A 62068-nucleotide genomic window follows, 5' to 3' on the forward strand; every position below is an offset into this window, starting at 1 on the left:
CCATTTGCCATGCCCGCTTTTCCTGGGGACTAGAATTCTGCAGTGCCGCCGGAAGCTCAGAGGGCCCTACGGCAGAGAGAGGCGTCGGTTGCGATTCGCAAAGGCCTTGTAAAATAGGCTGTTGAGTTAAAACAAATTTCTTTGCGGTTTGGTCCTCTCGGGAATTTCACATCAAAGTCCATCACATCAAAAGATGTGTATTTCTCACTGTTCCGGACATTTACAGAGACAAGTGTGTATAAAGCGTCCGAAAGACCATTCGAGACCCGGGTCACCCCAATCACAAACTGTTCCAGCTTCTGCCATCCCGGAAACGGTACTGCAGCATAAAAGCCAGGACCAACGGGCTCCAGGACAGCTCCTTCCACCAGAATATCTGACTGGATAATTCATGCTGGCACAACTGTATGTCTATGTTATATTAAGTATAGAGTTCTACATATATTTATTATAAATTACTATAAATTTGCGCATTGTACATTTAGACTGAGATATAACGTAAGGATTTTTGCTCCTTGTGTATGTGAAGAGTGTAACTAATAAAGTTGTCAATCTAATAAAGAATATTTAAATATCCTTTTTTATACCTCCATTTAAAAATGCTTGATTCATTGAAAATTTGGCATATTTTACAAAGTAGATGTGTTTGAATATAAACCAGTTAAAATGGACTCCAGGCATTTGCACACCTGGCCACTGCTCATTGCACAACTGAAAATACTCACAAGTTCTCGGGTTTAAACTTCACGAGATTGATACTTTCAACGCCGCACGATCAGAGCGTCTGAGGTGCCTATAAATATAATTCCATTCTCCTGTGGTTGGGGCACATCGCTTGGAGCCTTCCTTATCCATGCCCAGGAATTCTGGTAACCATGGCAGCCAAGGAAAATAGAACTGGAAACGTGTGAAACTTAAGCAGGGATCGTAAAGCTCACAACAATAAAACTCAAACGTTGAAGAGCTGACGCGATGGCCGCGTGGTTAAGGCGATGAATGGCTAATCCATTGTGTTTGCACGTGTGGGTTGGAATAACATTCTCGTCGCGACGGGTTTTTCTCGGGGATGAAATATTGAATCCAGAGCCTTCACCTTTTGTCACACAGAGTGCTTGGCTGGGAATCATGAATATCAACGCTTTTCTATTAAAGTTTGTTAATAAATTTGGCCATAATACCAGAAGATATAGATGCAGAATTCAGCCATTCCGTCCATTCCATCATGGCTGATATATTTTCTCTCAATGCCATTCTCCTGACTTCTCGCCGTCACCTTTGACACGCTTCGTAATCAAGAACCTGACAATCTCCGCTGAAAAATGGGATTGTGTTTAAAAGCCGAGAGGTAATGTTACCGCATTTTTGGACCCTGGTCTGACCCCACTTGGAGTACTGTACACAGTTCTGGTCACCACACTAAACGAAGGATGCTGAAACTATTGAAAGGGTGCAAAGGAGATTTACACGGATGTTGCCTGGATGGGAGAGCATGCCGTATGACAATAGGTTGAGTGAACTCGGCAATTTCTCCTTGGAGCGATGGAGCATGACAGGTGACCTGATAGAGGTGTATAAGAGGATGAGAGTCATTGATCATGTGGACAGTCAGAGGCTCTTTTCCAGAGCTGAAATGGCTAGCACGAGAGGGCACAGTTTTCAGGTGCTTGGGAGTAGGTACAGAGATGTCAGGTTTAGGGGTTTTTTTTCGCAGAGAGTGGTGATTACGTGGAATGGGTTGCCGGCGATGATGGTGGGGGCGGATATAAAAGGGTCTTTTAACAGCCTCCTGGACAGGTACATGAAGCTTAGAAAAATAGAGTGCTATATATAGCCACAGGTAATTTCTAAATTATACTCATGTTCGGCTCAGGTGTGTGGGCCGATGGGCCTGTATTATGCTGTAGGATTTCTAAGTTTCTGAAATATTACCAACTGAGTTGACTCCACAGATGTCCCCGCAATGAAATCCACATATCGATAGCCTTCTGGTGACACAACCTTTTCCTCATCCCTGTCCTAAAGGGCGTCCTAATATTCTGAGGTTGTGCTCTCTTGACTCTAAACTCACCCACAATTGGAATCATCCTTTCCATGTCCAGTCTACCTAGGCCTTTCAGTACTTGATAGTTTCCAAAGAAAACCCTAACTCCTTCCTCTAATCTCCAGCGAGTACAGAGGCAGAGCCATAAAACCATCCTAGTACATTAAAGCTTTCGTTCCAGGATCATTCTTGTCACCGTCCTCTGGACTCTTTCCAATGCCAGGACATCAGTTCTTAGATAAGGGACACAGGCTGTTCATCTTGTTCCAGGCGCGGTCTGACCAATGCATTATACAGACTCAACATTACAGCCTCACTCTTGTACTCTGGTTCTCTCCAAATGAATGGTGACATTGCATTTGTCGTCCTTACTACCAACTCAGCCTGCATTTACCCTTTCGACAATCCTGCACAGGATCTCCCAATTGTCTTTGCATCTTCTATATTTGAATTTATATCCCATTTAGAATCTTGTCTATGCTTTCAACAAAGTGTACAGTCTGAACTCCTTATCCGCGGATTCCGCATGCGCGTATTCAACCAACCGTGAATCGAGAAAACCCGGAGGATCTTTCTCCAGCACTCCTTGTTTGAGCATGTACAGACTATTTTTTCTTGTCATTATTCCCTAAGCATTGCAGTATACCAACTATTTACATTGTATTAGGTATGAAAAGTAATCTAGAGATGATTTAAAAGTACAGGCTGTTTCTGGGTTATGAGGTCCGTTCTTGAGTCCGTTTTTAAAACGGATTTGAAGTCGGAACAGGCATATCGGTTTATGTAGCGTCAGTTAGTCAAACGTTTGTCTTAGTATATAGTATATATTTTACCTTTCTATGCATATAGAACAAATAAGAAATGTTCTATTTTAAATTCATCAGTCCGTAGGACTTGATTCCAAAATGCATCAGGCTTGTGTAGATGTTCCTTTTGAAACGTCTGACGCTGAATTTTGTGGTGAGGACGCGGGAAAGGTTTTCTTCTGATATCTCTTCCATGACGGTTATATTTGTGCAGGTGTCGCTGCAGAGTAGAACAGTGCGCCACTACTCCAGAGGCTGCTACATCTTCCTGAAGGTCTCTTGTAGTCAGCCGGAGGTTTTGTTTTGCCTTTCCAGCAATCCTACGAGCAGTTCCCTCCGAAAGTTTTCTTGGTCTTCCAGACCGTTCCTGTTAACTGACATTTACTAATTACATTACGAACTGAGTAAACGGCTACCTGAAAACGCTTTGCTATCTTCTTCTAGCCTTCTCTTGTTTTGGGGCATCATTTATTTATTTTCTAAGCAGCTGTCAGGAGGAGCCCATGGTTGTTGATTGTTGAGGAGTCAGGGTATTTATGAAGCTTTGAAATGTGCATCCCCTGGCCTTTCCTAACCACGACTGTAAACACGCCATAGCCCTCACAAGCTCATAAAGGTCTGAGACATTGGTAAAGGTTATCTGAGATCTCAAATCTCTTGGGGTGCCCAAGCTTTTGCTTGGTGATCCTTTTATTTTCTTTCACTCTAAAATCGTACAAAACGAAAATAATACACTAATCTTGCTTAAAATGCAGAAAAAAAAGAATGTTTCATCTTTAACTTTATGACTTTTGGAGTTCAGTTCATCTTCTACTCACTGAACTATTCACAGTAGCAGAAACTTTGACCAGGGCTGCCCGAACATTTGCATGTCACTGTACAGGAGGCCGTGGGAAAGAGGCACAGGATCCGGACCGAAGAAGCACAAAACCTCAAATGTTGCCATGGAATTTTACATGCAAACTCGTGACTGCTGAGCAGGACAAATTACCACTGTCAATACACCATCCATCTGTTCATTAACGTCCAATGGCGAGGTTTTATTTTCGAACTGTACTCCATTGATATCCCAGTATACATTTTCAGTGATCACTTTTCAGTGGCATACATTTCAAACATTTTACATCACTGTGGGGATCCTGGAGTAAAGCATCATTACGTTGCCGAAATGTTAAATAATATAATTGTGGTCGGTTTGATTATAATGACCGTCCATAAGGTTTTAATAAGGTGATAGAGTTAAGAGTGTAACCTGGGAATATTGGGAGTTATTTCAGAGGAACTCTACACGGGCTGCGCGTTGAGTCAGGGGCAGAGCGTATTCCGAGATAAGTATTTATTCCTGATGTTCACGTTGCGGGAGAACCTCTACGGCCAGTTACTGACCCTTATGCAGGGGCGGAATATTTCGCCCATGTTTGAATTTTACATGGAATCACAACAACTTCGACATATTGAAAAGGACTGTGATCCCAACTATGTACCGATATGTGATCTCCCACCGTCACCTCGTCTCAAAACTAAACAGTACCCGGTTTTCCTGTTTTACATCACCGTCATTGTACAGGAAGGTTTTAACCATACTTTTCCACATTCCCGCAGAACCACGATGTCAGCGTTGTGATCAGTCCTTCCTCCTTCCTCCTTGGTCCTTTAACTGGACTGGAATGTGCGATACCAGTGGTAAGATATTTGGCTTCTGTCTGCGCTGCAATATCATCGGAAGATCGCAGATTCGAGACCTGAAAACTTTAGGTGCTGATGTTACCAACTGTTTCCACCGCGGCTTAAACTGTACGAAGCACCAATATTTGAGCGGTTGACGTGGGGTGGCTGTGGTGCTGCTCGCGACAGAGAAAACAAGGAGAAGCAGAGTGACTAAATGTGTGTGTGTGTGTGTGTGTGTGTGTGTGTGTGTGTGTGTGTGTGTGTGTGTGTGTATTTGAGTGTGCGTGTGTGTGAGAGAGGGAGAGATAGAGAGAGAGATGGGGTGAGGCAGACTGAAAAGGTGGAACCTAGAATACTGTGGTGGAGAATTTGAACAGCGAGTATGTATGGTGAGACTAGGAAAGCGTGGAAAACAGGGGGGAGGAAAAAGAAAGCGATTTCATATTTTAAAGTAGGTTTGAAATTTTGCAGCACACGGTTATTCTTCCCGATGTTTGTCTGGATGGGAACATTTGAGATGTGAGCTCCGTTGAAACCACAATGCATCCTCATGCGACAATACATGATAATAGGGTTGAAGGCTGATTCTCCCGTTACGCAGTGTTCGTTATCCACGAACTTCCTTAGGTTTAAATCCATTTATGTTCTCCTGTAGATTATATATAAGTTCTATTAATTCTTCTTTATTTAATTTATCTTTGCCAGGTTTGAAAAACAATGCGCTTTGCTAGAAAAGCGAATGTTCATTATATTTACACCTGGATGCTCATGACAATACACTTGAGCACAAAATGAAAAGTTGAGTCTCAAGTTCATTTGAAGCACTGAAGCCCAAACAATGTTTCTGCGCGGGATTGAACTGGGGACCTTTCGCGTGTGAAGCGAATGTGATAACCACTACACCACAGAAACCGTGCAAAGCGCTCAATGCTTTGCGCTCTTGAGCAATGACCCGAAGCACCCCCTCCCCGCCCTGCTCTGAAATGCAGCAATAAGAACAAAACATTGCCCTTTTTTCCTTCCCGTTTTCAGTAACACGTATTAAGTAGGTTAGGACTTTATTTGATTGAGCGTAGAAGAATGAAGGGAGACTTGATAGAGGTATCTAAAATTATGATGGGTATAGATAGAGTGAATGCAAGCAGGCTTTTTACACTGAGGCCAGTGGAGAAAAAAATCAGAGGACATCGGTTAAGGGCGACAGTTTAAAGGGAACATTGGGGGGGGGGGTTTCACACAAAGAGTGGTGGGAGTGTGGAATGAGCTGCCAGATGAAGTAGTAAATACAGGCTCACTTTTAACATTTAATTAAAACTTGGATAGGTACATGGATGCGAGGTCTATGGAGTGATATGGGCCAGGTGTAGGTCAGTGGGACAAGGCAGGAAAATGGTTCAGCACCGCCAAGAAGGGTCAAAAGACCTGTTTTTGTGCTGTGATGTTCGATGGTTCTCTGGTTATGCGCCATATACAGAGATATGCATTAACAACTTCCTGTGGGGTGTTGGTTAAGGCGCGACATGTGACAGTTAACTGAAATGTGTTGTATTAATAGGCAAGGAATTAAAACATCTTCTGTACTCTAGCTTCCAGTAGTCTCCACAGGGTGGCGCTCGGGCTCACGTGCTAAATTTAACAATGCTTTCAGCTTTCTTACCCTGTCTGCCTCGTCCGTTCTCTTCACCTCAGATTACAAATTAAATGAAGGAAGTGAGTGAACCACGTGCCGATACGTTTATATACAACAGGACGCGTTACAAGCCAGGGTTACTTGTGAGATGATGCCAGCTGTATAGTAACGAATCACGGCTAATCATCCCACCGAGTCCGCACGGACACCAGACACACCGTCACACTGATATTTCATTAATGGTCACGGTCCAATCTGTTCCGTGGGATCGCAACCAGACCAAAACATCATCGGCCAATTAAACAACCTATTGTGAAGGAAAATTATTTTGGTAACAACAGCCTTCAGGAACGGAGCGGCATGTCGATCAGCTCTGAGGTCGCAGTACAGTGATCTTTCTCCAGCCGGAAGGACGTCAGCAGAAACGACGGAGCTGTCGTCTCTTTAACAGAGGCTTGCTGAACTCCGGATACGTGAGAATTGTTTTATAAATCGGTATAGGCGAATTCAGATTCATGCTGATAAAGGGGGAGAGAGATATCAGCATCTCCATACCATTTGTACCTATTGAGGCTACGATTAATATCTCTTTTTTTTCGCAGATGCCTGAAACAATTCGCCGATGCAAGTAAATATTGAGTTTAATTGACAACACAACGAACCAAGATGAGGTGTAATTAGAGGGTTTCTGACGCATAGTTTTAGGAAAGGTAGAGATCTTTGCTTCAGCATTTGGTTAATTGAACTAAGAAGACAGGAATGTGGGGGACATTTCTGCCTTAATTCAGCAAAGGAACCATCTGCTCGGACACTTTCAACAACGGGAAGTGAGGCTGCGCGTGTTGAACTAAAGAACCAAACAGGCAGATTGTTTGTAGCCCTGCGAGCACATGCCTTTTAGTGAATGAGGGAGGATCTCTTGCAACGTTTGTAAACTTACACTCTCTTGCTCAGATCACACTCAAAGGTGCATCGATTCGCAGTTAAATACAAATAACAATCTCAGAAGCACATAAACAAATGTAACATTTTAGTGGAATGCTCAGCTTCAGAGACGCTTAGTCACTCGGGCACTGCAAGCATTAAAAATCACGAGTGCTCTAGGTGAGAGTCGAACTCACAGCCTCGGCATTTCTCCGCCGTGTACTGCCATATAAGTACCGCGCGCTAACCGATTGCGCCACCAGAGCCCAGTGCTGCAAAGGCGTGTTTTTACATAAGGAAAGAAAATTTAGGAAAAAATTACAGATATAGAGCCTAAAAACATACAGCACGTGAAAAGGCCGTTCGGCCACAATGTATTGCCATACTAGCTAAAAAGCAAATCAAAGGCACTCAAACTCTAATCCCTCCTTCCACACTGTCCATATCCCTCAACCTTCCTTACATCCATGTGCATATCGAGTCAGCAAATGTGCACATCAAATACCACCTATAAATTTGCTGATAATGCAAACATTGTTGGTCGAATCTCAGATGGAGTCGAGACAGCGAACGGGGGCGAGATATGTCAACTAGTTGAGTGGTGTCGCAGCGACAACCTTGCAATGAATGTCAGTAAGACGAAAGATCTCATTGTGTACTTCAGGAAGGAGAGAGATACCAATCCTCATAGAGGGATCAGAAGTGGAGAGAGGGAGCAGTTTTTCAGGTTCCTTGGTGTTAAGATCTCTGAGGACTTAACCTGGTCCCGTCATATCGATGCAGTTATAAAGAAGGCAAGACAGCGGCTATCCAGTACTTCATTAGGAGATTAATGAATGAACTCAAAAAACTGCTGGAGAACATTCTGACAGGCTGCATCATTGTCTGGTATGGTGGGGGGGGGGGGGGAGGTGTTACTACGATACCGGAAGGGAAGATGGGGAGATGGGGAGCCTTATGATCATGCGGATGTAAGCAGAGAGCTATGGATGGTGGAGAACAAGTGAGCACTCGGTACTCAGTAGGCGAACTTTTCATGAGCAATGGTGGCAGGCGACAATTACAGTCTGAGTATTAAAGGAACAGCGGCATCTCACCATTCTCCGGCGGAAAGCAGAGACGAGACTTGGATGGCAGTGTCGCAAGGATTGGGCGGTGGAACGAACCCAGGTGCTGAAAACGGGCGCGGAGGCCGAGTCGGGAGGCGATACCGTCGTAGCGAGCGTGGAATGGGTGCCAAGGAACTTTACCCGGAGTCTTGGTTTCAGTACAGAATTCAGAAACGATGCTAGACTTAGAACTGATCGTCCTAAGAGCCATGGGGTGAGGTTACTCGTGCACGGGTCGACCAACGAACTGGCAGCTCCGAGTTGTGATCACAGGGTTTTTAAACTGCATTTGCTGATGGAAAGCAGGTGTTTGTAGTTAGTCGAACCTGGAAATGATTGGTAACTAAACGAGGTGATTAAGGCACAATTCCTGAACCAAGTGCTGGAAGGGACTATGACAGGCAGCCTTTGTTATGTTGGAAAATGACACTGGAGCTCTTCCTAGTTGGGAACTGATCGGTACTTGAAGTTAATCTTCATCCGCTCTTGAATCTTTCTTTGTACGCTGTTACTCTGTATGTCCAGACGCTGAAAACTTGAATTCTCATTATAGTTGATTTTCTGCTCGCAGTGGTTCAATTTCTCAGCCAGATCATGTGAACCTTGACTTACCCTTTGTACTGTAGGTCCCTCCAATAATATATCATCAATGCCGTTACATCTGGGGCACCAAGTGAGAGATTGCTAGTTACCGACCCGCTGGCTAATGGATCATGACATTCAGTCTGCCTTGTTAAATCGGTTCAGTAAGACTGAGAAAATAATCATTTCCAAACTCCACAAGTGTTTCTCATTGATAATCTGCTTCTGAATTCCACTCCATCAAATTCGCAATATTGACACAGCAGCATATAGTTAGAGGGACAAACAGACAAAAACAGACAGCAGAGGACAGGGAGCCAGACAGACGAATAGATAGATAGATAGATAGATAGATAGATAGATAGATAGATAGATAGATAGATAGATAGATAGATAGATAGATAGATAGATAGATAGATAGATAGATAGATAGATAGATAGATAGATAGATAGATAGATAGATAGATAGATAGATAGATAGATAGATAGATGGATGGATGGATAGATAGATAGAAAGAAAGATAGATAGATAGATAGAGATAGATAGATAGATAGATAGATAGATAGATAGATAGATAGATAGATAGATAGATAGATAGATAGATAGATAGATAGATAGATAGATAGATAGACAGATAGATAGATAGAAAGAAACACAGAGACAGTTATCAGTTTTTGCTCACAGTGTGGATAAAGGGGTGACCGGTGGAACGCTATCGATGTGTTCAACCCTGGCCTGGGTTGAGAGCGTTACCGTGGAAGATTGGCATTCTGCTTCCTGTGGTCACGAGTAGGTGATTTTTAAATAAGTTTCGGGAACAGGAGGACGACGTGGAGGATCGGCATCGCCATTGGAAGACAAACCAACACTCCAACTCTCTCTCTCCAACTCTACTCAAACCAGATTCCAGAACTAAACTGATTACTTACCATCCCACCGTGAGACTGTATCACCCGATAACCTGAGCTGGGGAAGATTGGGAACCTTATTCACACACACACACACAAATATATATATAGCCCACTCATCCCAGAGTCGGAAATGGCCGAGGGATCAGAGGGCTGTCATGTTACAAAGTGTGTTGAAGGGAAAGGCTCAGCAGGCGTATTCTGCCCTAACACTTGAACAGTCAAAGAATTATGATACAGTGAAACACGGAGTGCTTAATGTCCATGAGTTGGTTCCGGAGGCATATAAACAAATTTCAGAGATTTAACGAAGTCCGGGAGCCAAACTTATATGGAGTTTGCCCATGAGAAACAGGTGTACCTCAAGGGCTGGTATAGCTCGAGGGGGTAACTGAGGGTTTGGGCAGCTTGAAAGAGCTGGTTGTGACTGAAGACTTTAAGAGGTGTGTTCCCGATGATGTAAGGGCATACCGAGATGGAAAGGATGCCACTACCTTGATTTACTCCGGATGGGAGTTTCCCAGAGAGTAACTGGGAGGGTCGGGGGAACCTGGAATTTGAAACTGCGACTGGTATTGAAAGCTTAGAAGAGGCAGCTGTCCCGATTGCTGTATTCAGTTTGTTGATGCACCTGTGAATTTCCAGGGTGTTGAACCTTGTGTTAAAACTCAGTTAAGGTCTGAGGTGTCTGACTCGGTTAAAAAGGAATGCAGTATTTTTGAGCCAGATGGACTTGGTTCGGTAAATAAAGGGTTAAACTTGGTGCCAGTGGAAATTGAGGATTTTCAGTTATTTGTGTTAGACGGTGTTCTAAAAGTTGGTGATGAGTTGAAAGTTGGTGATGTGAATCTTAATAGAAATATGTAGAAAGAAGCTGTTTCTGAATTTTTGAATAAAGAATTTGGGAAGTTTGAACTGGCTTCGCGACCTTTAATCCTGCTTGCAGGTCAAAGGACTGTAAAAGTCTGTGAAATTCTGTTGAATTTTGTTTTCGCAGTAGGAAGTAAACACCTTCAAGGTTGTGGAGTTGTTTTCACGATTGCATTGAGAAGAGAAAGGATTGTTTTGGTTTTGAGAGACCACCTGACTGGGTTACTGTAGACACGAGTCAAGCTAAAAGTCGAAAGTACAGAATGTATGGGCTGTTTTGAATTTTTATAATGTAAACGTGGTCTTCGCAAGCTTAGTGATGGTAGTGAATTTGGTAAATATTAGGCTGGCACCGATCCAGGGTGAAGTTTATTCAGCAGTACAGATAACAAGCAAGCTTGTGTCTGACGACACACGCACAGATACTGATGTGAACCGCACATGCGCAGTGACCCGAAGCATGTCTGCAGAAGCTGCTGACGCAGTTAGCAAAGGCAGTGGTTTAATTTATGAGAATTTGTCAGAGACTTTTCTGCCTTCCATGTTGCATCAGGATCTGGGAAGTAAGGAGGGTGAGAAAGGTTTGTCCTTGTCCTGGGATGAATTTATAGCGGAACAAAGTCGAGATTCTGAAATTGCTGCGCTGAAGGAGACAGCTCTCACAGAAGAGGAGGTTCAGAGAGAGTCAGTAGGATATTATCTTAAGGATGGGGTGTTACTGAGGAAGTGGAGATCACCTACTGTTATGACAACGGAGGAGATTCTGGTGTCTGGTACTGGGATACCACAGCTCCATGTAGTTTCCACAAGACTCAGAAATTTTGATGTTTTGAAAAATCTTGATGGAAAGACTCAGCATTTGCAGTCAAAGAAACGAAAACAACTGAAGAGTTTAATTACCAAGTATAAAGATTTATTCCCTAACATTCCAAGACCGTGTACGGCTGCGGTGCGTGACATAATTGTAGATGAAGTTGATCCCATTAAGCAGCACCCTTACAGAATGAACCAAAACAAAAATAAATGAAATATATGTTAACAGCCGGCATAATTAGGGCATCCACTTCAGACTGGGCGTCACCGTGCGTGATTGTCCCAACGTCGGATGGGAGTATGAGATTCTGTACTGATTACAGAAAAGTTAATGCAGTAACTAAGGCAGATGCTTATCCCATCCCAAGAGTGGATGACTGTATTGACAGAGTGGGGAAGGCTAAATACCTTACAAAGATTGACCTGTGGAAAGGTTACTGGAGTGTTCCTTTAACAGAAAGGGCTAAAGAAATTTCTTCATATGTGACACCATCTGGATTGTATGAGGACAATGTTTTATCATTTGAGATAAAAAATGCTCCAAGGATGTTCCAAAGGATGATGAAATCAGTGATTCAAGGTTTAGTGAATACTAGGGTTTATATTGATGATTCAGTTGTATGGAATAACACCTGGAAGGAGCATATCTCAGCAGCAGAGAAACTGTTTGAAAGGCTGTCCAAGGGAAATCTCACTGTAAACCTTATTGAAAGTGAATTTGGTCACGCCACTGTCACGTATGTCGGCTATGTAGTAGGCCAGGGCCAACTGGCACCTGTATAGGCCAAGCTTCAGGTTATTGCTGAGGTTTCCGTTCCGACGGGCAAGTAAGTGTTACAGAGCGCGTTTTATTAAAGGAATGGTTGGGTGTTACCGTAAGTTTTGTAACAACTTCGCAGACATCTCTCTCCCCCTAATGAAACTCCTAGGGAAGAGTGAAAGATTTATGTGGACTGAACTTTGCCAAGAGGCATTTGACCGGCTGAAAGCGATTCTGTGTTATCACCCTGTGCTCAAAGCACCTGATTTCAATAAACCGTTTTCAATCGCGGTGGACGGTATGTGCATGTGTTTATGAGAGTGTGCGAGTGAATGTGAGTATGTGAGCGTAGGTGTGTGTGAGTGTGTGTGTGTATGAGAGTGTGTGTGTGAGTGTGCAGAGGGGCCTCGCTTGCGAGTCGTTTCGGGTCGATAGGTCCTGAGGCCGAAGAGCCGGTGGCAAAGTGAGGGAAAGTTGGAGATTTACCTCACCTCCGTGATCCATTGAGGAGAACCGGCCCGGCAGGTGGGTGATCAGAAATCCCGGCACTCGTGTGTTTGGCGGTGCTCCTGGGCTTGGGGATTCCGTAGCCTGGAGGTCAAAGGAAGGATAGAGTGAGAGAATGGGAATGCGGGGCTGCGCCGTTAGGGGGAGCTACTGGATGGAGGGAGGGCGTCTTGTGAAAAATACAGTAAAATTCATATTTTAGTGTGCATCCCTCTGTACTAGCTCTCACCTTCCGTAAACGGGACGCAAACTAATCCCAGAAACCCGTACCGGTCAAGAATAATGCCACCATCCCGCTGTGTCTGCACATCCTCGCGTCACCGCAAACTAACCTCGCTTCCGCGTTGTCGCAGCTTATTCCCCATATCCCGATGCCAGTCCCTGAACTAATCTCGCTGGCCGGCTTTCTTCCCACAGCGCTGCATCAGTCACCAAATTAATCCCGCTGCCCCGCTATCTCCCCAAACCGCCATGTCATTCCCCGAACGAATCCCCTTACCCCGATCTCTCCCCTCGGACCTATATCAGTCCCCGAGCTAAGCAGATTGTCCTGCTCTCTTCCCACTGGTCCGTATCCGTTCCCAAAGTAATTAATTGGCTAAATGAACTATGATGCTATTAGGCCGGAATCTCCGAGCTAAAATAGGGAATGTGGGCGCTCTGGAAAATGTAAAACGGAAATGAGAAGGTATTTTAGGCAGCACTTGCATAGGGTTCTGGACTGGTGGAGGAGCCATGTTTGACACGGATGTGGATCATCTGGTCATGAGGAAGAAAGAAGCTGACCAGGTTTAGAAAGCGGGGATCGGACACGGCTGTAGAGGTACAAGACAACCAGGGACGAACTGAAGAATGGAATGAGGAGAACTTGAAACCTCTACAGAAGGCCTACAGCAGGATTAAGGAAAACCCCGCGACATTCTAGTTGTGTGTGAAGAAGAGACTGACTAGAGAGAGAGTAGAACCGGTCTGGGATAGAAATGAAACGCACCGCTGTAGTTGGTGGAGGTGGGACAGGTCCTTAATGAGGACTTCACTTCAATTTTCACCAGTAAGAGAGATACTGACGTTTGGGAGGACAGTATTAAACGGGCTTATGTGCAACGACAGAACGAGGATAAAAAAGTGGATGTACAGGAACTTTTGAAAAAACATTCGGATAGATAAGTCCTCTTGTGAAGTTGCGAGAAACACCAGGTTACCGTGTGAAGCGGAGGAAGAGATTGCTGCGCCCTTGGCGATTATCTTTGCGTTATCACAGACGCACTTGTAGTATCAGAGGATTGGAAATGGAAATATTATCTCTTTGCTCAGGAAAGGGAGTAAGGATACTATTGTAATTAATAACCCAATGAATCCTACTTCAGTGATGGGCAAATTATTGGAGAACATTCTGAGAAACCGAATTTTCAAGGTTTGGGAGATCCTGATTTGGGGGAGTCATAATGGTTTTGGGAGAGGCAGGTGATGCCTCACGTGCCTGATTCAATTCTGTGAGTAAGTGACAAAGTACATTGGTTAAGGTAGAGAAGTTGATGTGGTATAAATAGATTTTAATAAGGCATTTGATACGGTTAACTATGGTAGGACCGTTCATAGAGTCAGAAGGTTTGGTATCCAGGGGGAGTTGTCTGGTGGATTCAGGACTGGCGCCCACAGAAGGCAGACTGTTGTTGTGATGAAGCGTTTTCTGCCCGGATGTCGGTGTACAGTGGTGACCTGCACGGATCAGTTTCAGACCCCCGGCTTTTGTGTTTGTATGAACGATTTGGATGAGGAGGTGGAAGGGTGGATTATTGTATTTGCAATGATGTGGCCGTTGGTGGAAGTTTGGACCCAGTATAGATGGTTTTCACAGATTACAACAGGACAGTGACAGGACGTAGAGCAGCGCTCATAAGTTACAGATGGAGTTCAACCCAGAAAGGTACGAAGTGATTCACTTTGGGAGAATGGAATTGAAGGCAGAGGTTTTGCTTACTCGAGTCAACCGAGGGCTGCACATTAGTACAAGTTCCACAATGGAAACAGAGTGGTGAGACTTCCTCCAATAAGCTGAGGGCCGCTCATCGGTACGAGAACCACAATCGGCACGGAGCGGTGCACTGCAGGAGCAGAAGGAAGTGTGATTGACAGGTGAGCTTGAACACTTCCGCTGTTCTGCACAGACTCGTAGTGACGATTGTCTTATGAAAGAAGCTGAGTGAACTCGGCCTTTTCTCCTCGGAGCGACGGAGGATGAGAGGTGACCTGAGAGATGTGTGTAAGATGAGGAGAGGCACTGATCGTGTGGATAGTCAGAAGCTTTTTCTCAGGGCAGAAATGGTTGTCGCAAGAGGGCACAGGATTAAGGTGCTGGGAAGTAGGTACAGATGAGATGTCAGGGGTGTTTTTTTTACGCAGAGAATGGTGAGTGCGTGGAATGGGCTGCCAGCAAAGGTGGTGCAACAGGAAACGAAAGGGTCTTTTAAGAGGCATTTGGATAGGTACATGGAGCTCAGAAAAATAGAAGGCTATGTGTAATCCGATAAATTTCTAAAGTAGGGACATGATCAGCACAGTTTTGTGGGCCGAAGGGCCTGTCTTGTGCTGTAGGTTTTCTATGTTTCTATGTTTGTATGAAAGACAATATACCGGAAAGCAAATCAGGAGAGAAACCGACAACTTCGTGGCAAATTATCGAACAGCCTGAAAACCTGCGGAATGTTCACTGATTTTACTTGTTACTTTTGTTCAAACTGAGAATGGATGGCGAAATACTGGGAGAATTGTGGCTGGTTTGAAAATATCTTTAAAATGAAATCGACTGCATCGCAGGGCCCGGGTGCGGGGTGTTCAAATCATTCACTGGCAGACGTCAGGCTCCTTCCAAACCGCCCATGTGTGCGCTGGAAAACATTGTTCCTCAGACAGTCCACAACCCTCACTGATTTCCCGAAGACACGTTCCCTTTTTGATCACAAGTCTCTGAAATATCGCTGTGGATCTTTTACAGTGTTTGGAGGTAATGTGCACGGTCAAATATTACAAAATAAATTGAGTTCAAGATGAATGTCTGTTTTAAAGCAACAATGGTATAAATTATGCTATTTATATGCTGAAGCCAGGTATCATGCAAAAATAACATTGGAGAAGGCACATCGTATTTTGTTTTAAAGTAAATAAATTGCAAAATCCCTTGAGGAGTAAAATTAATGACACAGGAGCAGTGAGTAAAAATAGCTTAACTTAAGTGTTTGTGCAGTTGGTTGTCACTGATGTCCCTGACGTGATCGCCACGCTAATTGCCTCAGTGGAATTGCTCTCACCTCAATAAAAGTCTGCTAAACCGATCCCCAGTCCGTCTGAGCAGCTGAAACGCTCCGTACAACTGAACGCTGCTTCTGACGGAATATGGGATATGCGGCGATTTATTACATCGCGGCCATTTTCTATCCCACACTTGTGGCGGTTGGTGTCCCCGGTAAGATGCCGGAGCTGGTTACTTTCTGTATGGTGCCGCCGTTACTCTGCTGCGGTATCCGCACTGTTACTAAGCACAGATGCTACCATCGGCTGAAACGTGTTTCCGGAATGGAGGATTCAGTCAACTGATTGTATTTTTTTTTTCATTTTTGTACTTTGGTCGAAGTGATTCAGGCATATAATGGTTTTATTTTCATTTTTCATATTTCGATCGCAGTATTTTCTTCTTTTGTCAATTAAGTTGGTGCCGATATTGTCGATGTTTCATAATTTCACCTCACTGGGCTTTCTGAAGTGATGCTGGTCTCTGCTTTTCTATGTCCGAGTCTCTATCAGTGCAGACACTTCGACCTTAAAACAACGTGACAGCTTATTTAAATGACAGTCCAGTCTATTTTCGACACGTAGGTCTGTTCTTCTGTAAGTCAGTAAATGAGAACTCGTGCTTTATATCTCCATGATGCCACTTTGTCACAGCTACAAATAATCACTTCAGCTCTTTCCCCACTAATAATGGAAATGGTGTTGCTTACAGGAGCGATCAACTGCTCACCGGTCCGTGAGTCGTGGAACTCGGCTGCCTCGCTCTAAACTGTGGGAAGGTCGCCAGTCCACTGTCACTCACATCCGTCATTGTCCTCCAGCCGGAGTCCAGCGACCGAGACCGCACACACTGGATTCCCGCTTTCCATTTCCAAACATACCACACCCTGCACAGCATCGGCAGAATGGGGGCATTCAGGGAGCTGACCATATTTCTATTTTGTTTCCAAATTTCTTACAGTTAACTTAACGGCGATTGTGATCCTATCTCGGGGAAAATGCGGACTCTCCAAATGCATCACCCGTTACCTGGTTGGAATGGCAACAGCGGATCTTATGGTGGTTATCGTTGTTGCTTTAGTGGAACAGACCAACAATATCTACATTTATTCCAGATCCCTGCTCATCACTCCTGTATGCGCTCTGACACTTATTTTTCGGTTTGTAACGCGGGACTGTTCTGTTTGGTTCACGGTCAGTTTTACCTTCGATCGCTTCATCGCAATATGTTGCCGAAAGCTGCGGGAGCGATACTGCACCGAGAGAACAGCAACGGTGGTTATGGTGACCGTGCTTATAGTGAGCTGCGGGGAATGTGCCCCGTTTTACTTTGCCATTGAACCTTACGTCATCATTGACAATATTCCCTGGCGGTGCACCGTCACACATGAATACGCTACTTCACCCGTGTGGAGAGGATACGCATTACTGGATCGTATTTTAACACCATTGCTACCAATCGGCTTAATCCTGGTGTTCAACGGGTTAACCATAAGGCATATCGTTGTGGCAAATAGAGTCCGCAGAAAGCTTCGGCACAGCAGCGACAATCAGAAAGATGCCGAGGTGGAAAAGCGCAGAAAATCGATGATTTTGCTGTTTTCTATATCAGCTAATTTCATATTATTTTGGATGCCCTCTGTAGCCCATTCCCTAAAATGGCAAGCGCAAAACTATTTTTACGAAGACAGATATTTCAGTTCCCCGGTATACATCCTACAGCAATTTGGGTTCATGTTGCAAATGCTCAGCATGTGCACCAATACTTGTATCTATACACTGACACAGAGGAAATTCAGAGAAGAGCTGAGGAATGGAATGAAGTATGTGTTTACATTAAATGGCCATCTGTGTAGATAACGCCCGGGTCTAATGACAATTCAGCGGAGTTTTCAAATAAAGCCGTTTTACAATAAACAGGTTTGGCAAATATGTCATAAAATTCAAACAATCGTATGTCTGGTCATCCGGAAATTGCAGAATTGGCTGAATGCTGTTGACTTCATACAGTTCAGGTAGGTAGCAATACAAATGTTCAATGCTGCTGGCGTGATTGTTACACTATTTGAAGTATGTTCCAAACTATCACAGACACTCGACTGTCAAAGGGCAAGGATGGCTTCAGAACTTTCCGGGTTTTAGATGTTTCAAAATGGACAGGGTCGCGTAACAGAGTGTAAAGGGTGTGCGATGGGAAACCAGGGACAGTATCGCAGCTGCAGAAAGTATGGACCACGTGGAGCGTTCGTTTGTTAATAGACTGTGAGACGAACACAGAGACATGAAGGGCGTGATCACCACATTTGGTTTATTCGGTACAACCGCCCACCATATTATCAAAAAAAAAAATTAGACGCAACGGTAACAGTGAGGAACCGATCAGGACGGAACCTGGACATGTCCCAAGTTATTGGAATGTAAAACTAAAACTTCCCTAATATTCCTTGGCACCTCCCAAGGGTAAAAAAAGGTTTAGGTTATGGCATAATTTCTCAGTTCTGTCCAGGAAGGATTCATGTCACTATAAGAAGACAGGCGGACGAACGAACAATCCAGATCAGAGCAAAGGGAACGGGTCAGGTGACAGATTTCTCCATTGGTCAGCATTTCAGATCGACAGAGCAGAACTCCACGACATTCACCTTGCACAGGGATTGGACCAGGGGGCGTGGAATGTGTTTAATTGGGGGTCTGCGATGTATGGTGCTACCTGGCAGGAACTTGGGAACGTACATTGGGAAATAATGTACTCAGGGAAATGCGCAACAGATACGTGGGGATTGTTCAGGGAGCACTGACACAGGGTTCAGTATGTGCTTGTCTCATTGAGGCAGGGAAAGGATGATGCCGTAAAGTAACCCTGGGTGACAAGAAATTTCGAACAACTCGTCAAGAAGAACAAAGATACTTATGGTTTAGGAAGAAAGGATCAGATAGGGTTATGTCAAGTCACAATGCAAACAATTTAACAATGGACTGAGAAGAGGTAAAAGGGGACATGAGAAGGTCTTGTCCAGTTGTATTGTTGCATTGTGAAGAACAGGAGGATGACAGGAAACAGTGTGGACAAATTAGAGGCAAAGGAGGAAAACTTGTGTCGCGAGTGCAAGGAGGCAGTGAAGCCCTTCACTGAATATATTGATGAATGTGAACACAGCGTAAAAAGGCAGAGGTTAAGAAAGAGGATGCCCTGAAAACTATGAAAAACATTATGATAGAGGATTCTCCGGTGCCAGAAGTGATACAGTCCAGGTAATTTTGAAAGGCGAGGGAATATATTGCCAAGCTTTTGGACAGGATACTTGTGGCTTCGATGGCCACGGAATTAGAACGAGAAGATTGGGGTTGGCAAATGTTATGCCTTTGTTAACGAAAGATAATAGAGAGACTTATTTGAATTATAGACCAGTGAATCGTACGACAGTAGTGGGTAACCCATTGGAGAGGATCATTGAAGAGAGAATTACTGAGTATTTAGATAAACGTAGTCTGGCTACGGAGAGTCAACGTGGCATGTTCTCTTATCAGCCAGATTTAACTATTTGAAAAAGAAAAAGTAAAACAAACAGATGAAACAGGGCAGTCGAAGTGGGTCCTTTAATTTTGGTCAGCCGTTTGATAACTTCCCGATAGTGGACTCATTCAGAAATTCAGGAGGCATGGGATCCAGAGAAACCTGGCTGCGTCGATTCAGAATTGCCTTCCTATCAGAAGGCAGATGATATAGTAGACAGAGTGAATTCTGGATGTAAGAGAGCGGGCAGCCATTTTCCGCATTAAGGCTCGAAATTCTGGTATGATTTACAACTCTGTTTGGATTCTGCGTTTGCAGTGCTCCGAGAAATAGGTCTGAGGGAAATAACCGATTTAATCTGACCACCCAGCAGCCGCTGGAAAATTAATGGAATTAGGGCTGACGACGGAAGCAAATCGCTGAACTATTGACTGCACCGCCACATTATCTCAGCTAACCTGTCATTTACATATTACAGGGCAGATGCTACAATGACTTTCAGCAATCTTTTCCAATGGAGGCCTACAACTTAAAAACAGCATTTCGAATGTTCAGCAGCAGCTTTTACAGCTCATTAAAAGAACCAGCCTTCCAAAATGCCAAGTCGAAATTCCCATTTTAAGTACACACCAATTTATCCGAATGTCAATTTACCTCTGTATCGTGGTTTTATCGTATCGTGTGTAGATACGCTCATATTTCGATTTATTTAACCCTGAAGCCACATTGCCGGTGTGGAATCCGTGTCTCCCTCTGAAATCAGAAATAAATGAAACATACAAAACTACACAAACTGAAAACGCAGCTAAGGCAAAGCAAGCATCCGGTCTCACACTTGTCTTCCTTGAAAACCATCGTAAGCAATTGGAGAATACAGAATAAACAAATTCCAAATCTTCCATCTCCTCATGCTGTAAACATCCATTAATTCAGTCTCCATGCTTCAGTGTGTGCAAGAACAGAGGGATTGAACAGTATCAACGACGTTCGAGATTGGTCGGTGCTGTGAAACACTATCGTTCTTACCCAGGTATACAGTCAGATAGCCATAGGAAACCACCGCACAGAAACAGGGTCTTCAGCCCGTCCAGTTATTGAGAAATTATTTAAACTGCCTCCTGCCATCGACTTCACCCATATCTCTCCATATACCTCTCGTACGTGTACTCCTCCAGACATCTCTTAAACGTTGACATCGGAATCTCAATTAATATTTGCATTGGCAGCTCTGTCTACACTCTGTCGACCCTCTGAGTGAAGAAGTTTCTTCTCATGCTTTCCTGAAACATTTCACATTTCATCCTTCACCCATGATCTCCAGTTGTCTCGCCCAACATCAGAGTAGAAAGCCCGCTTGCATTTACACTCTCTCTACGCCTCAGAATGCTGTATACTTCTATGAAATCTCCCCTTAGTGTTCTACCCGCTCGGGAATAAAGTGCTGACATATGTAATCTTTCATTTTAATTCAAAACATTCAGTTCCAGCAATAGCAGGGTATTTTTTTCTGCATTTTTTCATTCTTATTTGCATCCTTTCTGCAGGTCGTGCACACAATATTTCAAATGAACCCCCAATAAAGCCTTAAACAACAGCAAGGTAACGTCCCAACTCCTGTACTCCATACTTTGGTCTCAGAAGGCCAATGTGTGAATATCATTACGACCCTCTCTAACTGTGCCGCAACTTTCATTGGATTATGGACCTGCATTCCCAGATTGATTCGTTTGTTCTGTCGTACACCTCAGTGCCCTATTTCTCATTGTGTCATACCCACCCTGGCTGATCCGGCCAAAGGCCAACTTCTAACAGTTGTGTGCGTTAAATGCGATCTGACGTTTTCAGCCCATTTTTCCAGCTGGTCCAGATCACGCTTCATGCTCCGGTGTGGAGATACGCGCCTTTATTTCTGCTGTCTCTGTTCAATATAACCACAAACAACTTTGTTTTGAGTTGTCGCTGGAGTTTATAATCCAAAAATGAACCGGTCCCAAGATGAATAATAAATCAAAGAGACAACACCAACCGGTCGAAACCAGGTTGTGAGTTGTGATACCTCTCTGGCGCAGATTAAACATTTGGAGAGAAATGTAATCATCGGCCCCGGGCACTGAAGCGGTAAATCTGGCTCAAACATTTGGAAATTCTGGAAATAGTTGCTTCAATGTGCTTTGTGTTGGACAATAGAAGCGCTGTGAGAACAGGGAGTGGCGTGACTTGCTGATTAATGTGAAGCCCAGGATTATCGGTGCATTATCAGGTGAACATTGTGTTTGCTTACTGTTCGGAACCATAAACCTCAGCTGTTCGGACTCGCTGGAAACGGAATCAAGCTCAGCACAAGGTAAGGACAGAGTCTGTGCTGAATGGGCAATGAGATGGTGTTTTAATACACACACTGCTACCAGTTCATTACCGGCTTTTGAAATTGTGCTGTGTTACGGATATGTGTGTGTGGTGTGTGTGTGTGTGTGTGTGTGTGTGTGTGTGTGTGTGTGTGTGTGTGTGTGTGTGTGTGTGTGTGTGTGTGTGTGTGTGTGTGTGTGTGTGTGTGTGTGTGTGTGTGTGTGTGTGTGTGTGTGTGTTTTGTTTTTCAATATGTTTTTTTTTATCAAAGACTGGGTACAGCTGGCAGGGATATTTAAAATAACACTTCCTGAATCTCACTGGCTGTTTAAGTGACCGAAGTCGACACAGTGGGCACTTTACTGCGTATCGCCTGTACCGACTAACGTGGCCACAGACTTTATGTTCTGCTGTTGTATCCCATCGACGTCAATGGTCAATGTTCGACAGGTTACCCGTTCAGTGGTGCTCTTCTGCACATTGTATCCTGTGGTTATTTGAGTTACTGTCGCCTTCTTTTCAATTTGAATCAGTCTGCACATCCTCCTCTGGTCTCTCTCATTATCGAGGCGTTGTCTCCTACAGAACTGCCATTGCTGGATGTTTCATTTTTTCACATGGAATCAGTTTGCCCATCCTCCTCTGGTCTCTCTCGTTATCGAGGCACTGTCTCCTACAGAACTGCCATCGCTGAATGATTCATTTTTTCACATTGATTCAGTCTGCCCATCCTCCTCTGGTCTCTCTCGTTAACGAGGCATTGTCTCCTACAGAACTGCCATCGCTGAATGATTCACTTTTTCACATTGAATCAGCCTGCCCATCCTCCTCTGGTCTCTTTCATTATCGAGGCATTGTCTCCTACAGAACTGCCATTGCTGGTGCTGGATGTTTCATTTTTTTCTCTCCATTCTCTTTAAACTGAGACTGCTCTGTGTGAAAATCTCTGCAGTTCAGCAGTTTCAGACTACACGGTCTGACAGCAGCAATCATTCCATGCTTAATGCCACTAAAATCACATTTGTTCCCAGTTCTGCGTCTGATCTGAACAATATCTGACCCTCTTGGCCATGTCTTCATTCGTTTATTAAACTAACAGAGCTGCTGCCTCACGATTGGCCGATTTACATTCACCTGGTTTACAATCACCACGCAATTTCAGTTTTACCATTGCTTTATTGAAGGAAAGTTCTGGACTTTGCCGAGGAGTAATGAATTGGAGCTGGGCAAATTACGAAATTATTAGACATGAATTAGGGAAAGTTAATAGGAAATGGCTGTTTTGAATGTTGGCAAGTCCAAATGTGGAGGGTATTTAAGAACTAACTGGACGGAATACTGGGCAGTTACTTTCCAGGAAGACGAAAGGACAAGGATGATATGTAAGGGAACCTTGGATGTCGAAAGAGATGACAATTTAGCCAACAGATAAATGCAAAGCTTAGGAAGCTCGAATGAAACAGTGCCCTTGATGATTATAAAGTGCCAAAAGGGGATTTAGGAAAGCCTTGAAAATTCTTCGGAAAATAGGATTACAGAGAATCTCAGGTCATTCTATCTACACATCTGCAATGATGAGATTTCATAGCCTTTATCTAAACAAGGATGTTCTGACACTGCAGAGGATTCAGAGCAAGTTCACAACAATGATTACTGGATTTAAAGACTTGTTTGATGGGTCTGGGCCTGCACTCACTGTCATTCAGAAGATTGGTCTTGACAGATTAGACGTGTGTGGTGAGTTTCCTTTGGTGGATCTGGGCCAGCACTCACTGATTCAGAAGATTGGTCTTGACAGATTAGACGTGTGTGGTGAGTTCCCTTTGATGGATCTGGGCCAGCACTCACTGTCATTCAGAAGATTGGTCTTGACAGATTAGACGTGTGTGGTGAGTTTCCTTTGGTGGATCTGGGCCAGCACTCACTGATTCAGAAGTCTGGTCTTGACAGATTAGACGTGTGTGGTGAGTTTCCTTTGGTGGGTCTGAGCCTGCACTCACTGTAATTCAGAAGATTGGTCTTGACAGATTAGACGTGTGTGGTGAGTTTCCTTTGGTGCGTCTGGGCCTGCACTCACTGTCATTCAGAGAATTGGTCTTGACAGATTAGACGTGTGTGATGAGTTTCCTTTGATGGGTCTGAGTACACGATGAGAATAAATAAGCTTTCCTTAAAAACTGAGATGAAAGATTCTTTTGTATCCCGGCCAAGGCTTTGTTGATCAGTTCAATTTGATGCCAAATGTGGGTGGGGGCTATTATTGGGTATATTCATTGCCGAGTTTGATATATTCTTGATTGATAACAAGCTTTGCTGTTACAGTCGGAAGGCAGAAAGAAATGAAGCATTGCGGGGTGATGAATGGTGCTGCAGACAAGATGGAGCGAATGGACTAATTCTGCTCCTGTATCTTATGTCTTACAATGACTGAATTATGACTCCTTCTTACCTACATCAGGTTTTCTGATGTGTTAGGGACAATTACAGTTTTGTTTACTGAGATTGTGATATTGGTGTTCAACATTTAATTTCTGTGAGTTTATGGCTTTAGGAACATTGAACAGAAATGTTTTGTTTTACTTTGTATTGCTAACGTACTTCGTTATGTTTCATGTTAAAGTTAGCCATGCAGTGAGACATTTATTGGAAGAAAAAAGCACACAACTGGAAGCAGAGCGCGACTGAAGACGAGGGAACAGCAGCAAGTGAACCAGCCCGAGGACTGAGAGCATAAACTGGAGCGAAAGCGTCTGACTCGGAGATTCCAGTGATTCAGTCAGGAGAAAGTTTGGTGAGTCTCATTTACTCAAAAACTGGTCCTTTAGACATTATATATCTTCACAAAGGAAGGTAGGAAATATTTGGATCGAAAGTGAATATGTCCAGAGTACCAGTTAAGCCTGTATCAGACCCAGTCGCAATCACTCCAGGTCTGGTAATTTGCTTTCAGCAGCTCAGCTCTTCAAAGCCACTCACATTCCGTCATTGATTACTCATTTCATTGTCTCGTATCTTCTGAAGTAACTTTGTTCTGATCTTCGTGCCGTAGTGATGGCGGAAACGTCGAACTACCATGAACTGCAGTAACAGGTCATTGACTTCTCTTTCTATTGCAAGCTGCAATGGTGAACTTACCCTCGAGTATATTGTCGTGCAGCCCGTAGCGGAGAACAAACCCCTTTGAAGCATTTATCGCAACACTTCATTTCCTTCAGTCCTAGAATGACGTCCATTGGGAGCATAAATAAGGAGCAATTTAATTAACCCGAGTGGCGAATGTGTACAATTCGTTGCCGCAGGTAGCTGTGAAGATCAAGTATTTGGTGTATTTAAAGAAGGGGTTGGTAGATTCTCTATTAGTCAAGACATGAAGAGATACTGGCCTTCTCGATCGAAGCGGCCCTATCGAGGGGAGCGGCCTTGTCGAGGGAAGTGGCCTTGTCGAGGGAAGTGGTCCTGTCGAGGGAAGCGGCCCTATCAAGGGGAGCGGCCTTGTCGAGCGAAGTTGTAGTCTTTGGCTCGAGAGTCTTCGGCGAGGAGGCTGAGGAACGAGACTACACCACAGTTGGAGAGGGTAAGAGGCGGTGAAGAGATGACAGGTAAATTAATTCAGTGTGATGTTTGCCTGATGTGGCAGGTCAGGGACACTGATGGTGCAACCGGCTGCTACAACTGTGTGTGTCCAGGTTCAGCTCCTGAAAGACAGTGTTGGGACACTGGAGAGGCAACTGGATGACCTCAGTATCATTCGGGAAAACGCGAGTTTGCTGGACAGGACCTGCAGTGAGATTGTTACACCGAAGATACCGGAGGAGAGAACGTGTGCGACGATGACAAACGGATGGATGCTTGAAGTACTGGAGACCCCGGGGGATGTGTCTCTTGAAAGCAGGTTCACCCTCTTGGAAGCTGTCGGGGCAGAAGATACTGCCATTCTGAGAGGCGGACAGGTCTGCGAGTCGTAAATTGGCACTGAAGCAAAGCAGATGAGACAGACGACAGGCAGAGCCGTGGTAGTAGGGGACTCCATAGTAAGAGGTACAGAAAGGGGTTTCTGCTGCAACAGGCAGGATTGAAGGATGGTATGTTGACTCCCTGGAGCCAGGATCCAGGACGTCTCGGACCGATTGCAGGGAATCCTCCAGAGTGAACGTGAACAGACGGATGTGGTAGTGCATATCGGCACAAATGACATCGGGAAGAAGAGGAAAGAAATTCTGCAGCGTGACTTCAGAGAACTCGGAAGAAGACTGAAAAGCAGGACCTCCTGGGTGGTTATCTCCGGTTTGTTTCCAGTTCCTCTTGCTGGTGAGGGCAGGAACGGGGAGATATGGGATCTGAATGTGTGGCTGAGAGCTGGTGCGGCAAGCAGGGTTTTAGATTCTTAGACCACTGGGATCTGTGTTGGGGTAAGGATGAATTGCAGAAAAGGGACGAGCTGCACTTTAACAGGCGGGGGACCAGCATTTTCGCAGGCAGGTTTGCCACTGCTACACGGTTGTGTTTGAACTAATAAAAGGGGGGCGTGGAGGAGTCGAACTGGAAATATAAGGATGGAGTCAAAGGGAAAGACAGAATAAGAAAAGTTCAGAAATAAAACAGATTTAAAGGGGCAGAAAGCTCAAGAAGGGATCGTATGAGGAAAGCTCAGTATGGCCAAGTGCAATAGGGACTGATGTGAGAAGCGAGGGGGGTAATGGGTTGAAAGTATTATATATGAATGCACGAAGTATAAGAAATAAAGTGGATGAGCTTGAAGCTCAGTTGGAAGTTGGTAAGTATGATGTTGTAGAAATAACAGACATAGCTGCAAAATGACCAGCGCTGGGAATTGAATATTCAAGATTATATGTCCTATCGAAAGGGCAGACAGGTGGTTAGAGGGGGTGGGGTGGCTTTGCTGGTGAGGAATGAAATTCAGTCCCTTGCGAGGGGTGACATAGAATCAAGAGATGGAGCGTCAGTATGGATAGAACTGAGGAATTGTAAGGACAAAAAGACTCTAAAGGGAGTTATCAAAAGGTCCAGAAGTAGAAACCTACAGAGTGCAAGTTGAATCAAGAGTTAAAATTAACATGTTGCAATGGTAATACTACGGTTGTAATGGGGGATTTCAATATGCAGTTATACTGGAAAAATCACGTTGGTACTGGACCCCAAGAAAGGGAGTGCCTCCGAGACGGATTCTTAGAGCAGCTTGTACTGCAGCCTACCAGGGAGAAGGCATTCTGGGTCTAGTATTGTGTAATGAACTGGATTTGATTAGGGAACTCGAGGTAAAAGAACCATTAGGAGGTAGTGACCATAATATGATAAGTTTTAATCTACAATTTGAGAGGGAGAACTGAAAATCGGAAGTGTCACTATTAAAATTGAACAAAGGAGACTATGGAACCATAAGGGAGGCGCTAGCCGATGTTAACTGAAAGGATACCCTCGCAGAGATGAAAGTGGTACAACAACGCCAGGTATTTCCGAGAATAATAAAGAAGGTGAAGGATCAGTGCATTCCGAAGAGGAAGAAAGTTTCTAAGGGGAGTAGGGGCGACCGTGGTTGACAAGGGAAGTCAAGGACAGTATAAATATAAAGGAGAAGTATAACATAGCAAAGATGAGCGGGAAGACTGAGGATTGGGAAACTTTTAAAGAGCAACCGAAGATTACTAAAACGGCAATACGGGGAGAAAATATAAGGTATGAAGGTCAGTTAGCCAAGAATATAAATGGGGATAGTAAAAGCTTCTTTAGGTGTGTGAAGAGGAAAAAAAATATTTAAGAACAAACCTGGGCCCTTCAAGGCAGAAACGGGTGAATGTATTATGGGTAACAAGGAAATGGCAGACGAGTTGAACAGGTGCTTTGGATCTGTCTTCACTAGGGAGGACACAGACAATCTCCCAGATGTAATAGTGGCCAGAGGACCTTGGGTAACGGAGGAAATGATGAAAATTCACATTAGGCAGAAAATGGTGTTGGTAGACTGATGGGATTGAAGGCTGATAAATTTCCAGGGCCTGATGGTCTTCACCCCAGGGTAGTTACGGAGGTGGCACTAGAAATCGTGGACGCAATTGGTAATCATTTTCCAATGTTCTATAGATTCAGGATCAGTTCCTGAGGATTGGAGGATAGCTGATATTATCCCACATTTTAAGAAAGGAGGGAGAGAGAAAACAGGGTATTATAGACCAGTTAGCCTGACATCAGTGGTGGGGAAGATGCTGGAGTCAATTATAAAAGATGAAATAGTGGTACATATTTTTAAGAAGTAACAGGATCGGTGCGAGTCAGCGTGGATTTACGAAGGGGAAATCATGCTTGACAAACCTTCTGGAATTGTTTGAGAATGTAACTATGAAAATGGGCAAGAGATGCAGTGTAGCTGGGCTTACAGAAAGCCTTTGATAAGGTCCAACATAGGAGATTAGTGGGTAAAATTAGAGCACGTGGTATTGGGGGTAGGGTACTGACATAAATAGAAAATTGGTTGGCAGACAGGCAACCAAGAGTGGGATTAACGGGTCCTTTTCAGAATGGCAAACAGTGATTACTGGGGAACCGAAAGGCTCGGTGCTGGGACTGGCTATTTACAATATACATTAATGATTTAGATGAAGAGATTAAAAGTAACATTAGCAAATTTGCAGATGACACAAAGCTGGGTGGCAGTGTGAAATATGAGGAGGATCTTAGGAGAATGCAGGGTGATTTGGGCAGGTTGGGTGTGCGGGCAGATGCATGGCAGATGCAGTTTAATGTGGATAAATGTGAGGTTATCCACTTTGGTGGCAAGAACAGGAAGACAGATAACTGTCTGAATACTTTCAAGTTAGGAAAAGGGGAAGCACAACGGGATCTAGGTGTCCTTGTTCATCAGTCACTGAAAGTAAACATGGAGGTACAGCAGGCAGTGAAGAAAGCTAATGGCATGTTGGCCTTCTTAACAAAGGGAGCTGAGTATAGGAGTAAAGAGGTCCTTCTGCGGTTGTACAGGGCCCTCGTGAGACCACACCTCGAGTGCTGTGTTCAGCTTTGGTCTCCAAATTTGAGGAAGGGCATTCTTGCTATTGAGGGAGTGCAGCATAGGTTCAATAGGTTGATTCCCGGGGTGGGAGGGACTGCCATATGTTGAAAGATTGCAACGACTGGGTTTGTATACACTGGAATTTAGAAGGACGAGAGGGGATCTGATTGAAACATATAAGATTATTAAGTGTTTGGACACGCTAGAGGCAAGAAACATGTCATCGATGTTGGGGGAGCCAGAACCAGAGGCCACAGTTTAAGAATAAGGGGTAGGCCATTTAGAACAGAGTTCAGGGAAAACATTTTCACCCAGAGAGTTGTGCATCTGTAGAATACTCTGCCTCAGATGGCAGTGGGGGCCAATTCTCTGGATGCTTTCAATAAATAGTTAGGTAGAGTTCTTAAAGATAGCGGAGTCAAGGAATATGGGGAGAAAGCAGGAAAAGGGTAATGATTGTGGCTGATCAGCCATGATCACATTGAATGACAGTGCTGGCTCGGAGGGCCGAAGGGCCTACTCCTGCACCTATTGTCTATTGTCCATTGTCTATAAAACTGCTCCCTCTGGCACCGACAAACATTCCACTCTCAAAATCACTGAGATCACCTTTCATCGCCATGGTGATGTTTGTTGGAGACAGAACGTACTCTTCACTAAGGAACAGAATAGGGAGAGAACCGCTAATAAATCTGTAGGTTTAGTTAATGATTATCACCAGGAGCTGACTGAATATTAATCAGGGCGTGTTCATTACTTACAGAACCCGTAACACAGCCTCACAGGGACAGAGTGCTAACAGAACCTGGAGCCGCGGTACAAGGTAAGAAGCTCTATATACTGAAATATAAAATCTCAAAGGCAGTTAGCCACTTTTATGAACACTTGAATGAGATTGATAACGTATACTGTTGATCGATATTAGAACTGTAGAGAATCGCTTTTGAAAGAATTAATAATTCCCTTCATCTACTTGAATGCATCGACTTCCTGTGCATGTCCCCGGGGGAAACCGGGGCAGTTGGAGGTGTTATCGGAATCGGCGCACTTTCAACCCGGCTCCGAATCGTCAGCAAAGGTTAGGGAGGTGCGAGCTTCCCGCATCTCGGAACTGTCCCCGGGCTACTGCTTGCAGTAACAGGAAGCCGATCCGTCCACACTCAGGGCTTTACCGATCCCCGACCGAGGAACTGAGGATTCGTTTTGATTATTCCCTCACTGGCGGTATCTACACTATCTGTCCAACCTAGACGGCATTTCGGTTGGTGATCAAAAGTATGGAACCACCCACTTTGGAGATTACAGCCGGGGCGGGGGGTGGTCGTGGGGGGAGGCGCTGTAAGGAGTTGATGTTTCCATTATATAGTCGATTCGTGAGACCTGTTGTGGATCACCGCCTGCAGTGTAGTTTCCCTTCTGTCAGATGTGAGGGGGACGGAAGGGTAGGTGGGAAACCAAAAGAAGGTTCAGCAGGCAGATACCTGCCCTCGTGAGTTTTTCTATGAGGACTCTGTTGTGATCTTGACTTGTGATGTGACTTAAAACAGGGGAGACCTGCCTGTATGCTTTCCAGTTTTTTTTTAAAGAGACAATGTACTTGATTTCATTCGCGGAAATTTGGTAAAATGAGTGGGAACTTCGATGAGACATAAAGTATTCCGGGGAGTTTGACAGGGACGTGGACTAAATAGTTCCTGTTGTGTGAGGATTTGAAACCAGGCACCGCCAGTTGAAGACAGTTGAGATGTTTTCTTTCTCTCGCTGGGTCTAGTGTGTCATGGGAATGTCCGCCCTCAATATTCAGGAGAAGGAGAGTCTTTCTGTTAATATTGTAATCCTGCAGCGTGGTGGCCCTTGATACACAAATGAGTGAGATGTTATAGGTGAGAGGCAGGATTGATGCGCCGAGATCACAGTCAGATCTGCGTTGGTCACAGTCAATGCGGGATGCCGATGTAATTAAATCTCCCATCAACAACTTCTGGCTGACAAAAACACATATCATTAGGCACTGTACTGTGCACGTCCCGTACCTAATACTGCGGCCACTGATTGTATGTCCGTGGTTTTCTACATCTGTAGCCCGTCCGTTTCAAAGTTCGACATGTTACACGTCCAATGACGCCTCTCTGCACAATGCATTTGCAGCGTGGTTATTTGAGTTCCTGTCGTCTTCCCGGCAGATTGAACCAATCTCGCTTTTCCCATTCGATCTCTCTCATTAACAAGGCGTGTTCGCTCTCAGAACTGCCGGTCACTGATCTTCTTCCGCGCCATTCTCCGCAAATTCGAGACTGTTGGACGGGACAATCCCAGGAGTTCAGCAGTTCCTGCGATATTCAAACTGCACCCTCTGGCACCGACAAATATTCCACTCTCAAAATCACTGAGATCACATTTCATCTCCATGGTGATGTTTGTTTGAGACAGAACGTACCCTGTGCTAAGGAACAGGAGGCGGAGAGACCCGCTGGTAACGCTGTGGGTTTAGTTAATGATTATCACCAGGAGCTGACTGAACATTAACCAGGGTGTGTTCATTACTTACAGAACCCGTAACACAGCCTCACAGGGACAGGGTGGTAACAGAACCTGGAGCCGCTGTACACGGTAAGAAGCTCTTTTTACTGAAATATAAAATACACAAAGGCAGTCAGACACTTAAATGAGACTGAGAACGTATTCGCATGTTCAACAATTGAACTGTAGCGAATCGCTTTTGAAAGAATTAATAATTCCCTTCTGCTAATTGAATGCATCGACTTCCTGTGCAAGTCCAGGGGAAAACAGGGGCAGTTGGAGATGTTATCGGAAACGCCGCACTTTCAACCCAGCTCCGAATCATCAGCAAAGGCTCGGGAGGTGCGAGCTTCCCTCATCTCGGAACTGACCCCGGGCTACAGGTTGCAGAAGCAGGAAGCCGATCCGTCCACACTCGGGGATTTCCTGATCCCTGTCTGGGGGAATTGAGGATTCGCTTTGCTTATTCCATTGCAGGCGGGATCGACACTATCTGTCTATCCTTTACGACATTTCTGTAGGTAGCTGCTGGGAGAGGTCGAAATTATGAGAACTACTGACACTGGTTTATAGCGGGGGAGGGAGGCGGATGGTGTAAAGAGTTGATGGTTCCATTATATAGTCGGTTGATGAGACATGTTGTGGATCACCACCTGCAGTGTTCTTTCCCTTCTGTCAGAAGTGTGTGGGTAGGTGGGAGATTGCACATTTAAACAGAGACCTAACGTAAAGAATTTTGCTTCTCATGTATATGAGGGATGTAAGTAATGAAGTTAATACAATTGGAAATGCACAAACACAGACTCGAACAAAACTACAATAGAGGGACCGAGATCAGGATGGAAACGGTAAAATGAGCACGTTGCTCATATACGAACACGAGAAAATCTGAAGTTGTTGGCAATCCAGGGCAACACAAGGAAATCTAGGAAAAGATCTAGGAAAAGAAGGTTTAACACAGAGACATCTGCACCTTGTGAGTTGTCCTGTGAGGAAAGTCTGTGATCTTGGCCTTTTTCAGTGATTGAGAAGAATTCGACATGACCTAAGTTTACACGGTGGTGTATTTGATTGTATCCGTAGTAGTTTGGTAATATCAGTGGGATATTTAATGAGAAATAAAGTATCATGCGGCGACTTGACAGGGACGTCGACAAAATAGTTCCTCTTCTGGGAGGAACTGAAAGCAGTTGAAGATAGTCTCCCCCATTGTCTACTCTCATTCTCTCCCACTTTCTCTACCCCATTCTCTCCCCCATTCTCTCCGCCCTCCGGCTCTCTCCCCCTCTCTCTCCTCCCGTCTCTGGAATTGCCTCCTCAACATTCAGCAGAAGCAGATTGTTACAATTAATTCTGTAATCCCTGCATTGTAAATACCACTGCCAGGTGCATGTCTGTTTCCCTTAAATACATGCGCACAGAAAAAGAGCATCAATGTCGGTAATGCCACACAGTTTTAAAGACGATATCGAACAGGATAAACACTGGAAATCCTCTCCTGACGAGGGACGTATTGAAACACCACAACGTTCCCCACCCAGTACGGTCTCTGTGTGTACTTGGTGCTGAGCTTCTCTTTCTGTTCCAGCGAATCCGAGTCCCTGAACTTAGTGGGTGCAAACAGTAAGTGAACACACCGTGAGCAGGATTCAGTTGATAACAGACATATAAACCTGGGCTTCACATCATTCAGCATATAATTCCACACCCTGATCCACAACGCATTAAGTATATAACACAAAAGCTGATTCAAGCGAATGATTCTATTGTGCTGTTCGGTAAGTTCTCAGAATGCACAACATTAGTAGTTGTTGTTCACAGAGAAGATTATCGTAGCATATATGGGATTTAAATGGACACGGGGTGGTAATCAGATTGCAAAACCAACCCGAGCAGTAGCGGGTTCAGGCAGATGTTGGGGATTATATCGAGGAAACAGCCAGAGGAAGTGGATGAGGCAGGCGCAGTCGATTACTTCAAAAAGCAGCTGGGATGCGTTGATGGAGTGAAAAGGCCAGAAGGGAAATGGGCCCATCACAGGAAATTGTGACCATCTCGGCGGGCACTGTGGTTGGCATTGACTCGTTGGGCAGAACGCTCTGAATTTGGACTCTATTGCTCTTTGAGATTGTCAGTAGATGCGCCAGGTATCAGCGGAGAGACATAGACATCGTGTGGAAGGTGTTGTTAATGGGGAATGCTTGGTCCCCAAGCCAACTGCTTCTCTGATACAGGGGATGACGATACTATCATATTTGCAAACTAATCGTACTCTCTCTGACACACTGTCTGCTTGTTGTTTAATTCACAACATCACCAGCAGGTGGAGGTTTCCCGAACCGGGACCAGGATGTAAACAAGACGACGATCAACAATCGTCAGTCAGAATCAGAATGGACAAAGGTATGATACGTTGGGATTTCTGAATTAAACTTTTGTCGCGTTTGTACACAGCAGTTCAGATGAAACTGACACAGGCGCTAACAGGGCAGAGAAAATTTTCAAGCAGTGTCATTGATCCCACTGGTAAAGCGGCTTTGTGTAATCGATCAATCGAACAGTTCCAGTGCAGGGACCTGACATCAGTAATGGTCGAATCACTCCGCTCACCAGGCATAGCTTCAGCTGGGTGAAAGGAACAGAGGCTCCTGATTCAGGTGGTTTTGAGTGAAACACAGACGGGAGTGCGACAGCGGTCTTGTGGTTATGTAAATGTTCAGGGTCAGGCTCCGTTTCACCTCTAGACAGGCACTAATGTGTAAGACATCGACAACTTTCACTTATAAAACTAAACGCCAGATGATAGGAATATTTCCCGGTTTTCAGAGATTGTGTGTTAACACAGCATTTCAGGTTTTGGTTGGAAAGCTACCAACTCCCCCCGGGTTTTTATTGGCTGCTGCACAAAGGAGAAGAGGGGTGTTTCGGAAATCTGTTTTCTGTAGCAGAGCGGAGATCATTGCCGGTGTTGGGAATGGCTGAGGATCAGGAGGCAGCTCATTGTAGATACATTTGAGGTCTGCTTCGGGGTTTTAATACCGAAGTGAATGTCTGGGCTGTGGAGAAATGGTGAGCCTGAGTTCTACATATTTCCCTCTTGATATACTCTTCCCAGGATCCCTGCTGGGAAAGCCGGCATAACCAATCACCAAATGTCCCTGTCATCTGTAGACATTGTGATTGTGCTTAAATCTGTGATCCCAGCTGTAATAAACGATGTGACAGCCTGGAAACCTGTCATTCGGCCCATCTAATTCTTGCTGATCTAAATGTCTGAGCTTGCCCCATGTTCCTGCAGCCTTTCCCAAATTTCCCTTGTAAACTTCTTCTATCCTTTTTACTGCCCGCATGCTGCCTACTTTGTAATTTTATTAGTGTTTGCGGCCTCCTCTGTCTGCGCGTAATTTATACCCATCAGACACCACGTGAAAAATGCCCCTTTGGTCCCTTTTAAATTTCTTTTAAAAGACTCAAGTCTCAGACTCCACTACCCTGGGAAAAAGAACATGACCCTCTCCACTATCTATGTCCTGGATTATTTTATGTTCACATACATGTGTAAGGTCACCCTTCAAGCTCCTGAGCTCCAGGGAAAACTGTCCCAGCCGAACCATATAACATAAAAACAACATCCTACTCCAGTACCGTGGTGGTCATTCTCCACTACACTCTTTCCAGCTTAATCCCCTCCATCCTATAGATTAGCAACTACAACTGCACACAAAGCTCTCTAAGCGAGATTTTGCATGGTCGTTACATGAGGATCATCAGGTGGGGATAAGGAGGGAACCGGGGGAGCGGTCAGCATAGTTCTCCAGGTAATGGTCAGCCTGTGACCCAGGGAACCGGACGATGTGCCTCTCAAGGGAATGGTCAGTCTGTGACCAAGGGGACTGGACATTGTGTGACAAAGAGATTAGAGAATGCGTGATCCAACAGAGTGAACCATGTGTCATCCCGTTGCTGGTCTGTGTGGGACACAAACTACTGGACACTAAGTGACCCAGGAGAATTTAGCTTGTGGATGATAAATACAGTGATATTTCCCGGTATCACCGGACACCGTCGCAATAAGATCCCGTGGTCATCCTTCTTTTCAACTGCTGTGAATTCAGTTATCAGTATTACTATGTCTATCCTGTTATTTTACTGGGAGTGAATGTGTCCAGTCACCGGCTTTTGGGATGGTCACCTGGCAGGATATACGGTTCATATTACCCAGCACAGTCCCACTCCAAATCTGGTCAGCCAGAGTCTCAGCTCTATTGCAATCTGAATCAGCTTTGCTCATAAATCATACTGGTGTAACCTGCAATTCATCACTTATTTCAGTTGGGAAATTGAAACGAGCAGCGATAGGACTGAAGAGGATTTTATCAGGCGGATCATCGAGGGAAGATGATCGGGACACGGGAAGCAAGGTACCAAATCAGGGTCAGATTAAGAGCAACGTCCCAATGGAAAGTGGTCCCGCCGCAGAGGAGCAGGAGCAAATTCAGCCCGGAGACAGTGACGTCAGCGACACCGATCAGGACCCTGGAACCAGCACAAGTGAGGCGACCCCCTGTCAGCTCGGAAGCTCATTGAACATGGAATTGTCAAGTGCCCAACAAGGAGCAGGTGAGTGAAATATGAGGGTGAGGTGTTCACAGAATATGGCAGGGCGGAGGGTAAAGGTGAGGCCTTGTTGGAGGGTTGTCAGACGAGAGGGGGAATGTGTAGGTGTGGTACTTGTGGTGTAGTGGGCAGCCGTTACCCCACTGCAGTAAATGTACTACCTGCTGTGAGGATTTCTAGGATGTGTATTAGAGGAAATGCAGCTCTCCAGATGAGAAGGGTATTTCCGGGTTGTGAATCCGGGGAAATGTATTCGCCAGGATGGAAAGAGTACCTCTGGGAAGTGAATATTATCGACAGTCCCGACATTGATTGCCCATCCAGAATTGAAATAGGTGAGTGGCTGGGATGAGGGATGCACTGGTTTGCATTAAATGTGGTCCTGCTATTAACCTAATGCCCAGGATATTGCGGATTCGGTTTTAAGGCCAGTGTTGGAGATGGGGAATTAAACCGTTTTTGTGTCTGTGAGCAGGTTCAAGTCATGTTTTTTGTTTTTGTTCAGTTGGGTGAGAGCGGTGGAGACGAGCAATATCTGAGTTCAAGTCTACATTTTCCTTTTTATGTTCACAGAGCCAGAGTTTACAATCTCCGACCTCCTGGCAGAGGGGGAGGAATACCGACTGTACCAACTGACAAAGTTCTACAGAGACAGACTCCAACAAGCGATTGAAGAAAAGGTTGAGAGACTCGGTATAATGTTGACAGAGGCGGGACATTTCAGTAGAGAAGAAAATGAAGTGAGTTTATTTAATGTATTGTCACCGAACTGCTGGTATCAGAGGGAATAGTAATCAGTATTAATATCCTGCACGTTCTAGCAGTCCTACATGGGAATTGAGACGTTGATCTCTGACTTGTCTCTCACAGATCTGGTTTCAACTGTTAATGTGGGGAGCTCTGGGAACTACAGGTTCAGCATCACCTTTTCTTCTCTCACCTGCTGTATTTATCAGTGTGAAATAAGAACAGTGGCTGCATATCTGGACTTTGAACAGGCATTCAGTCTGAAACTGATTTGAAATCTTGGCTGAGCCGCCGAGCAGATTCACCTCATTTCATTGATACAGGATGAATATGAAACAGTCAGATTGTAAATTGGGCCAACCGGCTTCACTGTGGCACTTGACGGAGGGAAACCTGCTGACCACATCCGGTCTTGGCAACCGAAAAAGAAATCTGATAACTTGTTTAATATCTAACTAATGGAGACAAGATTACACCATTTCAGGTCACTGTCCCTGGAGCACACACACAGTGATTGTCTTGTCCTAGATCTGACCTATTCAGCCATGAGTGGTATTAGAAAATCAAGTGCGTTATACCCGTGAGTGAATCTGTTCTCGTTGGGATTCATTGGCGCTCTATGTTATTAATCAGATAGGCATCAATGTCTCAGAATAATGAACATCATTCCTCTTATTTCTCAGAGCAATGACCTAAGCCCATCCATATTCAGTTGCATCATCAATTACCTTAATTCCATTATCGCTGTATGTTGCTTGAAGATTATTCGACGTGTAATTCATAATTCTTCAGTTAATGAGGGAGCCCAAGCCCGCATTCAGGAAGTGATAACCATTTTACAGCATGAGTGCCAGGCAGTAACCATCTTCATCATGAGACAGCCGCACTGACATTCCTTAATATTACATAGAAATATAGAACCACAGAAAACCTTCAGCCGAGTACAGGCCCATCGGCTCACAGATTTGTGCCGAGCATGTCCCAAACTTAGTGATTACTAGGCTTACGTATAGCCCTCTATTTTACTGAGCTCCACGTACATATCGAAAAGTATCTTCAAAGACCATATCATAATCACGTCCACCAGCGTTGCCGGCAGCCCATTCCACGCACTCAACACACTCTGAGTAAAAAAACTTACCCGTGAAATATCCTCTGTACCTACACCCCAGTACCTTATACCTGTGTCCTCTTGTAGCAAACATTTCAGACCTGGGAAAAAGTCTCTGACTATCCACACAATCAATGCCTCTCATTATCTTGTACACCTCTATCAGGTCACCTCTCATCCTCCGTTGCTCCAAGGAGAAAAGGCCGAGTTCAGTCAACTTCTTCTCGTAAGGCAAGCTCCCCAATCTAGGCAACATCCTTGTAAATCTCCTCTGCACCCTTTCTATAGCTTCCACACCCTTCCTGTAGCGAGGCGACCAGACCTGAGCACAGTACTTCAAGTGGGGTCTGACCAGGGTCCTATATAGCTGCAACATTACCTCTCAGCTCCTAAATTCAATTCCACGATTGATGAAGGCCAATGTACCGTTTGCCTTCTTAACCACAGAGTCAACCTGCGCAGCTGCTTTGAGTGTCCTATGGAGTCGAACCCCAATATCTCTCCGATCCTCCACACTGTCAAGAGACTTACCTTTAATATTATATTCTGCCATCATATTTAACCTACCAAAAGGAACCACTTCACACCTATCTGGGTTGAACTCCGTCTGCCAGTTCTCAGCACAGTTTTGCATCCTATCGATGTCCCGCTCTGACAGCCCTCCACACTATCCACAAAACCCCCAACCGTTGTGTCATCAGCAAACTTACAAAACAATCCCTCCACTTCCTCATCCAGTTCATTAATAAAAACCACGAAGAGTAACGGTGTCAGAACAGATCACCGAGGCACTCCACTGGTGACCGAACTCAACGGAGAATATGATCCGTCTGCAATTTCACTTTGCCTTCTGTGGGCAAGCCAGTTCTGGATCCACAAAGCAATGTGCCATTGGATCCCATGCCTCCTTAATTTCTCAATAAGCCTTGCATGGGGTACCTTAACAAATGCTTGATGAAATTCATAAACACTACATCCACTGCTCTTCCTTCATCAATGTGTTTAGTCACATCCTTCAAAAAACTCAATCAGGCTCGTAAGGCATGGCCCGCCCTTGACAAAGCCATGCTGACTACTCCTAATCACATTATACCTCTCCAAATGTTCCTAAATCCTGCCTCTAAGGATCTACTCCAACAAGTTACCAACCACTGAGGTAAGACTCATTGGTCTATAATATCCTGGGCTAATTCTATTCACTTTCTTGAATAAAGGAATATCATCTCATCGGGCTTAGGCGGAAGAGGGCAAGGCAAGGTAGGTTTAGGCTTCAGTTTTTCCTGTTGTTTGAGGAAGGGGAAGAATGAATGTGAGGGCAGATTGTTGTTCTCGGTGTCGGGTGTGGGAGGCCCTGTAGTCTCCGAGCCTCCCAGACGTCCAGATCTGCGCCGGGTGCGCCGAGCTGCAGGTCCTAATGGACCGTGTTAGGGAGCAGGAGATGCAGCTCAATGACCTTGGTCTGGACAGGGAGAGTGAGGTGTTGATAGAGAGGAGTTACAGGCAGTTGATCACACCGGGGCCACGGGAGGCAGACTGGTGGGCCATGGTTAGGAGGAGGAAGGGGAAGAGTCAGGTACTAGAGAGTAACGCAGTGGCTGTACCCCTTGACAATAAGTACTCCTGTTTGAGTACTGTTTGTGGGGGGCGGGAACAGCCTACCTGGGGGAATCGACAATGGCCGTGCCCCCGGCACTAAGTCCAGCCCTGTGGCTCAGAAGGGTAGGAAAAGGAAGAAGAAGGCAGTAGTAATAGGGGACTCGATAGTTAAGGGGTCAGATAGGCGATTCTGTGGATGGAGTCAGGAGACCTGGATGGATGTTTCTGATCCCTTCCAAGATATCATGAAGTGGGAGAGCGAGGAGCCAGAGGTCGTGGTACGTATAGGTACCAATGACATAGGTAGCAAAAGGGAAGAGGTCCTGAAAGGAGAATATAAGGAAGGCAGTTGAGAAGAAGGACCGCAAGGGTAGTAATCTCGGGATTACTGCCTGTGCCATGCGACAGTGAGAGTAGAAATGGAATGAGGTGTAGGATAAATGCGTGTTTGAGGGATTGAAACAGGGGCAGGAATTCAAGATTCTGGATCATTGGGACCTCTTTTGGGGCAGGTGTGATCCTACAAAAAGGACGGGTTACACTTGAATCCTAAGAGGACCAATATGCTGGCGGGAGATTTGCTAAGGATACTGGGGAGGCTTTAAACTAGAATGGTTGGGGGCTGGGAATCATTTTGAAGAGACTAGGGGAGAGGACGCTAGTTCACAAACAGAGAAAGCTAGTAGACAGTGTGTTAGAGAGGCTAGGCAGGTGATAGAGAAGGGGAGCTCTCAGACAGAAGTTGTAGAGGAGAAGGAAGAAAAAGATAATAAAGTTGATTGCATTGTTAGGGATAAACAGAGAGGAAGAGGTGGAGAGTTTCTGAAATGCATCTATTTTAATGCAAGGAGCATTGTAAGAAAGGTGGATGAGCTTAGAGCATGGACTGATACATGGAAATATGTTGTAGCTATTAGTGAAACATGGTTTCAGGAGGGGTGTGATTGGCAACTAAATATTCCTGGACTTCTTTGTTTCAGGTGTAATAGAGTCGGAGAGACAAGAGGAGGAAGTGTTGCATTGCTTCTCTGAGAAAATATTAAAGCGGTGCTTTGGCAGGATAGATTAGAGGGCTCGTCTAGGGAGCCACTTTGGGTGGAAGTGAGGAATGGGTCGGTGTAGTAACACTTTTAGGGGTGTATTATAGACCACCTAATGGGGAGCGAGAATTGGAGGAGCAACCTTGTAAGGATATATGTAGTGAGCACAAGGTTGTAATTGTGGGAGATTTTAATTTTCCACACATAGACTGAGAAGCCCACCCTGTAAAAGTGCTGGGTGGATTGAAGTTTGTAAAATGTGTGCAGGATAGTTTTTTAAAGCAATACATAGAGGTACCGACTAAAGAACGGGCAGTGTTGGCTCTCATTTTAGGGACTGAGATATGTCAGTTGACGGACGTATGTGTTGGGGAGCCCAGTGATCACAATACCATTAGTTTCAGTATAATTATGAAGAAGGATTGGACTGGACCCAAGGTTGAGATTTTTGATTGGAGAAAGGCTAACTTTGAGGAGATGCGGAAGGACTTAGAAGGTGTGGATTGGGACAATTTGTTTTTTGGGAAGGATGTAATAGAGAAATGGAGGTCATTTAAAGTTGAAATTTTGACGCTATTGAATCGTTATGTTCCTATTAGGTTGAAAGGAAAGGTTAAAAGTTTGAGTGCGTCATGGTTTTAAGGAATATTGGAAACTTGGTTCGCATAAAGAGGGAGATCTACAATAAATATAGGCAGCATGGAGTAAGTGAGGTGCTTGAGGAATATAAAGAATGTAAAAAGAATCTTAAGAAAGAAATTAGAAAAGCGAAAATAAGATACGAAGTTGCTTTGGCAAGGAAGGTGAAAATATATCCGAAGGGTTTCTACAGTTATATTAATAGCAAAAGGATATTGAGGGATAAATTTAGTCGCTTAGAGAATCAGAGTGGACAGCTATGTCTGGAGCTGAAAGAGATGGGGGAGATTTTGAACATTTTTTTTTCTTCAGTGTTCACTAAGGAGAAGGATATTGAATTGTGTAAGGTAAGGGAAACAAGTAGGGACGTTATGGAAACTATGACAATTAAAGAGGAGGATGTACGGGCGTTTTTAAAGAATGTACAAGTGGATAAATCTCGAAGTCCTGACAGGATATTCCCCAGGACCTTTAGGGAAGTTAGTGTAGAAATAGCAGGGGGTCTGACAGAAATATTTCAAATGTCATTAGGAACGGGAATGGTGCCGGAGGATTGGTGTATTGCTCATGTTGTTCCATTGTTTAAGAAGTGTTCTAAGAGTAAACCTAGCAATTATATGCCTGTCAGTTTGAAGACAGTGGCGGGTAAATTAGTGGAAAGTATTCTTAGAGATGGTACATAGAATTATCTGGATAGACAGGCTTTGATTAGGAATTGTCAGCATGGATTTGCGCGTGGAAGGTCATGTTTGACAAATCTTATTGAATTTTTTGCAGAAGTTACGAGGGAAGTTGAGGTTAAAGCAGCGGATGTTGTCTATATGGACTTCAGTAAGGCCTTTGACAAGGTTCCGCACGGAAGGTTAGATAGGGAGGTTCAATCGTTGGGTATTAATATTGAAGTAGTAAAATGTATTCAACAGTGGCTAGATGGGAGGTGCCAGTGAGTAGTGGTGGTAACTGTTTGTCAGATTGGAGGCTGTTGACTAATGGTGTGTCTCATGGATCTGTATTGGGTCCAATCTTGTTCGTCATATACTTTAACGATCGGGAAGATGGGGTGGTAAATTGGATTAGTAAGTATGCAGATGATACTAAGGTAGGTGGCGTTGTGGATAATGAAGTAGGTTTTCAAAGCTTGCAGAGAGATTTAGGCCAGTTAGAAGAGTGGGCTGAACGATGGCAGAAGGAGTTTAATGCTGATAAGTGTGAGGTGTTACATGTTGGTAGGAATAATTCAAATAGGACATACATTGTAAATGGTAGTGCATTTGTAAATGGTAGGACATTGTAAATGGTAGGGATTTGAATGCAAGAACAGTGTGATCTAGGAATAAGGGTGCATAGTTCCCTGAAGTTGGAATCTCATGTGGATAGGGTTGTGAAGAAAATTTTGGTATGTTGGCCTTTATAAATCAGAGCATTGAGTATAGGAGTTGGGATGTAATGTTAAAATTGTAGAAGGCATTGGTAAGGCTGAATTTGAAGTATTGTGTACAGTTCTGGTCACCGAATTATAGGAAAGATGTCAACAAATCGAGAGAGTACAAAGAAGATTTACTGAAATGTTACCTGGGTTTCAGCACCTAAGTTACAGGGAAACGTTGAATAAGTTAGTTAATAAGAGAGTGGCAGCTGTGTGGAATGAGCTTCCAGTAGAAGTGGTAGAGGCAGTTTCGGTATTGTCAGTTAAAGTAAAATTGGATAGGGTTATGGACAGGTAAGGAATCGAGGGTTATGGGCTGAGTGCGGGCCAGTGGGACTTGGTGAGAGTAAACGATCAGCTGGGACTAGAAGGGCCGAGATGGCCTGTTTCCGTGCTGTAATTGTTATATGGATATATCCGCAACCCTCTAATTCTCCGGAAACTCTCCCGCCTTCATTGATGATGCAAAAATCATAGTCAGATGCTCAGCAATCTCCTCCCTCGCTTCCCACAGTAGTCTGTAGTACATCCCATCCGGTCCAGGCGACTTATCCAAATTGATGCTTTCCAAAACCTCCAGCACATCCCCTTTCTTAATATCTACATGCTCAAGCTTTTCAGTCTGCTGCAAGTCATCACTAAAATCACCAAGATCCTTTTCCATAGTGAAAACTGAAGTAAGGTATTCATCAAGTACCTCTGCTATTTCCTCCGGTTCCATTCATACTTTCCCACTGTCCCACTTGATAGGTCTTATTCTTCACGTCTTACCCTCTTGCTCTTCATATACTTATAGAATGCCTTTGGGATTTCCTTAATCCTGCCCACCAAGGCCTTCCCGTGGCGCATTCTGGCTCTACCAATTTCCTGCATAAGTTCCTTCCTATTAGCCTTATAATCTTCTAGATCTCTAAAATTACCTAACTCTCTGAACCTTTTATAAGCTTTCTTTTCATCTTGACCAGATTTACTACAGCCTTTGTACACCACGGTTCTTGTACCCTACCATAACTTCCCTGTCTCATTGAAACGTACCTACGCAGAAATATCCACACAAATCCATACAAATATCCCCTGAATATTTGCCACATTTCTTCCGGACATTTCCCTGAGAACACCTGTTTCCAATTTAAGCCTCCAATTTCCTGCCTGATAGCCTCATAATTCCTCTTATTCCAATTGAACGCTTTTCTGTCTTGTCTGTTCTTATCTCTCTCCAATGCTATTGCAAAGGAGATAGAATTATGATCACTATCTCCAAAATGCTGTCCCACTGAGAGATCTGACCCCTGACCAGGTTCATTTTCCAATACCAGATCAAGTACAGCCTCTCCTCTTGTAGGTGCATCTACATATTGAATCAAGAAGCCTTCCTGAACACACATAACAAACTTCACCCCATGTAAACCCCTTGCTCTAGGGAGATGCGAATTGATATATTGGAAATTAAAATCTCCTATCACGGCAACTCTGTTATTATTACATTTCTCCAGGATCTGTTTCCCTATCTGCTCCTCGATATCCTTGTTTCTATTGGGCGGCCTATAAAAAGCACCCAGTAAAGTTATTGACACCTTCCTGTTCCTAACCTCCACCCACAGAGACTCACTCAGACACAGACAATCCCTCCATGACGTCCACTTTTTTTGCAGCCGTGACGCTGTCTCCGATCAACAGTGTCATGTCCCCACCTCTTTTGCTTCCCTGCCTGTCCTTTCTGAAACATCTAAAACCCGGCACTTGAAGTAACCATTCCTGTCCTTGAAACATCCAAGTCCCTGTAACGTCATATCTCCAAGTACTAATCCACGCTTTAACCTCATCCACTTTGTTCACAACATTCCTTGACTTAAAATGTTCTGTTGTCTTTACACATCATAAGACCATAAGGCATCGGAGCACAAATGGGTCATTAGGACCATCGATTCTGCTCCGCCATTACATCATGGGTGATTTACTCTCCCTCTCAACCCCATTGCCCTGACTTCTCCCAGTGATCTTTGCTGACCTGACTAATCAAGAAGGTACCACCCTCTGTTTTAAATATACCCAATGACCTGGTCTCCGCAGCTGTCAGTACCAATGAATGCTAACATTTTGTTTTTGCCTTTCCTAACATCGACTCAAACTGCAAGAAACACCGCACTAGGTCTCCTGAGACAGTTTACAACTCTCAAAAATAGTCTACGTCGTCATTATTTCTGCGAAAGTGTATGGCCATGTACTTCCCTATACTAAATTCCAATTGCCACTGATTTGTCCATTTTTTCCCATCTGTGCATGTCCTCCCTGCTTCCCTCCCGATATCTTCGTAACGTGCGCAGTCTGGGCCGTAAAGCATCAAAACATCAGCATAATGGAAAAAAAGAAACTATCCCAAAACCAGCCACTGTAGAACACCTCTAGTCACCAAATCCACCAAGAAAACGCCCTATTTGTTCCCATTTTGTGCTTCCTGACAGTCAGACAAATTCTGTCTGGAGGATAACATGGACCCTCTATCCATACACTTGTCTTTCTTGTCCTACTGTCTTGTTAAATGGTGTTATGTGCGGCACTTAGTCAAAGGACCTCGGGGAGTCCAAGTAAACAGCTTGCTCGGACTCTCCGTTGTCGACCTGGTAAGTTGTTCTCTCAAAAACTTCCAACAGGTCTGTCAGGCAAGATCCCTTCCATGGATTTTGGCCTTTTTTTTATCATGTTCGTCCAAATACCCCGAAAACTTATCCTCAATAATCGACTGTTGACATCTTCCCAAATACTGATCAGACTAACTGGCCTATAATTTTAAATGGTCGGTCCTCCGAAACCATTCCAAAATCTAATGATTCTGGAGGGATCATTATTAATGTCTCCACAATCTCTTCAGCCTCTTTCAGAAGCAATCGAGTGCAGTTGGTCTGGACTCATCTATCTTCAGAACTTTCTGCTTCCCGAGCACCTTCTCCTTAATAATTGCAAATACACTCACTTCTGCCACCTGACATTCTCAAATATCTGGCACGTTCTAGTGTTTGTTACAGTGAAGACTGACGCAATATACTTACTAATACTTTCTGGCATTTCCTTCTCCCCTGACAGAACCTCTCCACTGTCGTTTTCCAGAGGCCCAATATGCACTTCCCTCTCTTTCACTCTTCATATATCAGACGGACCTTTTGCTAAACTATTTTACATTATTCGCTAGTATACCTTCATATTTCATATTTTCTCTACTTACGGCTTTTTAATTGCCTTCTGTTGATTTGTAAAAACATCCCAGTCCTCGAGCTTTCTTATATATTTTGTAATATTCTGTGCCCTCTCTTTTGCTTTTGTGCTGCTTTGACTACCTCGTCAGCCACGGTTGAAAATGCTCCCGTTAGAATAATTCTTCATCTTTGTGATCCTTTGTCCTGCACCTTCTGAATTGCTCCGAGAAACTTCAGCCATTCCCGCTCTGCCATTGTCCCTGTTAGTGTCATTTTCGAAGCTATTTTTGCCCAGCTCCTCTCATGCTTCTGCAATTCCTTTATTCCACTGAAATACTGATACATCTAACTTTACCTTCTCCCTCTCAAACTGCAGTGCGAGTTCCTTTATTTCATGATCACTGCCTCTTAAGGGTTTAGTTACCTAAAGCTCCCTAATCAAATCTTGTGCGATACACAACACAAAATACAGATCCGCCTTTCCTATAGTGGGCTCAATCATAAGCTTCCTTCAAAAGCCATTTCACAGGCATTCTACAATTTCTCTGACACAGGATTCAGCACGGAACTGATTTTCCAAGCTACCAAAGACAACTTTATCATTCATATTTTTACAGGCGTCTGCTCTCCCCCATTGTAATTTGTAGCTCACATCCCGGCGACTATTAACAGGCCTGTATATAATGTCCATCAGGGTAATTTTACCTATGCAGTCTCTTAACATCTACATCGTCCAGTCCGATATCACCTCTTTCTCAGGATTTTCATTTTTAATGACAACATAGTAAACCCTACCCCTTCAGCGACCTGCCTATCCATTCGATTCAATATTTATCCTTGGATGTGAGCACCCAACTATGAACTGCTTTCAGCCATGATTCAGTGATTCCCAACATGCATTATTTTTTGCTCTCTCGCTCTCCCCTCTCTTCTGTTCTTCTTATCACATCTTGTTGAGGAACTGCTGCACATTGACAAATCGAGTAAATTAATCACATTGCATCTACTGCAGGGTGTCAGTGAATCCTTAATCTTACACAATATTGATTTAGAATTTCCTTCAGTTCCTGTTTCTCTATTAATGACTGAACACGGTAAGGATGAGACAGCAGGTCAGTGCCTGCATCCGTTCTGAAGCTAGTAGGGCCATGAACATATATTTTCCTCAACATTCTTCATGTCTGTCCATCTGCTCCATAACAAGTTCATTGTTTTCCTTTTGTAGAAAGTCACTGAACTGGCAGAGAAGGGAAACCGGGCAGAGAGTTCCAGACTCCTCCTCAGTTTGGTGATGGGCAAAGGCTCCCGGGCCCGGAGGGCGATGTGGAAATGCTTTGTGACTTTGAGGACTGAGTTACCGAAGTTGGACAGAATACTGAGGCAAATACAGGAGAAAGGTATGTTTAAAAAATACACTGAACACAAAGGTACGTTGAAATAAATTTTAGTTATTTAATTATTTTTGCTCTGTTTCCATGGATGTTTTTTTAATATATTTAAACAGGTCCTGATCCACAGGAATACATGAACATTGCCCAAGGGTTATTTGAGTTACCTACTCAACTGATAGGTGAGTGATGAATGCACAGTTCAAATCACGCCTCAAATGCTAGTCTGGGACTTCGTAAAATCTGGGAATCAAAATTCACCTTTAATCATTCGCTGATACGAGGAAATCTGCAGCTGCTGGAATTTGAAGGAACACACACACAATGCTGGTGGAACGTAGCAGGCCAGGCAGCATCTATAGGGAGATGTACAATTCGCTATTGACCTCCACAGAGATCGTCTGGCATTTCCTTTTCACCTATTACTGCATCTACATCATCATTTTTCAGCGGTCCGATATCTTCTTTTTTATTCTTTATACATCTGGTAAAGAGAAAATACTTTGGTACTTTTTCTTATATTATTGACCACTTGCTTGCATTTCCTGCACATTCATGTATATCTAGGAGCATTTATAACATAGTTGCCTCCAACACGACCCACACAGTAAATTACAGGCACCTACAAGTCTGTGAAGAAAACTACTCACAATTGCTGTAAATTTACCCCATCTCACCTTAACCAAAGGCCCTCTGGTATTAGACACTGGACTTATGTAAAAATAAACAAACTAAATAAGGGCTGTTGACTCAAACTCTTATCTCTCAAACTTGTACACCTCAGTCAGATGTCTATTCTACCACCAGAGTAAACAAACAAAGTTTATCAGACCTCTACTTGTAGCACATGTCACCGAATCCAGGCAACATCCTGATGAACCTGATCTGCAGCCTCTCCAATCCTTCCAAGAGCTGGACAATCATAAGTGAACACAATACTCCAGATGCACCCAAAACCATAAGGTCCAGGAGCAGAATTAAGCCAATCGGCTACCTGAATTTGCTCTGCAAATCCTCTCAACCCCATTATTCTGCCTTCTCCCAGTAAACGTTGATGCTGTTCCTAATTAGGAACCTATCGACCTGTATTTTAAATATACTCAATTACTTGTCTTCCTCAGCTGTCTATAATAATAATTTCACAGATTCACCACCTGCTAGTGAAAGAAGATTCTCCCAATGTGGATCATCCCCAGCCAGGACAGTTCACACAGTTCTCAAGCATGTTAAATTCCTGTATAAGCATTCCTTGTGGGACCTTGACAAACACCCGACTGATATCCAAGTAAAAAATCTCCATGTGTAACATCATCCGTCACCTTTGTCACCTCCTGGAAGAACTCCACTATGTTAGCAAGAAGCAAACCCCGCCCAAAGCCTCGCTGCTCAACATCAAACCACCTCAAACATTCTGTCATACACCCGTGGGACAGAAGATATAAAAGGCTGAAGGTCCGTACCACCAGCCTCAAGGATAGTTTTAATTCTGCATTTATAAGGCTATTGATTATCAGCAACTATGTTATTATTGGCTCTTAATAATAATAAGACAACTTTATTTATAAAATTGCAACATCCTGCATCTCGTAACTAATAACCACTCACTTAGATGATCACAATATACTTACAGAAGAGCAGAAATAATACATTTCGTGTATGAATGAATTTAAGGAGCAACTAATAATAGATTATGTATCTATCGAGCACTGTGGAGAGTAGAAATCTTTCAATGTTATATTGTCTATCAAAAGCCATTTGATTCTGTCTCTCACATGCTTAAGAGTTTCCAATATTATAAAAGATGCATCCAATACTTGTTAAATTTCTACAACATCTAATGAATTACAATAAACGCCCTAATAACATCCACAATGGAACAACCACTGTTACCAAAATAAATGCAGACTTTTTCCAGAGTGACACATTAAGCCCACTATGGTTTTGTCTGGCGTCAAATCCACACTTGAATTTCCTGAATCAGACAAAAATCTGCATCGAATCCGGGGAAAAAAGCAACGAATTATACCTTACACAGCTATACAGGGATGATTGGAATTAGTTACTCTTGCATCAGTGGAGCTAAAACAATTATTTCCAATAATGGAACCAATTTCCAAAGAAGCCATATATAGCATATATAGCTAGGCGTGACTATGTGATTGTATAAAATAATAAATTAAATAAGTTGTGCAGAGATAGAAATAAAAAAGAGATTATTTAGTCAGTATCGATAGGTTCTATGTCCATTCAGAAACTGGATGGTAGAGAATAAGAAGTTGTTTCTCAATCGTTGAGTGTGCTTGAGTGTCCGATCGTGTGCAGTAGTCCCCATGAACCAGACGGTGATGCAGCCGTTGCTTTGCAAGTTACACCTGTAAAAATATTCGAGTGATGTTGGAAACTCCTGATGAAATATAGCCACTGTTGTGCCTTCTCTGTAGCTGCATCGATATATTGGGTCCAGGTCAGGTACTCGGAGATATTTACAGGCAGGATTTTGAAATTGCCCACACTCGTCACTTCAGATCCACCTGTGAGGATTGGTGTGTCGTGTTTCCTCATCCTACCCTTTCTGAAACCTACAATTAGCTCTAACGATATATTTTCATCAACGCAAGGAGTATTCAGCACTCCGTACAAGCATGTACAATTCTGATAAGGGGTACACATCACTGAACGTAAATGAAAGCATAACCGATAAAAATGAAGAAGCAATCATAATAGAAGAACGTTAAACTTGGAAGAGTGGAAGATCCTGACTCCCCACGGAAGACATCCCCATGATCTGAGCGATGTTGACAAGGAGGCGTTGAGCGCCTGGCTCAGAGTTGGAGACCTCTTCCCAGAAACGGAAGAGATCATTGTAGCAATACAAGTCCAGGTGGTTAACACATCCAGTTATCAATAATAAAGAATAAAGGCCAGAAGGTTCAAGGTGATAAATGCTGAAAATTACAAGAGCTGCCAGAAACAATTGAACAGATTACAGGATCCTGCAGTAGTTTTACTCAATCTGAGCACTGACAATCAAGTGCTAGACAACTTTCACCAAGATCTTGCATAAACTACAACTGACGAAAAACACCATCCCTCACTATAAATACAAGTCTGCTCCACTTTTAGAGTTAGTGTCCGACAAATCCACCGTGACCGATCCATTATTACAGATAGGACAATTCATAATAACTGTCCGGCTATAATTTTACAGGATAAACTAGCAAAAACAACTTCTTAAATAGATAAAGCCATTTCAAATTCACATAACTTACAGAAATCAATTAATGAAAATCTTTAGAAATATGCTGAATTAAAAGAGGAAATTGAAAGACTGTGGAACACAGTATACATTGTCCCGATAACAATATCGACAGCTGGTATCATCCAAACAGCGCTACACAATAGTATTAAAGAATTAGCTCCACGCAGCAATGTTCATGTAAATGTTACGAAAGCCACAGTAGTATACACCACGAGAGTAATCTGAAATTATCTATTAATTGAGAAATGAATGTGCTTGGATATGCCCGTACCTCAGGATTTGCCATTTTGAGTTAAGAAATAATAAAAATTAATTCTAGGATATTTATAAAGAACCTTTCATCGGGGGAACGTCGTTCAAATTGCGTTACAATTGGATAAAGTGAAAACTAGAAAATAAAAGACAAAATAATATCAATTACAAGCAAGGTTCAAATTTTAAAAAAGAAGTTTTACGCTGGTGCTTAAAAGTGACTAACTTAGTCTACATCCCTTACACAGTACTTGCAGAAATCTTGGTCTCCCTAGTTATATATATATATGCCTCCGAATTTTATACAGTACTGTTGTTTTAAGTTTTGAATTCTACAGTTTAGGAGAATAGTTCAAAAACAAGCAAAAAAAAAAAAAATCTGACCTGCCAACGATCCTTTGGCCTTGTACCTTATTGTCTGCCTGCACTGCATTTTGTTGGCAACTGAAACACTGTTTCACTGAACTATTCTGTTCTGTTTTTCCTTGTAGAACCTTAATGCACCGACGTGATGATATTATTTATTTGGATCGCATGCATAAACGTTTTCATTGTATCTTGGTACATGTGATTATAAAAAAAAAAACAATGTGCCAAGTTGTTGTTGTCAATAACACAGAGCTGCTTGGTTGTTTAAGATTGTTACACCCAGGGGTGGTAGCGGGGATACGTTCCCACGACCTATTAAATGCTCCCAGTGCGCGCGACTCAAATAGCCTCTGACAATCAGGTCCAGCTCCTGGCCTTCACTTGTGACTTAGCTACTAAGCTTGGTAGAGGCATTTTTTCCGATAGTAGAAAGGACAAATACGCGTTACTGACACCTGATAGCCAGTCATTTCGGGCAATTGGGGCTCGTCGGCCGTGATTGGCAGCTCATCCAGATGAAGGAAAACAGTGACCTCACGCTCCACCCCTCAAGGGGGAAACTTATGAGTAAACCCAGTGGGGAAAAATCTGGTGCTATAGCCCATAGGACAGTCTTAGTTTGCATTCAACGCGGTCAGGCAACTCCTGTGACACTTCTGGTGCCAAGCCGTATCAGTCTCTGCAGTTCCTTTGTGTTCATTAACTGCTAATGATGTTTTAAATATAGTCAAATGTTATTGTAACGGAAGTACAGTCAGGATTACGATCAGATATCAGGGGAACTTTCAATTGAAGATTAATTAATATCAGAATATGAGGTTTGGACATTTTCTGGGACATCCATCGCTGTCAATTCCACTGTCTCTGAACAGAACTTTACTTTCTGTCCTAATATCCATGGAAGCATTGAATTAATTCATGTAATCTCAAACACTGAATGTTGAAATGCAGTTATAATGTTCTCTGTCAGTTGAGCCATTTTACTTTTTGACAATGTTCTCTGTTCCCATGGAAGGTGTTCAACAGAAACACAAGGAGACTCTGCGGGCACAAACTGAAACACTGAGAGTGAACACGATCCTGATGAGGGAGAAGGTGAAGGTTTTCCAGCTGGTTGATCGATTCGTTGAGCTCACGGTGATTACTACTGTTCGAGATCGGAGACTGGTGGAACATGAGCTGCTGGCAAGAGGCAGAGACCACGAGGAGTGGAGAGAGAAACATCTCTGCGGAGAGCTGGAAAAAATCCAGACTGATCAGTTGTTCCAAAACCGCTTTTCCTGGAGTAAATCCAAACCTGGGGATTCAGCAGCAGTGACCGGAGTCGCGGGGATCGGGAAAACCACAATGGTACAAAAGATTGTTTATGACTGGGCCATGGGGAAAATATACCAACAGTTCCAGTTTGTATTCAGTTTCAAATTCCGGGATTTAAACTCCATTAACTGCAGAATAAACCTGAGGGAACTGATTCTAGGTCAGTATCCTTACTTTGGGAATATCCTGGCAGAGGTCTGGAAGAACCCAGAGGGTTTGCTGTTTATATTCGATGGTTTGGATGAATTCAATGATAAAATTGAATTTGCTGACAGTCGGGGAGACACGGTACCTCGCTCCACATGCACAGATTCTGAATTCAAGTGCAAGGTGTCTGACATTATGTACAGTTTAATCCAGGGCAAGCTGCTCCCGGGGTGTTCAGTGCTGGTGACCACCCGCCCCACTGCGTTACATTTATTGAAAAAGGCGAAGATCAGTATCTGGGCTAAAATCCTGGGATTTGTTGGTGAGGAACGGAAGGAATATTTCATCAGACATTTTGAAGATCAGACACTGGCAGCAGCTGTTTTCAAACACGTGAAGAAGAACGAGATCCTGTACAACATGAGCTACAATCCTGCCTACTGCTGGATCCTCGTCCTGGCACTGGGCCCCTTCTTCACACAAAGAGTCAGGGACCCACAGCGAGTTCCCAATACTATCACCCAACTGTATTCGTGCTATATTTACAACATCCTGAAAAATCACGGCCGTGAGATTGAGAACCCCCGTGATGTGTTATTCAGGGTTGGTCAGATGGCCTTCAGAGGATTATCCGAGAAGAAGATTGTCTTTACAGATGGAGATTTGATCAACTACAACCTGCAGCCTTCCCAGTTCCTGTCCGGGTTCCTGATGGAGCTTTTAGAGAGAGAGGATTCCGCTTGGAGCGTGGTGTACACATTCCCACACCTCACCATACAAGAGTTTGTAGCTGCAGTCGCACAATTCCTGAATCCACATCCCGGGGATATCCTGATATTCCTCACTGAAGCCTACAGCATTACAGATGGGCAATTTGAGGTATTTCTCCGTTTTCTTGCTGGTCTCTGCGACCCAATGTCAACTCGGGGCCTGGAGGAGTTTCTGGGTCCATTTCTTCATGAAACATCCTGCCGGGTGATTGACTGGGTGAAGGAGGAGGTTAAGCACCGGACTGCAAACACTGGGACTGAAGCTCGTAAAAGGAGCCTCCTGAACACATTGCACTACCTGTTTGAGTCTCAGAATCGTGGGCTGGCTCAGGAAACACTGGGATCTGTGGAAACACTTTCATTCAGTGGAATGACACTGACCCCGATTGACTGTGCGGTCCTGTCTCATGCCATCGGATTCTGTGATACAATAAAACACCTCGATCTGACGGGCTGTCACATTCAGTGTGAAGGAATCCAGCAGCTGGGACCCGGGCTGCACAAGTGCCAGAAGCTGAGGTAACTTGATTTATCTCTCACTCTGAACTGTGAAACTGCCTCATTGTGTTGTTTCAATGTAAAGGAATTTCGGTAAATTTGTACTAAATCAGATTAAGAAGACTTGTGACAAATGCCCAGGGGATTGGTAGTGTTCTGTGGTTCCTTCTAAGGAGATGTTGGAGACTTCATCAGATCAGTGAACAACAATCATTAGTTTACTGGTATAAATCACAGGAATACCCGTGTTTCTCGCTGCCTGTGACACGTCCATTGACAATGTTCCTTCTCACTGTCACTGACACCCAGACCGACACTGACTGTAGCAGGTGGGTCAGAGATTCACACCCCCTTCCCGGTGAGGGACAAAAGACCGTCAGCAGACTGTCCCAGTGAGAAGGAAATAAATACCATTGTGAGATTGTCCTCCCCTGCCCTTCCCCGTGTGTGACTTTGCTCAGTTCCAGATACGCAGAGAGAGAGGGCGCAACTCCTCTGCGCCTCTGTTCAGACCCAACACACACGTCCAAATATTTTCTGCATCCTCTCGTCTTGTAGGATTATCGTTTACTCTTGGAATCCTCCTGTGGGACCTCTCATCCAAATCCCTCTTCCATTCTTTGGGATCAAGTCCCCATCTCCATTTCTCCTGTGGGTTCGCTATTACATTTCCCTAATCCTCCTGTGGGTTCGCTATTACATTTCCCTAATCCTCCTGTGGGATGGCTTTACCCCACCCTCTTCATCCTGTTGGATGTCTCATCCCCATCTTCCTTCTTCCTGTTGGATCTCTCAACCCATCCCCCATCCTCCTGTGAGAACTCTCTACACCACACCACATCCTCCTGTGGGATCACTATTCCCCATTCCCCTTCCTCCTGTGGGGCCTATGCTCCCAACCCACTTCCTCCTGTGGGGCCTCTGTTCCCATCCAGCTTCCTCCTAAGGGATCTCTCTTCCACATCAATTTCCTGCTGTAGGTTCTCCCTTCCCCAATCCCTTCCTCCTGTGTGATCTCTCTTCTACATCTCCCTTCTTCATCTGCCCTCACTCTACCCCATCCTCCTTCCGCCTGTGGGATCTCTCTTCCCCATCCCCCTTCCGCCTGTGGGACCTCTCCTCCACATCCCCTTATTCCTGTGGGATTTCTCTTCCCCATCCCCCTTCCTCCGGTGGGATCCCTCTCCCCATCTCCCTTTCTCCTGTGGGATCTCTGTTCCCCATCAACCTACTGTGGGTTCCTCTTCCCCAACCCCTTCCTCCTGTGTGATCTCTCTTCCACATCTCCCTTCTTCATCTGCCCTCACTCTTCCCCATCACCCGTCTTCCTGTGGGATCTCTCCTCCCCATGCTTCTTCCCGTGGGTCCTCTCCTACTGATCCCCCAACCTCCTGTCTGATCTCTCTTCACCATTCTCGATCCTCCTGTGGGATGTCTCTTCCCCATCCCCCTTCCTGCTGTGGGCTCTCTCTTCCCCATCAAATTACAGCTTTTGGATCAGTCTTCCTCATCCCCCTTCATCCTGTGGGATTCCCTTCCCCATACACTTTCCTCTTGTGGGATCTCTCTTCCCTATCTCCCTTCCTCCTGTATGAACTCCTTCCCGACTCTCCTCTTCCTGTCGGATCTCTTTTCCACATTCTCTTTCCACCTGTGGGATTTGTTTTCCCCACCGCCTTTCATCCTGTGGGATCTCTCCTCCCCACCCCTCTTCCTCCTTTGGGTCCTGTGTTCCATGTCCTAACATCCTGTGGGATTTCTGTTCCCCATCCCCCTTCATCCTGTGGGATCTCTCTTCCCCATCCCTTTAGCTCGGGTGGGTCTATTTCACTGTGTTGCATTGACATTTCTGCATTTCGGTCAGGAACACTTTTCTCTCCATCGGGAATGGGACAGAATATGTGGAGTTTACAGGGTCACATCGACAGACTACTGACATTTGACGAATACCCTGAAGCTGATGGGAACTCCGGTCAGTGATTTGCTGAAGGGTTTAATGTTTCCTGAAATATCCGAGTGAGAGAAATTCCCGCAAACCTACGGTCTGATTCACTTTGTTCATCAATTTGTTTGTTTGTGTTTAGACTCTGTTATAATAAATTGGGAGATTCAGGAGTGAAACTGGTGTCTGAGTCTCTGAGGAACCCGGAGTGTAAAATACAGAAACTGTGGTAAGTACCAGACTATGGGAGATTGTGTTTACAGTCACTGGGTGTCTGACACTGAACATTAATGTGATCAGTAATTGTGTTACTGATAAACACTGGGGATTTGTGCCGTCTCCTGTCTCTCTGTGTCCGTCACCCTCACTCTCTCTCTCATCTCCAGGCTGTGGGAAGTCGGTCTCACAGATTCTGGTGCCGAGCCTCTCGCCTCCGCTCTCAGTACAAACCCATCACTGACAGAGCTGGACCTGAGTCATAATGAACTGGGAGATTCAGGAGTGAAACTGGTGTCTGCGGCTCTGAGGAACCCGGTGTGTAAAATACAGACACTGCGGTAAGTACCAGACTGTGGGAGATTGTGTTTACAGTCACTGGGTGTCTGACACTGAACAGTCATGTGATCAGTAATTGTGTCACTGATAAATACTGGGGATTTGCACCGTCTCCTGTCTCTCTGTGTCCTTCACCCTCACTCTCTCTCTCATCTCCAGGCTGTGGTGTGTCGGTCTCACAGATTTTGGTGCCGAGGATCTCGTCTCCGCTCTCAGAACAAACCCATCACTGACGGAGCTGGACCTGGTATTCAACTCGCTGACAGACCGATCTGTCCCCGCTCTGCGCCGCCTCATACTGACCCTCCCGAGACTGGAGCGGATCTGGTGAGTGTTTGTGTTACTGTTCAATGTGATAAAATATCAGTGGATCCGCGGGTTTTTTGGTGATATTTGTCTGTGAGTGTTGAAACATTAACCCGGTCCCCTGTTACTGACTCTGTCGTGTAATCTGTTTATTTCATCTTTATTCTTCCATCTGTTTCAGGCTGGGGGAGAATGGATTCAGTCGGACAGGGGAGACGGAACTGAGATCTCTGCAGGAACCCAGACCGGGACTGAGAGTGGACTGTGAACATCCGCGCCAGCGGGATGGGGATATATTGGCAGATTCCCCGCACTCCCCTTTAATTCCCCCTCCCCTTTAACTCCCGCCTTTACCTTTAATGGCCGGGCGCCGGGGTTAATTCCCAACGGTTTTAATGGAACCGACTCCAGTCTCGAGCTCAGTGACATCGGAAGCCATCCCGTATTTCCGCCTGCTGTTCGGCGGCGCAGCTTCCGCCGGATGTGCGGGTTCGAGACTCCCCCACGTGAGACCCGGCGGAATTACACAGACAGGAAGAGCCCGTGATCCGGGGCTCAGTCCGGGACACGTGTCCCGGGGTGGGATATCCCGGGAGAGAATCTCTTTACTCCCTTTGCTGAGGGCGGTATATTCACAGTCTGGCAGATATAATGATGTTAAATAGACAAATACCTCGGCAGTGACCCTGGATCTGCAGCGATCTCTAATACGGCTCGAAAGTGTGATTTTATTATCATCGGTTCCCCGATACAGAGTGACGGTGAAAGACGTGTCTGAATATTTAACCTGTCACTCCTTGTCTCCGAACAGTTAATTGTGTGTGACCGTAAATGAATCGGGAACAGCTTATTTATTCCCGCACGTCAGAAGCTCATACATTGTTTAATTTGCATTTGTCATGATGAAATCAATAAACTGCTGTAACTTCCTGTCTTGGTGTCGGATTGAGTTTTATAACCATATAACCATGTAACAATCATAGCACGGAAACAGGCCATCTCGGCCCTCCTAGTCCGTGCCAAACTCTTAAACTCACCTAGTCCCACCTACCCGCTCTCAGCCCATAACCCTCCACTCCTTTCCTGTCCATACACTGGCCTCTACTACTTCTACAAGAAGCTCATTCCACACAGCTATCACTCTCTGAGTAAAGAAAAAAACCCTCGTGTTTCCCTTAAACTTTTGCCCCCTAACTGTCAAATCAGGTCTTCTCGTTCGAATCTCCCCTACTCTCAATGGAAACAACCTATTCACGTCAAATCTATCTATCCCTCTCAAAATTTTAAATACCTAGATCAAATCCCCCCTCAACCTTCTACGCTCCAAAGAATAGAGACCTAACTTGTTCACCCTTTCTCTGTAACTTAAGTGCTGAAACCCAGGTAACATCCTAGTAAATCGTTTCTGCACTCTCTCTAATTTATTGATATCTTTCCTATAATTCGCTGAACAGAACTGTACACAATATTCCAAATTTGGCTTTACCAATGTCTTGTACAATTTTAACATTACATCCCAACTTCTGTACTCAATGCTTTGATTTATAAAGGCCAGCGTTCCAAAAACCTTCTTCACCACCCTATCTGCATTTGACTCCACCTTCAGGGAACTATGCACTGTTATTCCAAGATATCGCTGTTCCACTGCATTCCTCCATGCCCTACCATTTACCCTGTATGTTCTATTTGGATTAATCCTGCCGAAATGTAGAACCTCACACTTCTCAGCATTAAACTCCATCTGCCAACGTTCAGCCCATACTTCTAACCGGCATAAATCTCCCTGCAAGCTTTGAAAACCCATCTCATTTTCCACAACACCTCCTACCTTGGTATCATCGGCCTATTTACTAATCCAATTTACCACTCCATCATCCAGATCATTTATGTATATTACAAACAACACTGGGCCCAAAACAGATCCCCGAGGAACCCCGCTAGTCACCGGCCTCCATCCCGATAAACAATTATCCACCACTGCTCTCTGGCATCTCCCATCTAGCCACTGTTGAATCCATTTTATTACTCCAGCATTAATACCTAACGACTGAACCTTCTTAACTAACCTTCCATGTGGAACTTTGCAAAGGCCTTGCTGAAGTCCATACAGACTACATCCACTGCATCACCCTCGTCATCATTCCTCGTAACGTCTTCAAAAAATTCAATAAGGTTTGTCAAACATGACCTTCCACGCACAAATCCATGCTGGCTACTCCTAATCAGATCCTGTCTATCCAGATAATTATAAATACTATCTCTAAGAATACTTTCCATTAATTTACCCACCACTGATGTCAAACTGACAGGTCTATAATTGCTAGGCTTACTTCTAGAACCCTTTTTAAACAATGGAACCACATGAGCAATACGCCAATCCTCCGGCACAATCCCCGTTTCTATTGACATCTGAATGATCTCCGTCAGGGCTCCTGCTATATCTACACAAACTTCCCTCAAGGTCCTGGGGAATATTCTGTCAGGACCCGGAGAGTTATCCACTTTTAAAGTTCTTAAAAGTGCCAGTTTTATCTGAGTTTTCTGCTGCCCCCGCACCCTCTGCACTGCAACGGGGGTCGGAGCTCCTCACACTGACACAGTCGCGTCTCAGCTCGAGGCTGAGGGAGGTCGGATGCCCAGGATCTCATCTCCACCAAAACCCCTTCCTGGCTAACTGACACCCTCTCGGCCCAACCCCCCGGGAGACAGTTAAAATCGACTGTAATATCAGACGTGACACCACTAAACTCCCTAGTACGAGAGGGACTGGGGATGAAATACCGGGGTCAGACACAGAGTGAATCTCCCTCCACACCGTCCCATCACATACTCCCGGGGTCAGACACAGAGTGAATCTCCCTCCACACCGTCCCATCACACAATTCCGGGGTCAGACAAAGAGTGAATCTCCCTCTATACCGTCCCATCACACAAACCGGGGTCAGACGCAGAGTAAATATCCCTCCGCACACACCCCTTCCCATTCACTCAAACTCTCCTCATTCCTAACGGGACGCAGCCCTACCCATTCGTTTCCATCGTCCGAACATTTCAACTGGGCTCCACCCCTTCCTATTCACTGCCACCATCTGACTCCCAATGGCACCCCTTCCAGTTCATTTCCAACGTGTCTCTTGAACCTGGAAATTCCGGGCACTCCTGAATTCCGTGTTTGACAGAACGCAGGGCTGCGTTTAGGGAATTTGACGAGAACGCCGATGGTTTATTAGTTACAAGGAAAGTCGAGGGTCGTGAGGATGTTGACGACTTTGTAAAACTGACGAGGCTCTCACTTCTGGCGGAGACTGCGGATACGATCGAAAGGAAGGACCTTCGGCAGGTCTTCCTGCAAATGGGGTGGGGTGCATGAGAGAGAGGTTTATGGTTTCAGTGTCCCAACACGGGGTCATTCATTACGCCTGGTTCCCGGTGTCCAGGTGGCACACACGTACACGGTTCCCGGTCTCCATATCCCAAACTGGATATTTTGCCAGGCACGGTTCCCGACCTTTGTCTCCACACGGAAAATTTTACCGCGCACGGTGTCGGTTCTCTGTGTCGACAGCGGGAATAATACCGCACACGTTTCCTGGTGTCTGTATCCTCCTCTCTCCACGACACTCGGAGTGATGACGCGCAGGATTCGGAGATGAGGATGTCGGATCGGTCTCTATCGTTTGGGATATATTTATTATTTGTGATAAACAGTCTGCGCAATCGAGTGGAGGGTGGTCGAGAATGTCTGTCCTGCGAGGGGCTCCTGACTGAAAACGGTGAATAAGGAGGGAACGACAGAAGGATTTAGAATGGTCACTAGGGAGGGAGTGAAAGGTTGACTGAAAATGGTCTCCAGGGAGAAAGTGATGGGCTGCGTGACAATGGGCCCATGGCGGGGGCGATGGGCGGAATTAAGTTGGCCGCGGTCACCTTGTTCCTCATGACCGGCAGAGAGGGAGTGATACACTGACAAGGGAGTGGGAGAGACAGGCAGAGTTAAAATGACCGACAGGGTGGGGATTGTGCACTGACTGAAAATTATCACGGGGGGAGGGAGTTAACACCAGGAGTTATGTGCAGATTAAAAATAGGTTTCCGGATTAAAACCAGAATAGAAAATTAATACCAGCGGGAGAGTGACGCCCCGATATAACATTGTCAATAGGGAGGCAGTGAGGCGCGCTTTGAAAATGGTTTCCAGGGAGGGAGGGAGGGATGCACCGAGAGAAAATGTGCACCAGGAGGTGACAAGTTAGAGGGAGAGGCGGCCAGATCTAAAATAGTCCTTGATTCCTTTGTTACAATGGCCGACGGGGAGAGAGTGATGGACAGACAACAGAGCGGGAGAGTCACACCGGATAAAATGGCCGAAATGGAGTCAGTGGCTGATTGTGAAGAGAGAGGGGGTAATGGGTCGATGTAAAATGATCTATTGCTCTGACATAAAATGGCCGCTCCTACGCTTAAACTGTCTGACGGGGCAGTTTCCGGTTGTGATGTCTTGTTGAAAGTGAGCGCCGGGAAGGGAGGAGGTGAGACGTCGATTTAAAACGGCCGTCAGCATCGTTAATTTTGTTGATGAAAAGGGAGAGATGTGCTGACTGAAGGACATCCCGTTCGGCCGGGTTGAAACGGGACCAAGGAGGGAGCGACGCCTTGGATAAAATGAACGGCGGAGAAGGACCGAAGGACTCGTTGAATTAAATTAATCCCACTCTGCAAAAGTACATTTCAGGGAGGTAGCGCCATCAATATGCAGGAAAATCCCGGTATTCCCGGGAAAGCTGGGATGTCTGCAACAGAGTAGCTCCTTCGCAGCTGGCCAGTTAGTTTAAATAACGTTAGCTATGCTAATGAACGAATGACACCTGTTAAACTCACTTCAGCAGTGATTTAACCCACCATGGGCAATAGAAAATCACTGTTGCGGACGTGCAGCGAGCAGCACTGTCAGTATTTTTGACCTCTATTAGGCAGGGGAACACTGCAGTGTAGTCTGGGGTGAAGTACGTTTTGTATTTTCTTGCTTTGGAACACTCTGCCATGGTTCTCTCTCACTCTCACTCTCTCTCTCTCTCTCGTCGATTTCCGGGATACTGTACATAATTAGCGGGCGTCAGGGAGCCGCTATCAACAGGCAGGAGACTTCCGGAAATTACCGGGTGAGGTGGGATGTCCGACGCTTCACTTGAAATGGCCGCTGGGGAGGGAGTGGCGGCTTTGGTGGAAGTGAGCACAAGAGAGGGAGGGACGCGCTGATTTAAAATGGGCGAATCCTTGGTTAATGTGCCCGCCAGGGATGGAGTGAGACATTGACTTACAATGGCCACTGTCGCACACAGAATCTCTGGCGAAGATTGCAACCATGGATACAATCCCGGGATCGAGTGTCTTATTGATTGCACTAACAGCATTTTAATTTGTGTTTTATATAGTCTTGGGCATTGCATATATGTTTTAATTCACATCGTGTTGTCATTGAATAAACTAATGTGTATATCTCAGATATTCACACATACATATATACATGAGGGTTTTGGGGAGGCGGGTGAGGGGTTTGGGAGGAAGAGGAGTGACGGGACGAGGAGTG

General features: G+C 44.7%; 1 protein-coding gene and 2 non-coding genes across 3 annotated transcripts; 1 reads left to right on the forward strand and 2 right to left on the reverse strand.

The window, feature by feature from the left end:
- Positions 1 to 5354: 5354 nt before the first annotated feature.
- Positions 5355 to 5427, reverse strand: trnav-cac (transfer RNA valine (anticodon CAC)). The gene has a single exon. It is a non-coding gene; the product is annotated as a tRNA-Val (tRNA).
- A 1814-nt stretch (positions 5428 to 7241) lies between these two features.
- On the reverse strand, positions 7242 to 7335 carry trnai-uau (transfer RNA isoleucine (anticodon UAU)). Its single transcript has 2 exons — positions 7298 to 7335; positions 7242 to 7277 (listed from the first exon to the last, which is right to left on the reverse strand). It is a non-coding gene; the product is annotated as a tRNA-Ile (tRNA).
- A 25831-nt stretch (positions 7336 to 33166) lies between these two features.
- Positions 33167 to 56822, forward strand: LOC132389150 (uncharacterized). The gene is made up of 11 exons (XM_059961610.1): positions 33167 to 33714; positions 35644 to 35931; positions 36502 to 36668; positions 46904 to 47075; positions 47183 to 47248; positions 51962 to 52593; positions 53647 to 53699; positions 55763 to 55849; positions 56007 to 56177; positions 56335 to 56502; positions 56663 to 56822. Exons 1-11 carry the CDS (start codon positions 33450 to 33452, stop codon positions 56820 to 56822), a joined length of 2229 nt encoding a protein of 742 aa, XP_059817593.1. The 5' UTR covers positions 33167 to 33449.
- Positions 56823 to 62068: the final 5246 nt, after the last annotated feature.

This window comes from Hypanus sabinus, unplaced genomic scaffold (genome assembly GCF_030144855.1).
Source record: "Hypanus sabinus isolate sHypSab1 unplaced genomic scaffold, sHypSab1.hap1 scaffold_484, whole genome shotgun sequence".
Lineage (NCBI taxonomy): Eukaryota > Metazoa > Chordata > Chondrichthyes > Myliobatiformes > Dasyatidae > Hypanus > Hypanus sabinus.

Coding starts and splice junctions, on each gene's coding strand:
- LOC132389150 (XM_059961610.1), top strand. CDS start 33,450: ATGCGCCAGGTATCAGCGGAGAGACATAGACATCGTGTGGAAGGTGTT. Junction 33,715..35,643: donor CAGAATCAGAATGGACAAAG/GTATGATACGTT, acceptor CACTTATTTCAG/TTGGGAAATTGAAACGAGCA. Junction 36,669..46,903: donor TCAGTAGAGAAGAAAATGAA/GTGAGTTTATTT, acceptor TTCCTTTTGTAG/AAAGTCACTGAACTGGCAGA.